Source organism: Pistacia vera, unplaced genomic scaffold (genome assembly GCF_008641045.1).
Source record: "Pistacia vera cultivar Batoury unplaced genomic scaffold, PisVer_v2 Contig342, whole genome shotgun sequence".
NCBI lineage: Eukaryota > Viridiplantae > Streptophyta > Magnoliopsida > Sapindales > Anacardiaceae > Pistacia > Pistacia vera.
In genome coordinates this window covers 1-72089 of record NW_022196160.1, presented here as the reverse complement: position 1 = coordinate 72089, position 72089 = coordinate 1, and the positions used below count along the sequence as shown (strand labels likewise).

The 72089-nt window shown below is 35.1% G+C and overlaps 5 protein-coding genes and 1 non-coding gene across 6 annotated transcripts; 2 read left to right on the top strand and 4 right to left on the bottom strand.

Moving 5' to 3' along the window:
* Window positions 1-6391: 6391 nt before the first annotated feature.
* LOC116138584 (extensin-2-like) lies at window positions 6392-7297 on the bottom strand. The gene has a single exon (XM_031424297.1). The coding sequence runs from the start codon at window positions 7295-7297 to the stop codon at window positions 6392-6394; it is 906 nt and encodes a 301-aa protein (XP_031280157.1).
* A 9902-nt stretch (window positions 7298-17199) lies between these two features.
* Window positions 17200-17306, top strand: LOC116138638. Its single transcript, XR_004129322.1, has one exon. It is a non-coding gene; the product is annotated as a small nucleolar RNA R71 (small nucleolar RNA).
* Window positions 17307-37286: 19980 nt separating this feature from the next.
* LOC116138582 (extensin-2-like) lies at window positions 37287-39396 on the top strand. The gene is made up of 2 exons (XM_031424296.1): window positions 37287-37746; window positions 38786-39396. The coding sequence occupies exons 1-2, from the start codon at window positions 37287-37289 to the stop codon at window positions 39394-39396; spliced, it is 1071 nt and encodes a 356-aa protein (XP_031280156.1).
* Window positions 39397-46589: 7193 nt separating this feature from the next.
* On the bottom strand, window positions 46590-47699 carry LOC116138568 (ethylene-responsive transcription factor ERF105-like). Its single transcript, XM_031424284.1, has one exon. The coding sequence runs from the start codon at window positions 47589-47591 to the stop codon at window positions 46782-46784; it is 810 nt and encodes a 269-aa protein (XP_031280144.1). The 5' UTR covers window positions 47592-47699; the 3' UTR covers window positions 46590-46781.
* A 13354-nt stretch (window positions 47700-61053) lies between these two features.
* Window positions 61054-62188, bottom strand: LOC116138581 (ethylene-responsive transcription factor ERF105-like). Its single transcript, XM_031424295.1, is given in 2 exon segments — window positions 61054-61405; window positions 61408-62188. Coding segments are annotated over 2 exon segments (783 nt in total). The 5' UTR covers window positions 61963-62188; the 3' UTR covers window positions 61054-61177.
* A 2212-nt stretch (window positions 62189-64400) lies between these two features.
* Window positions 64401-65505, bottom strand: LOC116138560 (ethylene-responsive transcription factor ERF105-like). Its single transcript, XM_031424276.1, has one exon. It carries the CDS (start codon window positions 65342-65344, stop codon window positions 64559-64561), a length of 786 nt encoding a protein of 261 aa, XP_031280136.1. The 5' UTR covers window positions 65345-65505; the 3' UTR covers window positions 64401-64558.
* Between the last annotated feature and the right edge of the window lie 6584 nt (window positions 65506-72089).

The window sequence follows — 72089 nt, the reverse complement described above, 5'->3', positions numbered from 1 at the left end:
GGAAGTAGCAGCTCCAGCTCGTACATACATGGACCAAATGAGCTAAATCGCTACCTACAAGTGGACATGTCCTACATGACAATGAAGGAGAAACGTGACATGGATATTCTTCAATGGTGGAACCAACATGAAAGTCGATTCTCCATTGCAGCCCAAATGGCACGTGACATTTTATCTATGCCGGTTTCTACAATTGCATCTGAGTCAACATTTTCAATGAGTGGCCGGATTGTTGAAGACAGAAGATGTTCTTTAACCGATGAGATGATTGAAGTGATAACGTGTTTACGGGATTGGACTCATGCAGAAAGAAGACTACAACAGCACCCTGAAAATCCCAAACTACTTGAACTCTTTAGGAATACATATTTTAATGATTTAAATATTGTTGACGATGAAGATGAATAATTTAATAAAAAAAATTATTTAATTGTTTATTTTGAAGCGTGAATGTGTGAATATTACATTTATGCTAAAATTAACTATTAGTTTATTTATCATTTTATTATTTTTTAAATTTAATTAAACTTTTAGAAACTTACTAATCTGCCCCTGAAAATTACTAAAACCCCCTACAGAATTTTATTTCGCCCCTAAAATTTAAAAAAAAAAAAAAAAAAAAGATAAGGGGGGAAAAAAAATTTTGCAAGCCCATAGGATCGTCCTAGGGACCAGTCCGGGTCCTAAAATTGCTCATGGTCCTGGGACCGGTCCCAGGACCCTGAGCGATTGGTCCCAGTCCCAAAAGGACCAATCCCAAACTGGCCTAGGCTCGGGCTTGCTTGGCACCGGTCCTTGACCACCTTTAGATCTCAGTAATATTTCGGCTTATCAAATTTGTGCGGAAAATTTGTTTTAATGCATTTATTATAATTTTTTTTACATATAACTGTTGCTTAGCTAAATGTTGTATAGATGGATCAGTATCTTGTCGTGGTAGAAACTAAGAGCTTGAAACACCTTTGAGTTATGGGTACATGACTTACAGTTTAAGGAAATGAGGTTGTGGGGGAGGTAACGGTGGAGACTTGTAAATATATGTTGAGTATACAACTTTAGTTTCACTTAAAATTATGAACTTTGTGTTTAATATTTCGAAAGTAGAAAGGAGTGCTAATCAAATATCAAACTGTTGCACGTCCTGAATTTTGTTTTGATGCTACTAAACAATTGATTGCTTATAGGTTCTCACGTGTTTTGAGTATTGATAATATATCACATCTAAAGTTTAGTTTTCAATCATCTTAATTTATAATACTCTGTCAATTATAACTAGTTTACTAATTAGTCCTATCCATATGCATGCACGAAGTCTTATTCAGTGAACTTAGTTTGAGAGATAGTGTGACATCGATCAAGTTACTATACTATATACAGTATAAACAACAATTAATATAAAAGTTTAATTATTTCTGGAATAAGAAACTGTAGGTTTCAGGGTTCTAAAGCTAAGAGAAAGAAGGTTATTTGTGCATGACAGAGAGCTAAAACAGAAGAGAAAGAACTGATAAAAAACAGTCTGCATTTTTCATTCGAACAGAGAAATATATGGACATCATACAGCACTGTTACAACCACTCCTCAGTATAAAATAATCTTTAAAATGTTACAATTTGAACTACCCGTAACAAACACAAATAGCATTGGGATTTTGTGGCCTTAATCACCAACTGTCTTCACCTAAACAATACACAAATATCACTTGACAGACAACCCCTTTAATTCAAAAACTGGCGCCAAACTTTCAAACCAGCCATGCAAAAAGTTTCCAGCAAAATATCATTTGCTTCAGCACTCCTCCTTGATATTTTTGCTGGAAACTCCAAGTCTGGATCTTAATTCTTCAAACTTGGATCTGCCTAAGGATTTGGTCATTATGTCAGCCACTTGCTCCTCTCATTTGCAATGAATCAGCTTCACCTTACCGTTTTGCTCTGCCTCTCTCACTACATGATACTTGATTCTGATATGTTTTGTGCGACCATGGAGTACTGGATTCTTGGACATTGCAATTGCCAACTGGTTGTCACAGTGCAACGCATTTCCTTGAGTCTGTTCCAGCCTCAAGTCTTTCAAGATTTTTCTCAGCCAAACTAACTGGTTGACTGTAGCAGCAGCAGCAGCAGCAACATATTCAGCTTCAGCAGTGGATTGTGCTACCACCTCTTGCTTTTTTGAATTCCAGCTTATGGCACCTGCATTCACAAAGAAAACATAACCGGAGGTGCTTTTCATGTCATCTAAGGAGCCACCCCAATCACTGTCAGTGAAGCCATGTAAACTAAAATTTTCAGCTCCCTTAAACCATATTCCCAGGTTTGGACATCTTTTAATGTACCTGAGGACTCTTTTTGCAGCTTGCATATGCAGCTCACTTGGTTCATTCATGAACCTAGAGAGTAGACTTGCTGCCTACATAATGTCCGGCCTAGTTGCAGTCAAGTATAACAAACACCCAACTATACTCCTGTATTTAGTTTCATCAACCTTAGCAGCACGATCATTTTTGCACAACTTCACATTTTGCATCATGGGTGTGTTGATAGGTTTGCAGTTTTCCATTGCAAATTTTTTTAGCAGTTCATTAGCATACCTTTCTTAAGAGATAAATATGCCATAAGGGGACTGCCACACTTCCATTCCCAAGAAGAAACTCATCTCCCCTAAGTCGGTCATCTCAAATTCCTTGTGCAACTCCTTCTTGAAATCCAGCAGCCTAGTGGAGTTAGGACCTGTCACCAGCAGATCATCAACATACAAGGATATAAATATCCTTTCATTATCAACCTCTCTAACATATAGGGTATGCTCATTAGGACTTCTTTCAAACCCCAACCTCATTAGGAACTCATTAATTCTGCTGTACCAGGCCCTAAGGGCCTTTTTTAATCCATAAAGAGCCTTCCTAAGAAGGTACACCATATCCTCTTGTCCTTCAACCGTATACCCTTCAGGTTGCTCCACAAAGATCTCTTCATCAAGCCACCCATTCAAGAAAGTAGATTTCACATCCATTTGGAAGACTTTCCACTTAAAATGGCCTGCAATTGCAAGAAGGATTCTGATGGTGTCAAGCCTTGCAACTGGTGCAAAGGTGTCAGTAAAGTCCACCCCAGACTACTGTGCATAACCCTTCACTACAAGTCTTGCTTTGTGTCTGTTAACTGAACCATCAGGATTCAATTTCTTCTTATAAATCCATTTCACCTGGATAATCTTTCTTCCGGCAGGTCTGGTTACTAGTTCCTAGGTTGCATTCTTCTTAATCATGTCAAGTTCTTCATCCATTGCTGCCCTCCACTCTTTAACTTTGGTTGCTTTAGCATAACATGTTGGTTCCATCAAGGCCAAGTTACATCTGTCATAAATTTCAGCCAAAGGTCTAGTTCCCCTAATTGAAGAATCAGCTTCAAAATCAGAGCTGAAATCTGGAGTATCCTGAGTAGCTATCAAGTCTCCTCCTTGTTCTTGCATATTACTCCCTTCAATCTCATTTCTGTCCCAGTTCCACAGCCCCTCTTCATCTACTTTTACATCTCGGTTAACCAGGAACTTTTTGGTCTTAGGATTGTAAATCCTATATGCTTTGGACAAGCTACTATAACCAACAAAAATTCCAATTTCAGCCTTCTCATCCAGCTTACTCCTCTTGCTTGCTGGAATATGAGCATAACAAATGCTTCCAAATATTTTTGAGGTGGTTGATGCTTGGCTTTACTCCATACCAAGCCTCAAATGGTGTTTTGTTATCTAAGGCTTTAGTTGGCAGCCTGTTGAGAAGGTAAACTGCTGTATTTACAACTTCAGCTCAGAAAACTTTCGAAAGTCTCTTTTCAAACAGCATGCACCTTGCCATTTCCATTACAGTTATGTTCTTTCTTTCACTCACACCATTTTGCTGTGGTGTGTAAGGAGAGCTCAACTGGTGCTTTATTCCGGATCCTGCACAGAGTACTTGAAACTGGTTTGAGGTATACTTAGAACCATTGTCACTCCGGATGGTTTTCAGACTCAGACCAGTTTCATTCTCCACCATTTGCTTAAACACCTTAAACATTGCAGCCACCTCACCTTTTTGTTTCAGGAAGTAGACCCAGCACAGCCTGGTGAAGTCGTCTATAAACAGCAGAAAATACCTGCTGCCATTCAAAGAAGGCACCTGCATTGGACCACACACATCTGTGTGTATAAGCTGAAGCTTTTCAGCAGCTCTCCAGGATTGATTTGCTGGAAATAGTTGCCTACTGATTTTCCCCAGTTGGCAGACTTGACATACCCCTTCCTTCTCCTCAATTTCAGGCATACTTTGAACAAGTTCTCTCCTCCTCATTTCCTTAAGACCTGAATAATGAAAATGCCCAAATCTTTTGTGCCAAACTTCAGTTTCAACACATTTTGCAGACAAGGCATGTAAAGCTGAGTTTTTCCATTCAATTGGAAAACTTTTCCCTAGCATTCTCACATTCATCAACTCATTCCCTAAGTTGTCTACTACTATGCAAGACATGTTTTGGAAATGTAAGGAGTAGTTCTTTTCTAACATTTGACCCACACTCAGCAAGCTTTGGTTGATTTCAGGTACATAAAAAATATTTGCAATATATTTAGTGCCTAATGGAGTTGGGACAGCAACTTTACCTCTTCCTTTGACTTCCACAAATTTTCCATTGCCAATCTTGACTTTGGAGTGGAAAGATCTATCAATGCTCACAAAACTTGATAGATTTGGAGTCATGTGGTTTGTACAACCACTATCAATCAGCCATACATCATCACACATGTTGTGATTCGTGCATGAAGCCATGAAGAGCTGTTCTGCTTCTGGATTTGGTTGCTGGATCTCCACCACTGCAGCCGGCTGCTCCTGCTGATTTCCTTTGCTTTTACACACTTTTTCTATGTGCCTATATTGCTTGCATGACCTGCATTGTATGCCAGGTCTGAACCAACATTTAGATTCTGGATGTTCCTTTTTTTGCAGTGCACACATAGAGGAAATGATCTTTGTCCACCACGTTTCCCTCCTTGATTGTAGCTCTTCTCTTTTCCTTTCTTTTCACCACTGTATTTCTTGTCTTCTCTTCCTTGTACTCTTCCTTTTTGACCTACATACATGGCTGCCTTAGTTGAGTCTTCTTGCCTCAGCTGCCTCCTTTGTTCTTGGGCTTGAAGTGAATGAACCAGCTCAGCCAAGCTGATTCGGGACAGATCTTTGGAGTCCTCTAGGGACGAAATTTTTGCTTCAAACCTCTCAGGTAAGCTGACCAGGACCTTCTCCACCACTCTCTGGTTGGTTAGTTCTTCCCTTAGTAGCTTGATTTTGTTTACCACAGCCATGAGTCTGTCCACATATTCCTTGACAAATTCTGCCTCCTGCATCTTAAGTACTTCAAATTCTCTTCTCAAGTTTAGAACCTGCATATTCCTTGTCTGGTTACTTCCTCCAAACTCCTCCTTGAGAGTGTCCCATGCTTGCTTAGGGGTTTCACATGCCATGATCCTGGAGAAGACCTGATTTGTCACAACTGCATGTATACAAGACAATGCTCTTGGAGCTTTGGCTGCTTCTTCTTCATGAGCTCTTATCTGGTTCAGCGTTGGGTTGGGTCCAAGATAGGGAACTTGCTTCTCCTCTTCCACATATTGCCACAAGCCATGGCCCCTCAGATATGTTTTCATCTTGACAGCCCAAACATGGTACTGGTCACCGTTGAAAACTGGAGGAGAGATTGGAGCAGAACTGGATGCCATGGAGAAGCTTTTTGGAGTTAGTATTCTGGTCCTAAAAGATCAAAGAAGCTCTGATACCAATTGTAGGTTTCAGGGTTCTAAAGCTAAGAGAAAGAAGGTTATTTGTGCATGAGAGAGAGCTAAAACAGAAGAGAAAGAACTGATAAAAAACAGTCTGCATTTTTCATTCGAACAGAGAAATATATGGACATCATACAGCACTGTTACAACCACTCCTCAGTATAAAATAATCTTTAAAATGTTACAATTTGAACTACCCTTAACAAACACAAATAGCATTGGGATTTTGTGGCCTTAATCACCGGCTGTCTTCACCTAAACAATACACAAATATCACTTGACAGACAGCCCCTTTAATTCAAAAACTGGCGCCAAACTTTCAAACCAGCCATGCAAAAAGTTTCCAGCAAAATATCATTTGCTTCAACAAAAACTGTGTATATAAAGTACATGTAAATAGTAAAATGTTGTAAAGAAGTATACAACAATGTCTTCTTTTAAGATTGTTATCTGTCTGACCAACAGAGCGATGGCTTAAATCATGCAAATCTGCCTCCAAAATGTAGTCGACAAATATTGTCTGTCAACATGGTGGATTGATGAAGTGGACTTGCTCCGAGTGGAAACAATGACTTGATTACTAAACCTTGGGAGGTGGTGGGGAGTTGTAGTAATAAGGTGGCGGTGGTGAAGGAGAAGGTGGTGGTGGTGATTTGTAATAGTAGGGAGAAGGAGGTGAGGGAGATGGTGGAGGAGGAGATTTATAGTAGTAAGGAGGTGGAGGTGATGGGGATGGACGAGGTGGGGACTTGTAGACATAAGGAGGAGGAGGTGATGGATAAGGAGGTGGAGGTGGTGGAGATCTATAGACATATGGAGGTGGTGGAGATGGAGATGGAGGTGGGGGCGACTTATAAACATATGGAGGAGGCGGGCACGGAGATGGAGGAGGAGGAGGAGGTGATGGGGATGGTGGAGAAGGAGACTTGTAAACATATGAAAGAGGTGGTGAGGGAGATGGAGGTGGGGGAGACTTGTAAATATAAGGAGGTGGAGGTGAATGAGAAGGTAGTGGCGGCGACTTGTAGACATATGGAGGAGGTGGTGGAGGCGAGGGTGGCGGCGGGGACTTGTAAACATAAGGAGGAGGAGGAGATGGTGATGGAGGTGGCGGTGACTTATAAACATATGGAGGAGGTGGTGAAGGAGAAGGTGGTGGCGGCAACTTGTACACGTATGGAGGAAGTGGTGAAGGAGAAGGTGGTGGCGGGGAGTTGTAAACATATGGAGGAGGAGGTGATGGCGATGGCAATGGAGGTGGAGGTGGAGGGGATGGAGAATTTTGTGGTGGTTTGTATACATAAGGAGATTTGTGAGGGTAAGAATTTGGTGGCTTGTAAGATTGAGAAGGCGGCGACTTGTAAACATACGGTCTCGTTCGACGTGGTGAGTCATGAGTGGGAGCCTTGTAGGCAGCAGCCACATTAGAGGCCACAAGGCACAATGCCAAGGCACACACTAGAAGATGAGGCCAAATCCTTGCCATTTTGGCTACTCTAAATTCTTCTTCTCTCTATAAGAAATTAAAGGACGAGTTTTGAAAGAAAACAACAGCGAATGATGAAGTTTATATAGTGATTTCTTCAAGCTTTAAATCAATTCTTTAATGGTGCATACATGAAGTTTCCTGCCTTTGACAAGCTCATTTTGCATATTTTAAGTAATATATATAATATGTTGACAAAAATACATAGTGGGAACCCGACTGCCTTTACAAATGTCTCCATTCACATTCTACAACTAGTACAAGTTCCTAATTGAAGCAGTCAATTTTATACTACAAGAACAATTCTAATACATTAATAGAAATATTTACCGTAGAGTCTTCTATAGTTTCGTGTCCGAAAATTTACTTTCTAGAGCTTTTAAAGATCTGATTAGATATATGCATTTTGATCTGGTTAAGATCTTGACTAGAATGCCTAACAAATAAATTCTTGGAGAGAACGTCTAACAAATAAATTCTTGGAGAGGATTGAGTCGTTAGAAGTCCAAACGCATGGTCCAAATATTGTAAATGGGCATGTTAACTTAAAGTAACAATAACTGTTGATCTGCAAGGGGTTATGAGGCCTGTAAGATATCAACGGAAAGCTTGTTTCGAGCTCAACATTGTGGTTAACCTAGTGTCTCGGTTGGGGGTCGTTTTCAGGCCCAAAATATGCTGTTTTAGCGTGTTTTGGGGTCGTTTAAGTTTTCTACCTTTTTTTCTCATTTTATTTAGAGTCATTTCTTATTTTATAATTAGTCAACAGTTAAGATTTCTTCTTTTAATTAATTTGAATTATATTTCCTTGTTTAATAGGGAGTCTTGTTAGGGTTGATTGTCACCACCTTATATTACATATTATTCGCTTCTTTGAAGAGATAAATGATTTTTCAAATTTTCCTTTGAACTTTACTAATTAAATATATGTGATTGAGACTTGATTATGAATCCTAAAAGCATAATCTGTTGCTAGTCTCGTTTTTATTCTTATCCTGTATCTACCAATCACAAGTTTTATTTACTCAGATAAAAACTCAGACCAGTAGAGATTTTTTGTTCAAAAAACGTTAGTCGGTGTTATGGAAGAATAGATAGGTTGGGACGTGTATAGAGTGCTTCAAATATTTGTTTTAAAGCTGTAATCTACTGTCAATTGTGGTTGGCATTTCTTTGTCCTCAATTCAACTACTCCTCATCAAAAAGAAATCAACCTACTCTCTCTATAGTTTCTAAAGTCTCCTATTCAAATTGAGTGTCAAGTTGCATCCAGGACTAAATCACACAACGAGTTGAATATTTTTTGTATTTGTCTTTACAGCTTTTAATTATTTAGTTTTCCTTTTTCACGAGCTGATACAAACTAAGCAGACTGATCATGGATTAACCTTATGCTGTCATTTATTTACACTCAAAAGTATGGATGTCGGCAATGTGTAGAAAAGGTGTAAACATTCGCCTTTTTTTTTTTAATCAGGACTCCGGTTAGATGGTCCCGCGGCCAAACTTTAAAAAGATAAAAATTTACAATTTTTAACGTGAAATTATTTATCAACCCTATTTAACAAGGTTCATAAATATATATGATTAAATATATCATTACATCGTCTATCCTAGTTTGTTTAATCTATTTTCTTAATTTCCATTTTCCCGTTTCTTTTACTACATATTAGTTTGTATACAAGATTTTGTACCAATATCTTATATAAATAGATTATTTCTAATATATATTCTTCGAAGTTACAACATTTTATACACATTGCCTATATTTTACCACGCACAATCATGTTTATCTCTACAATTAATTGATACTTCAAGTTATAACTTGGCATTGAAATGCAAACTATAAAGGACATTAAAATCTAAGAATATTTTATTAGATAATTGAACAAAAATATAATAATAAAATAATTCAACAGTAGGAAATTTCAGCAAAGGACAGCTTTGCCGCCTAACCAAAATCATTCCTAATTTATAAATCCCTTAGGGGGGGGAAAATACACTCCAAAAATCATGCTCAAAATAAGAATAAAAATAATATATATTTTTACTTTCTATATATAGGTGATTAGCAGTGGCGGATCCAGGATTTTTGCGCAAGGGGGGTCTCGGCGGCTTCACCATTGTTTGTCAAACAACTAGTGAAAACTTAAAAAAAAAACATCAAACCTAAAACAAAGAAAATAATGCTATATCAAGAATATAAGAGAAAAGAATGTAATAACACAATAATCTCTATTTGAATAAATCTATGAGAAATTTTTTTTTGAGTAAATGTGTTGAGTAAACCTTGAGCAAAACCTTCTTTTAATTTTAATTTTTTATTTTATTTTTGGCTTCCAAAGATTATAATATAAATTTTCATGACATTAATCAGACCTAGCCTAAGTTAAAGTCAACCAAAACTTAAGTCAAGTCAATGTTACGTTGACTTTTAATATGAATTAATAAAAAAAAAAAAGAATTTCCTTGATATAAATATAGTTAGTAACTCAAATTTCATTAATAATTTTGAGCAGCTGAACGGTGACGTTTGAAATGTAAGAAAGTGGTGGGTGAAGGGTGAAGAATGAGAAACTGAAAAGCTGAAAGAGAGAAATCGAGAATTCGTGAAACTCTTCTTATTAATTTTAGAGAGTTACAATTTACAATAAAGCTTTTGTTCATATACAAAGAGAGAGAAGACTAACGCTAAGAGTAAACCCAGCTCAATGATAAACTAAAGAGTAAAGTTTATGTTCTCAAAACGACGCCGTTATTTCATTTGTGGAGTTACAGTTTTACGAAACTGTCCTCTTTTCAGTCTGGCTAACATTCCCCCTCAAACTGGACTTCGGTTGCTGAATTCTTCAACATTTTCTACTAAATTGCCTCCTAGACTTCAGTTTGTTGTTTTCAGACATTTTCTGCACTTCTTGCACTTTTTGAAAAAAAAAATAACACTGCATCTACTATCTTGTTTTTACCAACACGAATGGACTGCTTTTGCACTTTTCAATTAAACTCATCATCACCCTACTAAGTTTCTACAAACATCCAGCATTTACCAATCAGTTTTACCAACATGACTGGACTGCTTCTACACTTTTCAATTAAATTCATCATCACACTACTAGATTCCTACTAACATCCAGCATTTACCAAGCAGTTATACCACTATTTCACAATCAGCATTTCATCTTCTTCATGCTTACACTCTGCACTCATCACCCCATAGTTATCATTACAAAACATCAACATACACACTATTATACTGCAACTAGCACTTCAATTCAATACTTATCTCCAGTATTCCTATCCTCACATTACAAACATCATCACAAAACAGCAACACATATACTTCATTTCAATACTTATCTCCAATATTCATATCACCATGCCACAAACAACATTCCAAAACAGTAACACACATACTTCAAAATTTCCAGCATTCATATCAACACACCATGGTAGCGTGTCGAATGCACCAAATTAATTAACCTTACTAACCTAACTACTAACTTGTATACAGGGTGAGCAAGGGTCCATCCCACAGGGAATAATTCGATTAAATCCTATACTCTATGCCAATAACCATAACAAAAACAACAGAAAAATAAAATAAAATAAAATCCTAAACAGTAAACATGACAACAAGATAATGAAAGGGGTTGTAGACAATGCAATCTAAAGTTAAACAAATAAATCTCCAATGATAGAAAATATCAGATTAAAAACAACCAATTCTCGGTTCAAGATCCACCTAAACATGCATTGGACATGAACTAACCGTAACATTATTCTATCTCATTATTGTGGAATTATTGACCCTAGGAAACAACAAGCTCTATTACCGAATTTTCCCTTAATTATCACTACTGAAATAAGCTCTTCAACTAGATCCTAACCCTTGAACAACCTAGAATAAGCTCTCCAAGTTTAATTCAATGGCAGCCTAAAGAATTAGGAAAATAGATCAATCCAAGCAACAATCATGCAAGATTGGATTATTTAACTTAGGTTATGTTATTCAAGGTGACAAACTGAAAACTTGTCTGTAATCATCTATCATCATGTGTTACTCATTGAATAGAAAGAAGACAATTACGTATCACAATTCCTAATTCTAACAGATAAAATTCTGATTAAACAATTCATCAAGCCATTACTAAATCACCCAAACAGAAAATTATAAACAATTAAAACAGAATAACATAAACAATTCCAATAAAAACGAGATTGAGAACAATGTTACTAAAGTTAAGTTACAACAATGACATGAATTCAGGCTTCAAAATCCCCTTGAACTGAAGAAGAAAGATCAGCCGCACATCTTGACGTAGAAAGTAAAACAAAAACTAAAAACTAAACTCTACTGCTGTTCTCTCCTGACAGGTTTTTCGCAAGTATAAGAAATCGTGCAAGTAATAAAGCTCGAGTAAATGAGTGTCGAATCCCAAGGGAACTACCTACCAAGTACCGAACTAGTCTATTCTATTGCTATTTGATAAAACAGAATTTTAAGAATGACTTTAATGAAAAAGTAATAAACTAGAAACTAAATAAATGCAGAATTTGTAAACATTTTGAAGTCAAGATCAAAATAACTAAACCTAGGGCACAGATTTCACACCAATTTAATCCTATGCATTGACAGTTATTGCTAACCTAATTAAGCATATTCTAAAAGCCAAATTCCCTAAAATTCCACTAACTTTCTCTCGAACAATTAGCAAATTAACCCTTAAGCAACAACCCAAGATATCTCTATGTCGGATTTAGAAACTAAGAGATCATTAAGTTCTATGGAATTTACCAGAACTTCATAGACCGCAGTAACCTATCTCTAGCGTTCGCTCAATCTATGGTTTTATTACCTTAGTCAAATTAGGTTTCATCTCTCGATCTCAACCTAACCCATGATATCAATCAACTCTCAGGCCCTTAAGAATTGAAAGCATTATGCACAATAATAAAACTTAGAATTAAAAGCTCAATAGGAATTAACAACAATTTAAGTCAATACATATTCATAAATTGGGCTACATCTTAGCGCTAGAAAAGAGAATTAGTTCATAATAAACATGAAAGAAACAATCATATTTATTAAAACATTCATCATGGGTTTACAAGAAAAGAACAAGGAAAACTTCTCTATATTGTGAATCAAAGCTCTAGAACTTCTGTTACTTCTCTTCTCTGCAGATTTTTCTTCCTTTCTTCTCTCACCCCAGAATCCCCAAAATAATGCTAAAAGACTTCTATTTATATCCCACAAGGGTTAGGGTTTGTTTTTCCTTAATTCTATTTGATTTGGAACCCTTAACCCTATTCTCTTGGCTAAAAATAGACAACAAACTAGTGACTTATGTGACTGTGCCGTGGCACTGTGCTGTGGCATAGTAGCTATTGGAAAAAGTGTGCCATGGCACTGTGCCGCGGCATAGTAGCTGCTGCCCTTTTCCCGCATCATTTCACTGTTCTTCAACGATGTTGATTTTTGAACTCGATAACGATGGAATTTGGAAAAGTTGTAAACATATGAAATGTAGCCCTTTGAATAAGCTTTCCAACGGTTTAAGAATCGTATTAATCAGATTCTATAGCTCAAGATATTGTCAAAATACCAAGGCATGTGCAAGCTGGAACGTAATCTAGAATCTTCTCTTTACTTCAACTTCTATAACTTCCTCAATTCAACTCCGATTCTTGATCCGTTTGTTTCCACTCGTCACTCATTCCATTGCAAACATGATTCTTCATCCGAGCATAACATTTAAGCACTAGTGACCTGAAAAATACTCAAAAACACCCGTGATCCCGTAAAAAGGCAATTATGAAAATATTAAGCAACTTAACCAAATTAAGCCTAATTTCCCATAATTAATCCCCCAAAAACCACTAACTAAATGTGTATTTTCAAGCTCTTATCACAACCCCCAACCAGCTTCTTGCTAGTCCCTAGCAAGCTAAGCGATAGAACAAGTCCTTTAGCTTGAAAACACAAACAAAATAAAGTCTATATCTAAACTATCCTAAATCATTTCCATAGATTGACACGATTTCATTTAGCGTATGAAACAAGCTTTAAACCCCTAGGCAGCCCTAGTTGGACGAGTTGTAGTCTCGTGAGGGTTTCCAGCGATGATACCCACAAACATCCATACTGAACTTAACCTAAACTCCAAAAATACAAACAAGAACAAAAACTAACAAAAAATTCTTGGATCAATTCATAAAGGTGTCTCAAAAATAGCATACACATAGAAGAAATAGAATAATTAAAAATCACCTAAACTCACAGACCATGCAAACATCAATTCCATTTTCGTTATCAACCCTAGAACATCCATACAACCACAAACCATTAGTCTACAAACCTGGATGGTTTTATGCACAAAATTCATGAACAAAATTTTGATCTCAGTATTTGGGTTATGACTTATAGGTGAATCATGGAATCAAACTCCATAAGCTCACTTTTCAAACCACTATCCACTAATGTAGAAATTCACACTACCTTGGATCAATAGGTCTTTGTAAGGGTTGTAACTTTAGGCCAGGGTATGGGTTCACGAAAGAACAGAAAGGGAATTCAACAAAATCAAATTGAGATACTTAATCTTCATCCATTCTTATTACTTTCATACAAAAATAGTTCCCTTTTTCACTCAGTAGCTTCCCAACCTTTATCAAGCTCTTTCTTTTCGATAGTAATATAAACCCATTTGCATAATTTCAAATCTTCACAATGTTTTTCAATGCCCACTTTTCTTTTCTTTCTCTTTTTATTTTTTTTTTTTCAGTTTTTTTTCGTCTTTTTTTTTTCTTTTATACAAAGAAAGTAGAAAATACACACACAGCCCCACTAATTTTTCAAGCACTCCACAACCCCCAACCAATTTCTTCACATAAACCTGGGTTGTGGCAAAACTACAATTCCTCACCAACACTCATAATAAGCTCGAATTACAATTAAGTCTCTTAAAGATAAAACGGGTAGGATTCTGTTTTAGGCTCATAATTAGGGTAGGGTAAAATTAAGTTCAAAGAAAGAAAAACAAGGCTAAATTGTGTTTAAAAAGGCTCAAAGGGTTAACTAGTGATAATGATAAAAAGGGTCGGCTTGAAAGGCTCAATCGGTCAAAAAACAGCCTAATCATTTCCTAAGTGATGTGAATTCTAGGATTTTGCCTCGAGTGGTTGTCAAATAAGTTCTAGAGTTTGTTGAGATCACAAAAATGTCCATGAAATATTCACACATAAAACGTCTCTACGTAAGTAAACTTAACTACTTTCAATCCACAAACCGCTAGGGTCTCAAACTAAATGTCATTAATATTCACAATCATCCGTAATTAAAGGCAAAAATTAATGTCCTCTACTTGTTACATGTTATTGCAATCATATTCCTATTATAGACATATAAATTAATCCAAGAGAAAAAAAAAAAATCACACAATAAAACAAAAAAACTATAAAAGAAAAAAAAAATCTGCTCCTTAAATCCATATGTCTATAATTTGCAAAAAGGTGTGAATTCCTACCCCCAACCTTAAAATCAACATTGTCCCCAATGTACAAATGTAAACAAAAGGAAATAGAGAAAAAGAAAAGTTACCCCCTTTTGTAATAGTGAAGTGCGAATACGCGTGACAATTCGATCACCAACTCGTTTCATTCCATTGTTGCCTTTTAATTCTGTCAAAACAAAGAAACTTAAGGTGCACCTCATCGGAAACACACATCTCGTGTTAAAGTTATGAATTTAGAGAACCAAACACAACATCAAAATTATTTGCACAAAACAAAAAATAAAAAAAATTAAACATACTTGAAAATTAACAGCTGCAAAAATAACACAATAATCAATAAAAGAAAAAAATTAAAAAAAAAAAAAAAAACTTGGGTTGCCTCCCAGAAGCGCTTGGTTAAAGTCGTAAGCTTGACTTTTCGTTTTCTTCAATCCGGATCATTGGGTTGCCTCCCAGAAGCGCTTGGTTAAAGTCGTAAGCTTGACTTTTCGTTTTCTTCAATCCGGATCATCTAGGAGAATCCAAGCCCTCATATCCTTAATTTCACCATTCACATAGGGCTTTAATCGTTGTTCATCTACCATCTCAAAGTCAGCCTCCATAGTCCTAGAGTTGACTTCACAATTCTTTAAGGGTGAACTAGGGTAGTTTTCTTCTAATTTTTTATTCACTATGTTATCAAGGACACTAATCTCAAAGCATGTGTCTAAGTCAGATGGATGCTTCTTAACATCAAAAACATTAAACTCTACTTGCTCATCTTCTACCCTTAAGATTAGTTTCCCTTGATGAACATCTATCAATGCTCTGCCCGTTGCTAGAATAGGTCATCCTAAAATTAAAGGTATCTCCCTATCTTCCTCCATGTCTAACACTATGAAATCTAATGGGAAAATCAGTTTGTCTACCTTAATCAAGACGTCTTCTACCACCCCCCTAGGATATGTTATCGATCGATCAGCTAATTGAAGAGACACGGTGGTTGGCTTCACTTTTCCTAATCCAGGCTTCCTATAGATGGAAAACGGCATTAAGTTAATACTTGCCCCTAAATCACATAACACTTTATCAAAATAACAACTACCAATAATACAAGGGATATTAAAACTCCCTGGATCTCATAGTTTAGGTGGTAGTTTCTTTTGAATCAGTGCGTTGCATTCCTCCGTTAACATGACTTTCTCATATTCCTCGAATTTTCTCTTGTGTGTGAGGATCTCCTTCAGAAACTTTGCATATTTTGGCATCTGTTCTAACATATCAACAAAAGGAATATTAATATGCAAACTTCGAAACATGTCAATAAACTTACTGAATTGCTTGTCAAGCTTCTGATTCTTCAAACGGTGTGGGTATGGAAGGTTAGCATGGCTCAACGGGGGTTTCTGCTTGGATGCACGGTCGCCACGGCCATCAGATTCATCGTCGCGACGATCGTTTGATAATTCTGACGAAATCGAAACAACATCACAGTCGCCGCGACAACTAATGTCCTTGCCGCGACGATCGTCCTTCCTCCTGACGATATTTTCCGTATTTTCATGCTCGCCGCGGCTACCATATTCATCGTTGCAACGATCGTCCCTCTGTTCATTCTGCAGGGTTTGTTTTTTCCTCTGTTTTTCACCCTCTGAATTTTCCAAACTTCGACCACTCCTCAAGGTGATTGCATGCGCTTGTTCCTTGGGATTCTTCTTTGTGTCACTCGGCAAAACTCCTTGAGCTCTTCCTGCTAATATGTTGTGAATCTGCCCAATTTGAGTCTCAAGGTTCCTAATAGAAGCTGATTTGTTTTGAGCCAGGACGTCACTCTTCTCAAACCTCTTGCTTGTCTCTTCAATGAACTTGGTCAACACATTCTCTAAATTAGATTTTTGCTCTTGAGGTTGAAAAACAAGAGTTTGCTTTTGCTCAATATTGTTGCTCCATGAAAAGTTTGGGTGTTTCCTTCATGCTGGATTATACGTATTGGAATACGGATTCCCTTGCCCCCTTTGGAAATTGTTGATGTAATTGGCTTGTTCAGGCTGAGCAAACGGGTTTCCCTCTTGGCAATCGTTCGATGCATGATTTCCTGCACAAAGGTCACATGTTAAAGAAGAAGATTCAATTGCATTTATTTTCAACACATAACCTAATTGCTTCTGGATGTTCGTAAGTTGAGCAGCCAATGTAGTGTAACTATCAACTTCGTGCACTCCCGCTGATCTCCTTGTTGAATTTCTCTCTGGAGTCCTCATATAGTTATTGTTTGCCATCACCTCGATCAGATTGTATGCTTTCTCTAGCGTTTTATTGTTCAGGGCTCCCCCACTTGCAGGATCAATCATAGCTTGAATGGTTGGTAGCAGCCCTTGGTAGAATTTTTGCACTTGTGACCAGATTGGTATACCATGGTGTGGGCACCTCTGTAAGAGATCCTTAAACCTTTCCCATGCTTCATACAATGACTCTGAATCTTGTTGGTAAAAGTTGGTAATCTCACTCCTCAGTTTGGCCGACTTGGCAGGTGGAAAGTACTTAGTGAGGAACACTTGAGCCAACTCATTCCACGTCGTGATGCTCCCAGATGGCAATGAAATCAACCAGGCCTTAGCTTTATCCTAAAGAGAGAATGGGAAAAGCCTTAGTCTGATTGCATCCTCGGATACCCCATTATGCTTGAATGTGTCACACAACTCCAGAAAATTTGCGATATGCAGGTTGGGATTGTCATTCGGTAACCCAACGAATTGGATCGACTGCTGAATCATTCCGATAATTGCTGGCTTAATCTCAAAATTGTTCGCTTGAACGAGTGGTCTCCTGATGCTTGAATAACACCCATCAATAGTAGGACTAGAGTAGTCCTTCAATGCTCTATGAACCACTGCTGCACCACCCATTGCATTTCCTCCTAAATTATCCTCATTCTCGTTCTCTTGATTTTGCATATTAGGATTGACAATTCCTATGTTAGCCATTGATCTTTCAGAGTTAGCTTGCCTCTTTTCTTTCCTCAACTGTTTCGCGGTTCTCTCGATCTCAAAATCTAGTGGATTAAGATGACCACGACCTCTGGAACATAAACTCTCCAGATTCTAACTGAAAACCACAAACAAGACAAACAAAAATAAAAATTAATTAGTAAACAGAAATAAAACAAATCAAATTAGCAACTAAATATTTCGTATTGATATTGGTAAAACAAAATAGTTCCCCGACAGCGGCACCAAAAACTTGACAGGCTTTTCGCAAGTATTCAAAATCGTACAAGTAATAAAGCTCGATTAAATGAGTGTTGAATCCAAAGGGAACTACCTACCAAGTACAAAACTAGTCTATTCTATTGCTATTTGATAAAACAGAATTTTAAGAATGACTTTAATGAAAAAGTAATAAACTAGAAACTAAATAAATGCAGAATTTGTAAACACTTTGAAGTCAAGATCAAAATAACTAAACCTAGGGCACATATTTCACACCAATTTAATCCTATGCATTAACAGTTATTGCTAACCTAATTAAGCATATCTAAAAGCCAAATTCCCTAAAATTCCACTAACTTTCTCTCAAACAATTAGCAAATTAACCCTTAAGCAACAACCCAAGATATCTCTAAGTTGGATTTAGAAACTAAGAGATCATTAAGTTCTATGGAATTTACCAGAACTTCACAGACCGCGGTAACCTATCTCTAGCGTTCGCTCAATCTATGGTTTTATTACCGTAGTCAAATTAGGTTTCATCTCTCGATCTCAACCTAACCCATGATATCAATCAACTCTCAGGCCCTTAAGAATTGAAAGCATTATGCACAATAATAAAACTTAGAATTAAAAGCTCAATCAGAATTAACAACAATTTAAGTCAATATATATTCATAAATTGGGCTACATCTTAGCCCTAGAAAAGAGAATTAGTTCATAATAAACATGAAAGAAACAATCATATTTATTAAAACATTCATCATGGGTTTACAAGAAAAGAACAAGGAATACTTCTCTATATTGTGAATCAAAGCTCCAGAACTTCTGTTACTTCTCTTCTCTGCATATTTTTCTTCCTTTCTTCTCACCCCAGAATCCCCAAAATAATGCTAAAAGACTTCTATTTATATCCCACAAGGGTTAGGGTTTGTTTTTCCTTAATTCTATTTGATTTGGAACCCTTAACCCTATTCTCCTGGCTAAAAACGAACAACAAACTAGTGACTTATGTGACTGTGCCACAGTACTGTGCTGCAGCACAGTAGCTACTGGAAAAAGTGTGCTGCGGCACTGTGCCTCGGCATAGTAGCTGCTGCCCTTTTCCCGCATCATTTCACTGTGCTTCAATGATGTTGATTTTTGAACTCGATAACGATGGAATTTGGAAAAGTTGTAAACATATGAAATGTAGCCCTTTGAATAATATTTCCAAAAGTTTAAGAATCGTATTAATCAGAGTTCTACAGCTCAAGATATTGTCCAAATACCAAGGCATGCGCAAGCTGGAACGTAATCTAGAATCTTCTCTTTACTTCAACTTCCATAACTTCTTCAATTCAACTCCGATTCTTGATCCGTTTGTTTCCACTCTTCACTCATTTCTTTGCTAATATGATTCTTCATCCGAGCATAACATTTAAGCACTAGTGACCTGAAAAACACTCAAAAACACCCGTGATCCTGTAAAAGGCAATTATGAAAATATTAAGCAACTTTACCAAATTAAGCATAATTTCCCACAATTAATCCCCCAAAAACCACTAACTAAATGTATATTTTCAAGCTCTTATCATCTCCCATTTAACCTAACATCTCATAAATAAATAATGTGGTTTTTCCTTAATTTTCCCCCAGGAATCACGAAAATTACTTTCCTAGATCTTTGCTAAACGATAGACTTCCAAAACTATTAAAATCTTATCAGATATGGAAAACAGAATTCGTAATCCAGCTTGCACCAAGATTCTCGCAATGTAAATAAACTCTTTTGGGCTTGGTCACTTCATAAAAGTTGTAGTCCTGGATATATAGATGAATTTGGGCTTTTGAATCACCTGCCTTTGATATCTGAAGCTCCAGTTAGGCCCATTCGAAGACTTGATACTCAACCAGAAAATCCTTCCGCGACTAGGATTCCAGGTCCGGTTTTGCAACAACTAATGATGTCCCAAACGAACTCGGATTCTCGCCCATAATACCTTCCTGGAAAGCTTGATTTGTCTACTTTACTTTTTTTGAAGAACACTTTTGCAATCGAGAAATTTGACTCCATGAAAAACCTGAAAAACGCAGCACTGGTCAGAATAACAAAAAATCTGGAATTTCCTAATCTTTTCTCAAATATTTCATAAAGTCTATCCAAATATGCGAAACTTACAAAATAAACTCTAATCAACTCAACTAGACATAAAACATAACAATAAACATAATATGGAAGGAATAAAAATATATAAATTACACTCTTATCACACCACAAACACCATCACAAAACAGCAACACAATAGTGGCTCAACACACAACAAATCTTCTGATGCTTCTGCATACAGTTACTTCATTTCAATATCTCCAGTATTCATATCACCATGCCACAAACAACATTTCAAAATAGTAACACACATACTTCAAAATTTCCAGCATTCATATCAACACACCACAAACACCATCACAAAACAGCAACACAATAGCGGCTCAACACACAGCAAATCTTCTGATGCTTCTGCATACAGTTAGCAGAATTGTACACTGCTAAAACACAAATCAATACTTCAATTTAATGCTTATTTCCAGCATTCATATCATCACACCACAAACACCATCACAAAACAGCAACACAATGGAAGCTCAACACACAGCAGATTTTCTGATGCTTCTACATATAGTGTTAGCAGAATTTTACACTGCTTTAGAGATTTAAGATGATCCTAGACTACTATCAACTTTAACCTCTGTATGTGGTATCTCAACAACACAGAGTTTGTGTTTCATATCCTGGAACTGACTAATGGAAAGTGCTTTTGTCAAAACATCAGCAATTTGAAGCTTGGTGGGAACATATTGCACAATAACCTTTTTTGCAAGAACTTGGTCATGTATATAGTGAGTATCAATCTCAATATGTTTTGTTCTTGCGTGAAAAGCTGGATTTGATGCCAAAGCTCCAGCACTCACATTGTCACACCAAATGATAGGACAAGTGTTTAAAGACACCCCTATTTCAGTAAATAAACTATCCAACCAGGCCAATTCAGTTGCTGTTTGGGCTAATGCTCTGTATTTAGCCTCTATAGATGATAATGCCACCACTTTTTGCTTACGAGAACTCCATTGAACCAGATTAGGACCTAGGTACACACAATATCCACTAGTAGACCGTTGATCATCTAAATTACCTCCCCAATCTGCATCGGTATAACATTCAACACTAACGAAGGCTGTTGGTCTAAACAGCAAACCATGGAATTGAGTATCTTTAAGATACCTTAGGACTTTCTTACACGCCTGCCATTGTAGCTCAGTAGGGGCCTGAAGATACTGACTAAGTTTGTTCACTGAAAAACTAATATCAGGCCTGGTTAAGGTGACATATTGTAGAGCTCCAATAGTGCTTCTATAGAGGCTGGGGTCTTTAAACAACTCATTATCTACTGTAAACAGTTTGGTTCCTGCTGCCATAGGAGTAGGACAGGCATGTGCCTCTTGCATCTTAGTTTTGACAAGCAAATCATGGACATATTTGGTTTGTTTTAAGTGCAGAATCGCAGCTGACCTGGTTGCTTCTAAGCCCAAAAAATATGTGACATCCCCAAGAGTTTTCAAGGCAAATTGGTTGTTTAAATCATGAACAAGCTGCTGAATTCTAGATTAACTTGAACCAGTTATTAATATGTGATCCACATATATGAGAACATATAAAACTTGAGAGTTATCCTTGAGAATGAACAAACTGGAATCAGAAATTGAATTTTGAAATCCCTTGTGAACCAAAGCTTGTTTCAGTTTGTCAAACCAAGCCCGTGGGGCTTGTTTAAGACCATAAAGAGCCTTGTTGAGTTTACAAACATGGGAAGATAGGTGAGCAACCTGAAGCCCTTCTGGTTGTCGCATATAGACTGTTTCATTCAAATGACCATTAAGGAAGGCATTGTTCACATCCATTTGTTGAATATCCCAACCATAAGTGACAGCCAATGTGAAAATAATTCGAATGGTTGCTGGTTTAACAACAGGGCTGAAAGTTTCAAAATAATCTAAGCTAGGAGTTTGTTGAAATCCTTTAGCAACTAATCTAGCCTTATACTTCTGGAGAGACACATCAGCATGAAATTTAATTTGAAACACCCACTTATTACCAACTATGTTCATATCAGAAGTTCGAGGAACTAGAGTCCAAGTTTCATTCCTAATAAGAGCATCAAACTCATCTTGCATGGCCTTTTTCCACTCATCACAAGCAAGAGCTTCAGTCACTGTACCAGGTTTGGGTTTAACAGGTGAGGACTTGACCAGGGTAAGGGCAGTTGAGATTGAGTTGTTGGTTTGAGACTTGGTGACTGTGTTGGATGTGTTAGTGTTCAGAGACTGGTTTGTAGGTGGAAATTCAGAGGCTTTAGTCACTGTAACAGGTTCTAGTGGAGGTGATGTTGAGTTGCTGGTTTTAGATCTAGTGTGTGTGGTGTGAGTATTGGTGATCAGGGACTGGTTTGTGGGTTGATTATAGTTGACAGAAGCAACAAGGTCAGGTATTTCATTCACTGGAACAAGTTTTGATGGAATGGGTAAAGGCATGGTCAGGGTAAGGCTAGTTGAGGGTAAATTACTGGTTTTGGATCTGGTGAGCATAGGATGTGTATTAGTGGTCAGAGACTGGTTTGTAGACTGATTATGAGGGGTTGATGAAAAGGATTCAAGCATTGTGATGAAGTTAAGTCAACTACAAGAGAGCGATCAATGTGTTTCTGTCCTGATTGTGTATAATCTGAAGATATAGAAGGCTTTTGGATCGTGGAATTGGGAAGATGATAACAAGATAGATCTATTTCTAATGGAAATGTATGTGGAATAGAAGATGGAATGGGAGTAGATAATGAGGAAGTATAAGTATCAGGGTTGTTAGATAGAGTATTTGAAATTGAGTTACTGATATTAGAGGATGGTTTAGGGATAGATGGACTAGGTATATATTTATTAATGTCCTGAAATGAGGAACTAGGAGCTGACTTGTTAGCAGTGAGGGAAGGATTAGGAACAAAATAGTCCACTGTCGAGGAGACTTTGCTGGTTGTACCATTAGAAGAAGGAATAGAAACAAAAGGAAAACAAGTAGATGAACTATGTGGGACTGCTGCTTTGAGTAAAGAAGAACAGAAACTGGACGAATGTTGACTAAAACCAGTAGCAAAAGGGAACTCTAGTTCATTGAACTGAACATTAGGAGTAATGACAATTTTTCCGTCTAAACTAAGACATTTGTAACCTTTATGACTTAAACTATAACCCAGAAAAACACATTTAGAAGAATGGAAATTCAACTTGTGTTTATGGAAATCTCTCAAGAATGGAAAACAAGCACAACCAAAAAATTTTAACTCAGAATATACAGGAAACCTACTGTAAAGAACCTGATATGGTGACAAAAAATTCAAAATTGAGGCAGGCATTCTATTAATAAGAAACACAGCAGTATCAAATGCATACCACCAAAAATGTAAAGGCATAGATGCATGGGCTAGTAAGGTTAGGCCTGTTTCTGCTATGTCTATGCTTCCTTTCACTTCTCCCATTTTGTTGGTGGACATAGGCACAAGAATGCCTAAGCTGGATTCCAGCGGTGGTAAGACAAGGTATTAGACCCCTCCTTGGTCAGACTGTAAGACTTTGAGTTTATAGCCAAGCTGTCTCTTAACTAAATAGTGAAATTTGATGAAAGTGGACTGAACTTCAGCTTTGGTTCTTAAGGGAAACATCCACGTGAACCTATTGTAGTCATCAATGAAATGAATGTAGTATTTGAAGCCTTCTAAGGAAGCTACTAGTGCTGGTCCCCAAATGTCACTATGAACTATTTCAAGTGACTATGTAGCTCTAGAGGTTGAACTAGGAAAGTGATTTCTATGTAATTTTCCTAATTTACATGCATCACAAAAACTTAAGGATGAAACAGGTTCTGAAGGTCGTGGATGAATGTTAGGTAAGATTTTACTTAATACATCAGCATAAGGGTGGCCTAAACAATTATGCCAGAGGGACAGTGTATTGTTCCTAGTATTACTAACCTGAAAAACTATAGGATGGTTTGTTAGAGGATGATGGTGGTAAGTGTCAGATTTCCTAATGGTAGCATTGTGAACAAGAGAAGATTTAGACATAGCAGAATTTTCATCAACATTCAACACAAAAGCAGAATTTGCATTAACATCAACCATAGACATAGCAGAATTTTCATCAACATTCAACACAGAAGCAGAATTTGCATTAACATCAACCATAGAATTTTCATCAACATTAAACACAGAAGCAGGATTTGCATCAACATCAACCACAGAAGCAATATGCAGAATAGAACCAGAATTAGATTTGTTCAGACTAGAATAATCAGCAAAATCAGGAGTATTATCAGAAACTCTGCCAGAACTATCAACCAAATCAGAGATGTTATTATTATTTGTAGGAATATCAAAAATAACAGCAGTAGAAACAAACATACCAAACTCAGAATTAACAGAGTTTAAACCAGAGTGTTCCAAACCTTGTGTCTTATTAATGAAACCAAGAGTACAACCATTTGCATATGAGACAGGACTTTGAGTACTACAAAGTAATTGAGGATCTTGCAACCTATGATTGTGATAAACTGCAGCATTCATTGGACTACTAGTCAGTATATTACAGTTGGCATTAGCATCTTGAAAATTATTCAAAGAACTAATAGACTGAGGCAATCTATGATTATATTGACTATCAGTACCTACTGACTTATTTGAAAACAAAGTATTGCAAAACCTAGAACTCAAAGCAGCTGACTTTTCTAGACCACTAGAAGTGTAACCAGAGGAGAAGCAAGAAGGTATGTGCAATTGGTACAGACTATCCTTAAGTCCTCCCTTCAGTAACATTTCCTTGGTAGCCTTGTCCTTAACAACACAACAATCAGAGTCAAATTCCACAGTTACTTGATTATCTTTAGTGAATCTAGAAATACTAAGGAGATTTTTAGTTATTCTAGGAACACACAACACATTGCGCAAATGTAAACACTTAGAATGAAATGAATTGGGAAATAAAGTTAAGCCTATATGAGATATATGTAGAGACTCACCGTTACCAACTTGTAGTTGCTCAACTCCATCATAGGTTCTGTTGGAAATTAGTTAGGTAGGATCAGGAGTGACATGGTCAGTAGCTCCTGAATCCATGTACCAAGCTAGATCAACAGAAGCAGTAATTGGGACATTCATGTGTGTTTGAGGAAGGTGGTTGGTTAGACACAAGAAAAGCTTGGTTAGGAACTTGGTTGGGAATTGCATTTTGGTAAGAACTTTGCTGACTAGGGACATGAAACCCTTACTGTTGATGAGGGAAAGATGGTTTGCCTTGCAGATTAGTGTGCTGTTGTTGATTGTGCAAGTTGGAATTTGTAGTTGACTGAGATGATGAATCATAGGATCCATTAGTGGGAAAAAGAACACGCTGACTTCCAGAATAAGAACTATACGGACTGCCAGTATTATAATGCTGCTGATTTCCAAATTGAGGTCCATAAAATCCATTATGAAAAGCTGGACCAAAACCACCTTGTCCTAACATGTTACTTTGAGGAGATACACCAGTGTAAGTAGAGTTGTAGCGGTGATAACAGTGAGCCGCTGTATGGCCAATTTTGTTGCAAACTTGACAAATAGGCTTGCCTCTACCATTACTTCTTCCTCTGCCTCTCCCACAAATAGGTCTGTATGAAGAGCAAAAGTGGCTTGAATTTCCACCAAAATGTCCAAAGTTTGATCTAGAATCATTAGAGCTAAACTGAAGATAATTCTGAGATCCTATAGGAGGATTAGGTAAGCCTTGTAGTTGAGACTGATTATGTGTAACCAAACCAGAAGTACCAGTAGGTGCAGAGGAAACCTTAGCATTATAGGCAACGAATTTTGACCAGTTAAACCACTTGAATTCTCAAGAGAAGCAACATTAACCGAACCTCCATGAAACTCTATAGAGTTAAACCTATCAATCCGCAACTCATATTTTTGTAACAAAAACTAAGCCTCTTGCAAAGTAATTGGATCAACCTTAGACTCTACCCTGGAGATCAGATTGACAACAACAGCGTCAAATTCTGGACCTAAACCATCTAAAATATGTTGAAGAAGATCTTCATCTAAGATTACTTGACCACTCGCAGATAGGCTTTCAGCAATGCCTTTCATTTTCTTTACATACTCATGAATATTCAAATTGCCTTTCTGAGTTTTCTGAAGCAAATTCTTCAAATGTAAGGCTTTGGCCTTTGAATCAGTTACAAACTCAGGTTCTAGCTTAAACCATACCTCAGACGCAAACTAACATTTTGTAACAAGAGTGAACATGCACTCAGAAACTGAGGTGAGAAGCCAAGTAACAAGGAACTTGTCAGTTTGTTTCCAAGTTACATAAGCTGGATTCAGCTTTTCTTTAGCTAGGGTTTCAGATGATTTACTATCATTCAACTAAATTGAACAAGAAACAGAGCTAATAAAGGGAGCTAGATAGGGAATTAAACCTGTCAGATGTTCTTCGAGTTCATGAGCTCCTACGGCGAAAAGAACTTGCGATCGTCAGAATCAGTAATTATCAGTGTAGCTATCTCTCGTCAGTTTGGGAGTGACGACTTGAAGACTTGATGAAAAGATCGAGAGTTGAGGACTAGCTGAAACATTCTGCATTTTCTCCATTGAAGATGAGAAAAAAAATCAATTGTTTGGATCGTTGCCATCGACGCTTGTCCTAGGCTCTGATACCATGAGAAATTGAAAAACTGAAAGAGAGAAATCGAGAATTTGTGAAACTCTTCTTATTAATTTCAGAGAGTTACAATTTACAATAAAGCTTTTGTTCATATACAAAGAGAGAGAAGACTAACGCTGAGAGTAAACCCAGCTCAATGATAAACTAAAGAGTAAAGTTTCTCTTCTCAAAACGACGCCGTTATTTCATTTGTGGAGTTGCAGTTTTACGAAACTGTCCTCTTTTCAGTCTGGCTAACAAAGAATAACGTCCTTTAAAATATATTTAAAGTTTTGATTTGGGAAAGCAGATTCATTCTTAGATACAAAACACAAATAAACTCATAAGATCCATGTCTTTTTTTCTCAAATTAGAATAAAAACCTTTAAAAAAAAATGGCATGATTCAATCCTAAAATAAACTAAATTGAAATGAGCAATATACATACCTAAAACTGATAAAAGAGAAAACGAAGCTAATTATGACACCTTGAATAGTGAAAGCTTCAACAATTTTAATTTTCAAAAGTTTTAAAAGCGAATAGCATGAGAAAAAGAATGAGAGAGTAAAGAATTTTAGGGATAAACTCATAAAAAGCAGGTGGAGCCGTGGAGAAAAAGAGTAGAGAGAGTTTTAAACTTTTAATATGATGTGGGCTTGAAATATATATATTAATAACAAGTTTTTTGTAGGCCTAGATATATGTATAATAATTCTCATTTAAAAAAAAAAATATGAGGTTGAGTCTGGATATATATATTAATAGCAATTTTTGATGGGCTAATATATTAGTAATTTTATTTTAAAATCTGAGGGTAGGCCCAGGGGCTGGATCCGCCCCTGATGATTAGCGATGACTAAATTTACCAAAAATTAGTAATGACTTTTAGAGATATCTTTATATATTCTTCTATTTATATTTGCACATGTTTTATATAAACACGCTTGGTTTATTGAATCCTTGGTCATCAGTATAAAAGAAAAAAAATTAATTTACCAAAAATTATTTATTTTTCCATAATGCTACAAGTCCAAAGTTTTATATCTTGATGCCCGCATTGTTTTAGTAAATAACGTGGATTATATAAAATATTAAGTGTTTTATTGAAGCATACTGAAGCATCAACGAATGAAGACTTAACAAATACTAGCTCCAATTCTACTAAATGTTCTATGAGTTAGATGATGTTAGTTACTGTAATTAGTCAGTCTGTTCGTTTAATCCAGCTCAGCTTCTTAGCTGTGATGAGTAAGTTAGAGTTGGTTACTAACAAACATGTTGTATATAAGAAATAACTACTGTAACTTTCTCATCAATTTTTTGTAATCTTTGATTCTTGAATAAGAAATATTTTCATTTCAGAATTAGTTTTCTCATGTTTCATAATTTATACTCTAAAAGAATATCATTTGTAATGTAAAAGAGGTGCTGGTGGGGACTTATAAACATAAGGAGGAGGAGGAGGTGAAGGAGATGGTGGAGGGTGGCGGTGGAGAATTTGGTGGAGTTGGTGGCGGAGATACTGGAGATGGTGGAGGTGGTGGAGGTGGTGACTTACAATCATACGGTAGTAGAGGGGATGCTTTCGGAGGAGGAGGCAGTTTATAGTAATAAGGAAGTGGAGGTGACTTGCGCAGCAATGGTGGTGGAGGGCACATGTAATAGTAACGAGGTGAAGGCGGAGAAGGTGGTGGAGGAGACTTGTAATGGTATGAGTTTGGTCATTTTGGTTGTACTCCAATCTCTTCAAACCAAAGAGATTAATCAAAGGACTAGTTTTGAATGAGAACAACAAAGAATGGAGCTCTTTATATAGTGATATATCTTCAAGCTTTAGACCAATTGTTTATTTGTAAATGAACTTAACTCGTCGACACTTACAGTAATACTAATTATATTTTAAGTCTTTTAGCTCACAATGGGTTCCACCTGTACAATTGCGAGTTAATCCCACGTCAGGGTTGTGAGAGAAAGTTTGTGAGATTGGGTTGTGAGCCAATCTTTATTGTTAATATTTTAGGTAGTAAATTTTATACTATAAGTTGCAAATAAATTGACATATTAGCTAGCAGTATAAAGAATAACAATTCTTCTCCTCAGAAACTTTCCTCTCTTGACTTAGTAGTTGACATCCTTCGGTCGGTGTTAATTATGTAAAATATATATAATAGGTTCAATGAACAAAGCTCTCAAAATTAACTTAATTGCTCCCAATTCAAGCTCTTTAAGATGAATCAACGACTATCTCTAGCTTCAATTAATGTATTGTTGTTTATGACAATAACTTATAGCTATGGAATTACACTTTTATAATTTTTTAGTTGAGTTGGATGCATTAAAAGTAATTTTTCAGTAGAGATGAGTCCCAATTTTGAAATTGGTATGGTTTTAATGATGTTCGTGATTTGTTTTCTTCAACACAAGTCTCGCCAATTTCTTGTACTCCTTGTGAAGCAAATGTCATAGCTCATTGTAGATGCAAAAAATCTACCATTACAGAAATAGGGTCTGATCCTGTGACATTGAGGCCACTGATAATTAGCTAGACCTACACACATGAAGAGACAAGCGTGAAGCTTACAGAAAACACTGGGGTGATGTTTGCCGTTGGCACTCCAACGCTCAAGTCAACATGGCTAAAAGAGGATATTTATAAGAGTTACGAAGAAGAAGGATCATCAGGAGTCTTGTTAGAGGCCAAGACCACGGCGAATGTGTAGAATTCTCGGGAGTAAGAACTTAGGAGTAAGTTGGTGATTTTGAGTAGTGAGGATTGAATGAATTATGAGAGGACAAACCTCTGTTTATATAGTGAACTCAAGGGGTTGGAATCTTAGTAGGACATTGAGTCCTACATTGGGAGATAATCACTATCAGGAAAGAAATAGGATTTCTTGCCCTTATCAAATTAAGTTTACTAGTTTGAGTAAGATTTAGAATCTTAATAGGAGAGGAAATATAATGGGATTCTGATTTTCTATTTATGGACTGTTGCAGGCTAATGGGTCGGAACTCAATTTAGCTTAACTTGTAGGATAGCCCAACTCATAGAGTGGGCAGTTCACAACGTGACTTTAAATGTAGGCCTAATTGGAATTGGGCTAAAGCCTTGGGCTGTGACATATTTATTTCGTTATTGGGCCTCGTCAGGCCCAAAATGATTTTTTGCCCATACAGTTAGCCCCCCACTCTCTAAGTAGGGTATTTAGCTTAAAAAGTAGATTTAATCGAATTAGTGCAGATTGAACGGATTAGTGCTAGCAACGCGTTGGGTCGGATGGACCGTTGGTTGGAGGAAATTTGCTCGACCAACTTGAGTTAGGAGGAATTTGCTCGATCAACCTAAATTGGGAGGAGTTTGTTCGACCGACCTAAGTTGGGAGGTGAATGCTCGACCAACCGGAGTTTGGAGAATCATGGAGGTTTGCTTGACCAACCTGAGTTGGGAGAAGTTTGCTCGACCAACCGGGGTTAGGAGAAATATGGAAGCTCGCTCGACCAACCTGAGTTGGGAGGTGGCAATATCTTGAAGAATGTGCTAGTTCTTTCATAGGTGAAAAAATGTGGGAATCATAGCCTTTTGAGAGTCAAGTCAGTTCGACTTGATTCATCCAGGTGTGGACTTGGACGAAGTTTGGTGGAGTCACTTCAAAATGGTGATGTGCACCTCCCACTCAACTCGGCTCATGCTGATGAGTAGACAGTGTATGCCGAGTAAAGCTTGTGGCTGAGTTGGCATGATCGACTTGTAGTTGAAAATCAATGTATTAGACCTTGTGGCCAAGTCGGCGTGACCGACTTGTAGTTGAAATTCTAAGCATTAGGCCTTGTGGTCGAGTTGACGTGACCGACTTGTAGTTGAAATTCAAAGCATTAGGCCTTGTGGCCGAGTCAGCGTGACCGACTTGTAGTTGAAATTCAAAGTATTGGGCCTTGTGGCCGATTCGGCATGATCAACTTGCAGTTGAAATTCAAGGCGTTAGGCCTTGTGGCCGAGTCGGCGTGACCGACTTGTAGTTGAAATTCAAGGCATTAGGCCTTGTCTTGTGAGGTTGATAGTGCATGACCGAATGAGCTTGTATGGAGCTAGTCTTTGAAGCTAGAGGTTGTTCACATGAGGTTGTCAATGTTCGTTTGAAGGTGACTGAGCCGAATGGAGAAGTGATTTATGGCATGCATATGCAAGACCAAATCAAGAGTATGCTAAATGGAGAAGTAATAAGTCAAATGGATGCATGCGGTGCAGGTGTCTAGCAATAAGCCGAATGGAGAAAGAATAAACAAAAGGGAAAAGTAATCAGCCAAACAAACTCATGGCCAAATGAAAAGAATGCATGGGATGCATGTGTTAAGCACTAAGTCAAATGGAGGTGAATAAGCCAAAGGAGGGCACTTACCGAATGAGGTGTTTGGTGACTTGTCCTGCTACGTCGCCTTAAGCACGCTAAGTGAATATGAGAGAGTTTTTCCCCTTTATGTGTTGTTGCCCACCAAAGATGGCGAATTATGAGTCTTTGATGAAGAAATGGAGCCATTAGCAAGTGACTCCATTAAATGTCTCAACACCAGTCACCAGCTCTGATCATAGAAGAGAGAATGAGAAAATTCAATGGTTCACGAAGTGGGGGAAAAAAGCGAAGTATCTTTTAGTGAAGAGGTGTTGAGTTCATATTGGTTCAAAAGAAAGAGAGCGAAGAGGGAGAGAGAGAGCAAGAGAGTGAATAATGATAATAATGAAGACTATAGAGAGAGTGTGTGTGTGAGTGAATGAGTTAGTTTTTGGTTTCTGAAAAGGTGTTTTTCAGTTATTTTTTTCATCGGTTAATGGCGAAAGTGAAAAGTGCCATTTATCAAGTGTGCCAAGCTTCATTTATTTATTGGATGATGGAGAGGGGGGTTTTCAAAGAGAATTGGTGGTGAAATCTGTTTGGTTTTCCTTTGAATGGCGTTGGGAGAAAAGTGATGCGTGTTTACTACAACATGCAAAAATAGCAAGTGCACTAGTCGCTCAAGTAATAGAGTGATGAGTGAGTATCATTCCCACGAGGATTGTTAGCTAAGCACTAAGTTTCCTAATGTTCTCAAGTTAAAGCAATCGAATTCTTTTGGATTGATGGGAGCTATTTCTAATTAAAACTGAACAATAAATTTTAAACTAAAATTAACTATGAATGCGAGATGAAAACACGGATAGCAATCAATTCAAGTAAAATGGGTAGGGTTTTGACTTCATTTGGATTTTATGGGTTAAACCTAAAAATTAAGCTAAATTCATACTCATACGCATTGATTGTAAATCGAACTCTCCTAAGTGTTAAGCATACCTTCTCAGGCTATGTTTCCCTACTCTTCCTTATCAACTTTCCGCACCCAACAATTTGAAAGTTAACAAATCCAAGCTCATTAAGCATAAGAATCCTAAAATGATTTCATTGATTTTTGAATCTATCTCTAGCATCCAATACTACAATGTTGATTACCCAGGAAGCCTAACATGATTCATTTCTCAATCTCATCATGTTCATCACATAAAACCAGTAAATGCAGAATAATCACACAATCAAAGCACAATCATATGAAAAGAAAACAATCAATCACTTAACCTATTAAAATCCGAACTACAATCAAAACCCTAACCCAAAATGGGTTAGTTCATGGCTAAATCAACAACACAAATGAAAGAAACGAAAATATTAAAGTTCAACATAATGAAAATAAAAGAAAAGATAAGAAATCTCTCCAAAATGATGAATCCTTTGGTTTGAAATCGAATCTTAACCCTTGTTCAACCTCACAATTTCTCAAAATGAACTCTAAGAAAATGTAAAATGCTGCTCTAACCCTATTCGACCCCTTCCAAAAAGGCTAAGTGTTTCTTTTATACCTCGCCCAAATTCTCCAGAAAAACACGCACAAAGTAAAACTGTGCGTTTTACAAAATTGAAATTTACGACTGTCGCCGTGGCGAAAAAGAAACATCGCCGCAGCGAAGAAGGAAGCAGATATGGTACGTGACTGGCACACTTTGCCGCGGCGACGTACAAGTCTTCGCCGCGGCGAAGCTTCTTGAAAAGTTTTGAAATTACAGAACTGCCACTCTGCTTGCATCTTCGCTTGATTCTTCGATCCTCGTTGCTTTCCCTTGGGAACAAGCCTCATAGTGCTTTATCCTGCTTGAGAACTCTCCCAACTTCTGAGTCCAGAATTTCCAATTTTGTCCTTATTTGCTCAAAACGACCAATTTAACCTAAAACACGAAATGTAACGAATTAAGCAACAATTCAGGTTAAAATGAACTAGAAAGTACCTGAAATCCGACTAAAAAGTCTAATGAAAATGGTATAATCCACGGATTATCAAAAAGCTAGTGCTTTCAAAGATAGATTACAAATTTATGCTTTAGAGGGTGGAGTTCTGCTATTTATACCCCACTAGACTCCACTCGGTCTCGTTGGCAAAGCCAAATGGGAAACAGAGACTGAAGTAGTGAAAACTGCTTGGGACTATACGGTTGAGTGGAGTGAAGTCTTCATGATAGTTTGATGGTTCAAGTGCTTTAGGAATTGTCTAAGTTGAGCCTTGTTTGGTGAGAGCAGGGTAGTGTCTAGTGGAGAAGTTCTCCATAAATTATTCTTAATGCAATCTAATCATGTGTTGATAGAGTCGATATGAGATGGATAAAGATGAGGAATATGAGAACGCTTTGGCGTATGTGTCAGCCGGGCCGAGTGGAGACAGTCCAAGAGGTAGATGATGTTGGTTGAAGGGAGTTCCGTGTCTCCTCACATGTTGCAAGTCGTTGTTCGCAGATGATTATTAGGGCCCCACAGTGGGTGCCAAATTGTAGATGCAAGAAATCTACCGTTACAGAAATAAGGTCTGATCCCATGAGGTTGAGGCTACTAACAATCAACTGGACCTACACACATGAAGAGACAAGCGTGAAGCTTATGGAAAACATCGGGGTGGTGTTTGCAGTAGGTAGTCCGATGCTCAAATTAGCAAGGTTGAAAGAGAATATTTAATAACAGTTTAAGGAGAAGAAGGATTACCGGGAGTCTTATCGGAGGCCAAGACCACGACGAAGGTGTAGAATTCTCGAGAGCAATAACTTAGGAGTAAGTATGTGATTTTGAGTAGTGGAGATTGAATGAATTATGAAAGGGCAGACCTTTATTTATATAGTGAACCCAAGGGTTGGAATCCTAGTAGGACATTGAGTCCTTCTTCGGGAGATAATCACTATCAGGAAAGAAATAAGATTTTTTGCCCTTATCAGATTAAGTTTACTAGTTTGAGTAAGATTCAAAATCTTAGTAGGAGAGGAAATAGAATAGGATTATGATTTCCTATTTATGGACTGTTGCAGGCTAATGGGTCGGAACCCAATTTAGTTTAACTTGTAGGATAGCCCAACTCATAGAGTAGGCAGTTCATAAGATGACTTTAAATGTAGGCCCAATCAAAATTAGGCTAAAACCTTGGGTTGTGATATGTTTATTTCGTTATTAGGCCTTGTTAGGCCCAAGACGATTTTTTTCCCTTACACTCATGTAATCAAAGGTTTGGATGATTGAGTTTTATTTGTTGGGTTTTTCCCAATTTAAAAAAAAAAAAAAATAGCACCAGCCAAAATTCCAAAACCCAGAAACCCTTAAAATTAATTTCATGTTTGGTGTGCTGTCGCATGCAACCAAAATTAAAAACACATGTAGTAGTGTGAGTAAGGATCGTTCCCACGGAGACTGGGGTGGGTTTAAGTACAGCGGAAACAATTTCAGGAAAAAAAAATTCAGATTAATCAATCAAAATAACAAACCTGGGTCTAAGTCAACATCCACCATCGGAATTTTACAACTGATCATCGATGCAAGTATATATCAATTCATACTTTGTGTATTCACCGTTGGAACTATTTTCCTATCTCTTCTTAGTTGTAGTTAATTAGGAAATAAGCGATCTAATTAATCTTACTACTAAACAACCCTAGACAAGCGCTAAAGGTTCAATCTAGTAACAGCCTTAAGGGCTAGAGAAATCGATGAAGCTGAACAACATAAACACAAGCAGTTGTATTTAATTTAGTTGAATGTTCTTCTTAAGATTTAATAATTCCTAGCACAACATATTCTTAAACCTTAATTACTCACAAGTTAGAGGGATCAAACAATTACGGATTTGATATCTAACTTAGTAGTAGATTTCAACAAATAATAAACTAGTAGGCCTCCTAGTAATTTAATGAAACAATCATGAAAATAGGCATAGAAGAACATTCAATACTCAAAACATATATTGAACACTAAAAAAAATAGATTAGATCTCACAGTTTTATTGATTCCGAGGCCTCCGTTTCCTTCGACCAAGTTATAAAAGTTTGGCCGCTCATGGCCATAATCAAAACTCAAAAGAGAAAATTCCAGAAGAGAGAAAGAGAGGCGTGTGTAATCTCTCTAATCTGATCTCTCTCCCCCTTTAAGAATATCAAATTTAAGTCTTTGAATTCTACTCAATCTCCTAAAAATATTCTAATATCCTAAAATAACATTTATCCTAATTTGATTAATAAAATAAAGTCCTAATATAAAATAAGAAAGTGGTGTTTCCAGCTGTAACTTGTGTGCAACAGGTCTTCAAAACTTCCAATAAAAAACTGCTTAATTGACTTGCATGACAAGGCGGAATGTTCCAGAACGTCAGCAGTGCAGGTGAGTCAATTTCAAGCCCGATTACAACCTTGATGCAGCAAGTATCTCTCCAAACTCAAAACATGAAAGTTGTAGATATATTTCTTAGGGTTCCAAAGTATTTGAATCATCTTAATCGGAGCTCGGATGAGAGAGTTATGCCCAGATTACCAAGTGATGTCGAAACTGTCCGAATTCACCTAATTAGTTTCGTTTTGCATTTAACGCCTCCATTTGCATCCTAAATCAAAATAGAATAATAATGAGTATATTTAGGCAACAAATAAGTATAAAAGACTATATATTAAGGGGGGTAAATATGATATTTTGCATTCTCATCAATGTCCATGCCCCTTAAAAATGTTTTAGAGTTCCTGGATGCTCCTAAAAGTCTTGAGATTATTTAAAAAGGACGTCAATTTTAATTTTTTGTTCTCGTGACAGAAAGAAGTAATCAAATAAAGTGTTGAATCTTTCATAGTTTATAATATTGCAAACCATGTATAAAAAAAAAAAAAAAATACAAGGCCTGCAACTTAATATTAATTAATAATCAAGAACCGGTATGCGGTTGCATGAAGCATTTTTTTGAATTCATTTCTAATTAACTATATATGTTGTATGATAATTAATGAGCAATAGCAAAAAGAAAATGAGTGTTTGGTAAACTATCTTTGAAATCTGAGTTTTAAAAGCTGCATAAAGTGCTGGCTAAATTTTAATTCTAGAGTTGCCATGTGTTTAAATTGAGGAGATCAAAATGAAAGAGTTTGTTTTATAATAATTTATGCTATGCAAGTATATAGAAATTAACATTGCAACTTGAAACGACATTTACATTTATACTATATATTTACTCTTAAAATCTCAACATCTGACTCATCGAGGATAAACGACGATATCACTGCTAACACTAGTAGAATCTTGCACAATACTAACAGGGATGATGCGTCGTTCACTATATCATTTTCACTCAGGATTCCAATGGTGTATACATAAATCAAGAAGTTCAACAAATCCCCTCAAATTCATGAATAAATTGTATGTTAAGATTTGAATTTTAGACATTTAACTCTATATTATACAACTATTTAATCTAAAAACTTAAGCTAATGAAGATAAGAGTCTGATATTAATATTTAAGTTCAACACTTACCTGGAAATTAGACGAAGCTACAACAACAAAGAACAAGTTGATAAAAGTGGAACACTATCAAGACTCGGTCTTTCCACATAAAACGATACCCCCATTGGCAGAAATTTTGCATAGAATTTTAATACATATAATAATGGGAAAAAACATAATTATTAATATTATTTGCTAATTGACTAATTGATACCTAAGTCACTCGGTTTTTCATCTTATCTTATGTCATAATTATTTGCTAATTATTTGGCTTCTTGCTCATATATCACACATTATTATTATTATATTTATTTATTTTTGTTTTTTTTATAATTAAGGTAAAAAATAAATAAATGAGGCAAAATCACTGTACAAAAAACTTATATCACAAACATTTAAATCATCAAAATATACAACATTGGAAAGTGTCTCAGAAACTGAAGATTCATGAGGTATAATATTTGACTACTTCAAGATATAAATTTGTGCAATATTAATGGAGACAATATGTAAAGGAAGGTGGGATCCCGCTATCTATTTCTCAATTAATAGGGTTTAAATAATTATAATAATTTTTGTCAACGACAGGAAAGTTCTTCCTCCATCAAACAATTTGCTTTCAAGCTTGAAGAGATTACTATATAAACCCTCTTCATTCTGTGCTGTTATCATTCAAAACTTGTTCTTCATTAATCTCTAAGAAAGTAAGCAAAATGGCCAACATTTGGCCTCATTTAGTCTATGCATTGGCATTTTGCTTGCTGGCTACTAATTTAGTAGCTGCTGATTACAAGCCTTACACTTATGATTCACCACCTCTGTCGCACTATGTTTATAAGTCGCCGCCACCTTCGGCGTTTGCACCACGTTATTACTATAAGTCGCCAAATCCATATTGGTACAAGTCCTCACCGCCACCTTCTCCATCACTTCCTCCTTACTACTATAAGTCGCCACCACCTCCGAAAAAGTCGCCACCGCCTCCTTATTATTATAAATCGGCTCCACCTCCGAAAGCATCCCCTCCATCCCCATATTATAAGTCGCCACTGCCACCATCTCCGTCCCCTCATCCTCCTTATGTTTATAAATCTCCACCACCACCTTCACCTTCACCTCCTCCCAGTGGCGGACCCATGATTTTTGCCTGGGGGGCCCCGTTACTACGTCACTGTTTATTAATCAACTAGTGAAAACATAAAAAAATAACATCCGATTCACAAGGAAACACAAGAAAATTTTTACGTGGAAAAACCTCTTCAATATGAAGAGATAAAAAAAAAACCACGGGAATCTAACGATCCACTTAAATTCAATATAATCAAAAGAGTTTACAATAACCACAAATCCACCAAAAATATTCTATACAAATTTAGAGCTCAATCACAACTCTAACAAAAGTAAAACACACAAAGGTTTACAAAGAAATGGATTACAATCACTCCAAATCCAGATCCAGACGTTAACATTCTAACTCAACCGTCTAGATTAAAGATCCACACATTCTCTGCGTATTGACCCAAAAATCAAGTTAGAATGTATACCTAAAGATCTAAATAATATGAATATTGATTATATAAAAATGAAAGCAAGTTAGAATAGTACACCTGAAGATATTCAATTAACACGATTTTCTGCTTCATTATGTTCTGAAAATGTTCAATGATATCTTCATTTTGAATTGTAGCAAAAACTTCATTTTCAATGTAAACTACTAAGCAATTGCTCATCCACTCATCTCCCATTCGATTACAAAAAGTATTCTTAATAAGATTCATTGCAGAGAACACCCTTTTAACAGTAGCAAAACTAGTGCTAATTTAATAACACTCTTTCAACTGTCATTTTCTTGCTTATTTTCTTGCAGTTTTCAATATAATTTTAGCATTAATCTTACATATCATCAATCTTAAATATTCTTGTTAAATTACATATTTAACCATCTAAGGAGCTTATTTAAACTTAAAACTTCAATATTTTAGTAGGCTAACCTTTAGGAGACGTGAGTGAGAGAAGTTAAGAGTGAGATTTTTTTAATTTCTGGTTGCAAACTTGCAGGTTGAATATTTTACAGTAAAAGAGAAGTTGGGAATGGGGGGAAGAAAAAGTGGAATATGAAAAAAAGACAAAACCTACTTTTTAATTTTTTTAACTTTTACTTTTTTTTAATCTTGAAAAAACTTAACAAATTTTTTCTAAAAGTTGAAGGCAGGCTTGGGCCTACCCTCAAAGGGGCTGGGTCCGCCCTTGCCTCCTCCACCTTATGTTTACAAGTCACCTCCTTCTCCATCTCCCTCACCAACTCCTTATGTTTATAAAACTCCACCTCCACCATCTCCATCTCCTCCCCTTCCATATGTGTATAAATCACCACCACCTCCTCCTTATGTTTATAAGTCTCCACCACCTCCATCACCATCACCTCCCCCTCCGTACAATAACAAGTCTCCACCACCACCTTCTCCATCACCTCCTCCTCCTCCATATGTCTACAAGTCACCACCACCTCCATCACCATCACCTCCTCCTCCTTATATTTACAAGTCCCTACCACCACCATCTCCCTCTCCCCCTCCTCCGTATGTGTACAAATCTCCTCCACCACCATCCCCATCACCTCCACCTCCATATATCTACAAATCCCCCTCTCCACCACCTCCTCCATATGTTTATAAATCGCCTCCACCTCCATCACCATCACCATCACCATCACCTCCTCCTTCATACATTTACAAGTCTCCACCACCACCTTCTCTGTCGCCTCCACCTCTATACATTTACAAGTCACCTCCTCCTCCATCACCATCGTCGCCTCCTCCTTAAGTCTACAAGTCCCCACCTCCTCCAACTCCATCACCACCACCTTCTTACTATTATAAGTCTCCTCCTCCACCATCTCCTTCACATCCTCCTCCCTACTATTATAAATCACCACCACCACCTTCTCCCTTACCACCGCCACCTTATTACTATAACTCTCCTCCACCTCCCAAGGGTTACTACTAAACATATCACACTTTATTCTCGGACCATGTCTGCTTCATCAATGTGCATTGTTAGCAGACAAATATTGTTCACTTACATATTTTCTTGAGAAAGATTTGTTTATGTTATATGTGAAGCCTTATGCAACATCGTTTTGACTTAAACTAGGACTTCATCCTGATCGTTGGTTTGAAGACAGATCTAACGGCTGAGAATTTTAGTCTGGTCAAACCTATAAAAGCTGAGGTCTTCTCAGTTCGCGAATAACGTTTTTTCTCTCGATTGTAATCTCTCAAAGTTACCAGATTAGGGTTCAAGATTAGGGCTTTGTGTGTGTGTGTAAATCTGCTGATAATCTGTCCATTGAGTCGTGTTTCTTAGTGGGATTGGGAACCTATTGTTGTGTTCTCTGATTTGGGTTGTAGGTTTATCTTTTAGTCTGAAGCTAGGTAAGATCTTGATTAGAAATCTTGTAAAGGGAAGATTGAGTGAGTGTTGTAATCGTTCTTGATCTTAATAGTAAGTGCAGCAAGCATCCATATTCTGGAGCTCAACGTGGACGTAGCTTGTTCAATATTGAACAAGTGAACCACGGTAAATACTATGTGTTGGATCTGTGTTTTGGTTTGCGTTGATTGATTGTTTGGTTGATGTTTGCTTGAATTGAGTTAGGGGAAATTACAACAGTGGTATCAGAGCCGTATTTAGGGTTTCCCATAAATGAATTGAAATTCTAGGGTTTCTTGATTTGGGAATTCTATTTTAGGGTTTCAAAATTTTTAGGGCTTTTCAATTAATTAGTTCTGTGAAAGTCCTAGGGTTCCAAACATAGTTAAATCCCTCTAAAATTCTCAGCAAATCGAGTCAATTAAACACAATCTAGATTTCTTAGGGTTTGGTTCTCTAACTCAAAATTATGAGTGTCACACGCATGGAGAATTCCCAATACGATGGGAAAATAGATTTCAACACCTGGAAAAAGAAAATGAAGGCCTTGTTATCCCACAACAAGGTTGGAATCGCATTGAAGAAAGATGAATCCAAATGGTCAGAAGAGAAGAAAAAGAAAAAGGCAGAAGTGGACGAAGAAGCATACAACTTGATCATTATGAACCTGTCAGACACCGTGCTACGAAAGGTGGATGGCGTGGAATCTCCAATTCCACTCTGGGGTAAACTCAAGTCTCTGTATGCTCTTAAATCTGCCCCTAATTTAGCTTTCTTGAAAGGCGCTTTATTTTCATATAAAATGGACATAGCTAAATCTCTAGATGACAATCTTGATGAATTCCTAAAAATGACCCTAACCCTAAAAGGTACTGACCAAGAACTAGGAGATTCAAGCCTAGCCATGATCCTGTTAAACTCCCTACCAGAAGAATACTTAGTGGTAAAAAATGCCCTTCAGTATAGTGGGACAATACCTAGTGTGGACCTGATTGTCTCTGGACTAAAATCTAGGGAATTAGAATTAAAGATCCAAAAGCGTAATGGTAGCAATTTGTTTGTGAAAGGGAAAGTTGATGTTGGGCAATCTAGTAAAGAGACTGGAAAAAACTATCAGAGAAATGTAGGCCTTAAAAACAAAAAGAACAGTAAAGGAAATGGTAGAACTAAGGGGGAATCTAGGAAGTGCTTTTACTGTAACAAAATAGGGCACCTCAAGAAAATTTGCTATGATTGGATTAAAAAGAACAAACAGACCAGCATTGAAACAAACCTAGCTAGCTCTAGTTGCAACCTAGAAATATCAGAAGCCCTCACCATTTCTAATTCATCCAGAAGCAATGAATGGGTGCTTGATTCAGGCTGTACTTTTCACATGAGCCCTAACAAAGACTGGTTTCAAAGACTTAAAACTGGGGAACAAGAAACTGTATTCATGGGAAATAACCACTCCTGTGAGGTTCAAGGGATATGGGGTATAACCATTCAACTGAATAATGGTAAGTTAGTATTACTAACTAGGGTCAAGTTTATACCTGAACTAAAACATAACCTAATTTCCTTTGGAACCTTAGATGAATTAGGCTGTTCTTATAAGGCTCAAAATGGGTGTATGGAAGTTTACAAGAATGGGAATGTGTTAATGAAAGGGGTTAAGAAAAATGGGCTTTATATCCTGTGTGGGCAGTACTATCCTGAGGTTTCTAATTCTGCTTTACTTTCTACTAACATATCTGCTACTGTTAAATGGCATTTGAGATTAGGCCATATAGGCCAGAATGGTATGAATGCATTGAAACAGCAAGGTTATTTTGGTAGTGATATTATAACTGCTTTAAACTTTTGTGAAACATGTATTCTTGGAAAACAGCATAGAATGAGCTTCCATAAAGGAACTCATCTTGCTACAAACTGTCTAGACTATGTGCATGCAAACCTTTGGGGTCCTGAAAAGGTAAAGTCACATGGAGAGAGCATATACTTCCTCTTCATAGTGGACGATTACAGTAGGAAGGTATGGGTATACCTTCTCAGGTCTAAGGACGAAGCCCTAACCAAGTTCAAAGGTTGGAAAACCTTAGTAGAAACCCAGTTAGATAGAAAAGTCAAAACCCTTAGGACAGATAATGGGTTGGAGTTCTGTAACTTAGAGTTTGACACCTACTACCAAAACCAGGGGTTACAAAGGCATAGAACAGCCAGGGCAACCCCACAACAGAATAGGATTGCAGAGAGGATGAATAGGACTCTCTTAGAAAGGGTCAGGTGCCTTTTGTTCACTGCTGGGTTGCCTAAGATTTTCTAGGGAGAAGCCCTTACCACAGCAGCCTATTTGATCAATAGAAGTCCATCCAGCTCAATAGGTTTCAAATGCCCTAAAGAGAAATGGTCTGGAAGGAAACCCAACCTCAATCACCTTAGGGTCCTTGGGTGTGCAACATATGCACATACCAGAGAGGGTAAGCTTGAACCCAGGTCCCTAAAATGTGTCTTCTTAGGGTACCAGGAAGGTACTAAAGGTTATAGGTTATGGGAGAGAGATGCACCAGGAGTTAGAATCATAATCAGCCATGATGTAGTCTTTAATGAGGTCACATTTCCTTGCAAAGTGTCTACTGACAATGCAGGTAACTCAAGAACAGATCCTGAACTGCTTGACCAAACAGAGAGATCCCAGTTTGAGGTAGAGCCACAGAACCAGATAGAACACTTAGAACAACCTAAAGGCACAGAACCAAAAAACACCACAATACAGAATATTGGGGACCAATATGAAGAAGATAAGCAGCCTGAGAACAATGATGAAGACCTGAATGAGAACCTGGCAGACTACCAGTTGGTTAGAAACAGAGTCAGAGGGGAGATAAGGCCCCCAAACAAATACAGTTATGCAGATTTGATCTACACAGCCCCTGTGGCTGGGGTAGAAACACTAAGATCTGAACCAGAGACATATCAAGAAGCTGTGAGCTCAAAAGACAGTAAAAAGTGGCTGGAAGCCATGAAGGAGGAGATGATATCCCTAAGACAGAACAGAACTTGGACTCTGGTCCCAAAACCTACTGACCATAAACTAATTGACTGCAAATGGCTCTATAAACTGAAAGAAGGCCTAACAAGCTCAGATCCTTCAAGATACAAAGCAAGATTGGTGGCAAAGGGCAGGTATCGATTTTACAGAAATTTTCTCTCTTGTGGTTAAATTTAAAACAATTAGACTTATGCTAGCTGTAGTAACCCATTATGACTTAGAACTAGAACAGTTAGATGTTAAAACTGCGTTTTTACATGGTGAATTGGAAGAGAGAATTTATATGAGTCAACCAATGGGGTTTAGGGATAGAAACCTGCCTGATCATGCCTGTCTTTTGCACAAGTCCATGTATGGACTCAAACAATCCCCTAGGCAATGTTATAAGAGATTTGACTCTTTTATAGTGGGAATCGGGTTTATTAGGAGTGCATATGATAACTGTTTTTATTATGCCTACCTTAAAAATATGCCAATGTATTTACTGTTATACGTAGATGACATGCTGTTAATAAGTAAGTCCAAACCTCATATAGATGAATTAAAAGCAAAATTAAGTGCTAAGTTTGAGATGAAAGATCTAGGGTCTGCAAAAAGAATATTAGGGATGATGATTGATAGGAATAGAAAAGCAAATAGACTGAAACTTCATCAATTTCCATATCTGCAAAAACTGATATCTAGGTTTGGTATGACTGATGCTAAAACTGTAAATTTACCCCTAGCAGGACATTTCACATTAAACAAAATGCAGTCCCCCAAAACTGATGTAGATAGGATTAAAATGGAAAAAATCTCCTACTTTAGTGCCATAGGATCAGTGATGTATTCAATGATAAGCACTAGGTTTGATCTCTCATTTGCAATATCTCTATTAAGTAGGTTTATGTCAAATCCAGGAATAGAGAACTGGGTTTCCTTAAAATGGTTACTTAGATATATTAACACTACAATGCATGTTGGATTAGATTATTACAAAAGAACTTCTGCACTTGATCTTGTTGGGTATGTGGACTCTGATTTTGTAGGAGATCGAGACTCAAGGAAGTCCACCACAACTTACTATTTTACTTTAGGTGGAAATTGCATCAGCTGGAAATCCCAGCTTCAACCATTGGTGGCACTGTCCACAACAGAAGCTGAGTATGTGGCAGTAACTGATGCATTCAAGGAGGCAATATGGCTACAAGGGATTTTGAAAGAGGTAAACTTAATGGATGGCCCTGTGACTGTGTATTCTGACAGTCAAATTGCCATCCATCTAAGCAAAAATCCAGTATACCATGAGAGGACGAAGCATGTGGATGTCAAGTACCATTTTAGATCAAATTTCAAAGGGAACTATGAACCTGCTGAAAATTCCAACTGAAGAAAACCCATTTGATATGGGAACCAAAGTTGTAACTACTGCAAAGTTCAAGCACTGCTTGAACATTCTTCACATCAACTGAATTCAAAGAGCTAAGAAGGAATACGAGAACTGCTTGCTGCACCTACTGGTTACTGTCCAAGGGAAGAATAAGGCTTCAAGGTGGAGATTGTTATATATGAAGCCTTATGCGACATCGTTTTGACTTAAACTGGGACTTCATCCTAATCGTTGGTTTGAAGACAGATCTGACGGCTGAGAATTTTAGTTTGGTCAAACCTATAAAAGTTGAGGTCTTCTCAGTTCGCGAATAACGTTTTTTCTCTCGATTGTAATCTCTCAAAGTTACCAGATTAGGGTTCAAGATTAGGGCTTTGTGTGTGTGTGTAAATCTGCTGATAATCTGTCCATTGAGTCATGTTTCTTAGTGGGATTGGAAACCTGTTGTTGTGTTCTCTGATTTGGGTTGTAGGTTTATCTTTTAGTCTAAAGCCAGGTTAGATCTTGATTAGAAATCTTGTAAAGGAAAGAGTGTTCGAGAGTTGTAATCGTTCTTGATCGTAATAGTAAGTGCAGCGAGCATCCATATTCTGGAGCTCAACGTGGACGTAGCTTGTTCAATATTGAACAAGTGAACCACGGTAAGTACTGCGTGTTGGATCTGTGTTTTGGTTTGCATTGATTGATTGTTTGCTTGATGTTGGCTTGAATTGAGTTAGGGGAAATAACAACAGTTTAATTGAAAGCAATACTTGATTGCCGGTGCTCAAAATATCTTGAAGAAGGCAACTCTATAACTTGTTTGGAGCATTTTACTTTCATTCACTTGTAGTTTTGAGACAGTTTATTTCTATTTTTATTCAATTAATTTCTTAATTATTCAACAAATAGTACTAGAAATTACAATCTCAAATGCGCTCTTAAATTTGTAAGCTCACTTGTTAAGGCATTGTGACAAACAAAATAATGTATGGTGAAAATTCTAACGCTTCAAGCATTCGTATTTTCTTATAATTTGGACAAACGGTTTATTTATTTATTTTATCGTTAATTAATTAATAGTAGTAAACAGTGGTCTAAACAAGAAAGAAAAAATGCAAACATACATATATTAAAGAATTAATGAGTAACAAAATGAAGATATAGTTTAGTTTATATATAATATAAAGGTCAATTTATATATTTAAAACGGTAAAAACCATGTCCTTTTAAATCAATGGTATATAATTAATAATTTTATAAACGTACCGCAAAAGAATCTTAAGTGATCAATTTATCGCATTCCATACCTCGTAACTCTAACAAATAAAAACATGCAAAACCGCCTCTAAACGACTCTGAAGTAGGGGTGAGCACGGGTAGCGGGTAGAACCGGAACCGGGGGTAAGAACCGGAACCGGAACCGGAACCTACCCAGAACCTGCACTGTGCGGGTAGGTTCCGGTTCCAATTTTTTGGAACCGCTACTGTGCGGTTCCGGTTCCGGTTCTTACCCCGGAGGAACCGGAACCAGAACCGGAACCTGTAAAAAGGGTACCCTGTTTGGAACCTGTAGGGGGTACCCTGTTTGGAACCTGTTTTGGAACCTGTTTTGGAACCTGTTTGGAACCTGTTTTTGGAACCTGTTTTGGTTTCGGTTAACCGCTTTTTATTTTTTATTGAACCGGAAATCCAGTTTTTTGAATTTTTTCGAACCGTTTTTTCGGTTAACCGGTTTTTCAATTAGATTCGGTTTGGTTTTTGCATTTTTTTTTTAACACCACTACTTGTAATTAAATGACACAAGAAAAAATATTTTTTGCAACTAGGCAAAAATAGTTGCAAATACCCTACATTTGGTAACTAAATTCCAATCGATCGACTAAAGGGGAATAAAATTCTGGGGCCCATTTATTCTCGCCTTTTGTGTCTAAAATTAATATTCTGCGACTAATTTGATTTATTGTAAAAAATATCACATTAGCGACTAATTTATTTGGTTATCATTTCTTACGCGCGGTAAATTTTCCAGGCATTATAACACAATTGCCAATTGTTACGCACTTCAAGTCATGAGAAACACTAATTTATAGTCATATATATGATCTCAGTTTAATACTGTTTTTTCATTTTATGCAAACCAAAGAAATAGTACTTTTTAAAAAAAAATTAATTAATTGTATTTAAAAAGTAAAGAGGAACAACTTTTAAAAAATAAAATAATTGTATTTAAATTCTCTATCAACGATTCAATATATTCCACTAACAAATGCTATCCTCTAACACCCAATCATATTTAATTGATGACACTTCACCACCTTATTTTATTATCACTATCTACTACATAAATTAAAATGTCCACGTCATCAAAGTTTAGTCCCCACTGTTAAACCTCCGTTACATAACCGTGAGCCGGCAGTTTCCTATAGAAGGATGTGGTGATATCGGAGAAAACAAAGGCATGTTATAAATGCCCTCACCTTCTCCTCCAATACTAGTAGTTTCCCAAAACCCCGTCCAACTTGACGACGTCAATGGAGAAAGGCCTAACTTAACGGTTTCCGTCACCTTTTCTTCGGGCTCCTCTTTCTTTACCACCTGTCTCTTCGTACCCACCATTTCTTCATTTTTCCTCTTTTTCCCACAATTCAAGGGTAATTCAGATTCAATAAAGTTAGAGGTTTCAATCTCAAGAGGAAAGTTCAAGGTCGCTTTGCTTCCTCGGAACCTAAAAGCGGCTTTGTCATAAGCTTTTGCAGCTTCAATGGCAGTGTCAAAGGTTCCTAACCAAACCCGGATCCCTTTTCGGTTGGGGTCACGGATCTCCGCTGCATATTTTCCCCATGGTCGTCTCCTAACTCCTCTGTAATGATTTTCTTTTTCATCCTTCGATTCTCTTTCTGTCTTAATAACTGGGTTAATGTCAGTTTTGGAGCTTGTTTTGATGTTTGTTGGTGGAGGTATTGCGACGTTTATAGATGGTTTTCTCCGACTAAGAGGAGTTGACTGGTAATTTCGGTTGATGAGTGGCTCTTTTGGTTCCAAGTAATCCGAGATGTCGATGTCAAATTGCGGGTGTTGAGGTTGGCTTTGAGACGCAGTGCAAAAATCGAGGTTGGATATGAAGGTTTCCATGGAATTAGTGAAGTCGTTGAGAAGATATTGGCTGATAAACTCTAAAGTTGAAGCGTCATTTGGAGATGCCATTCAAGAGAGTGAGATTTCTAGTGAGTGAGAATTCAAATTGGAAGATGAGGGTTGATGAGAGAGTGAGAAAGAATTTAACTGTATATAAAGGGAAGAATTTCCAGGAGAGATGAGGAGTTTCAATTGAAGTTCTGGGTTGGATCCTGGAAAGCATCATTTGTTGATACGGCACTCCAAGTGGACGAAAGTGCTTGTAAAGATAATGTTTCGCTGTCTGTTTTATTAAAGTTTCAAGTCTTTTTTTCGGTGGGGACTTGGGGGACCAACGGGACCATGCCCACTATAATGTGTTTCCCTGTTTCGTGACTGATTCTAGGGTACTTCGGGCCATCTCCATGCAACATGCCAAGGTTGATTTACTAAAAAGACTGAAGTCGTTCTTGATTGTTAGCAGGGAACAGACCTTCTCAATACAAATCTAATTAATATTCGTGAACAGCACTGCATCTTTGACTTCCTTCTCATTTTCTTGATTTGTACTATTATTGGAACTATTTACCTAAACCCTAAAATGATATGTGTTCTTAGCAATGTTTTAAAAACCAACTAGGGGTAAAACTCGACAAACTGGTGGGGTCCTGGGCTGACCAATTGAACCAGTTCAATCGGTGATGTCATTATGCTGATGCCGGCATAATGACATCAGCCAAACAATTGTTTACAGTCTAGAATTCCAGAATCCAAATCACAAATTCTTGAATAAAAAATCTTTAACAAAGCATCATCAAACATCATTACATCAATACAATCCCTACTGCAACTAATTACAAATCAAAATTCATGAAGAAATCACATAATAATTAATAAACATTTTAGCAAAAAATGATATTCTTCACCCAATGGTCTTCAATCCATCCTCAATTGAACTTTATAATTCACACACCATCTGACAGATGATGATTATCATTATTAACATCAACAACATCATCTACAAAAAATTCCAACAAAAAAGGAAAACCATAATTTGAATCTTCCCATTTAAACTAATCAAATTTAAACTAGGGGTGAGCACGGGTAACGGGTAGAACCGGAACCGGGGGTAAGAACCGGAACCGAAACCGGAACCTACCCAGAACTGGGGGTAGGTTCCGGTTCCAATTTTTTGGAACCACTACTGTGCGGTTCCGGTTCCCGTTCCAGTTCCGGTTCCGGTTCCAGTTCCAGTTCCGGTTCCAGTTCTTGCATGTGGAGGAACCGGAACCTGTAAAAAGGGTACCTTGTTTGGAACCTGTAGGGGGTACCCGGTTTGGAACCTGTTTTGGAACCTGTTTGGAACCTGTTTTGTAACCTATTTGGAACCTGTTTTTGAACCTTTTTTGGAACCTGTTTTTTGAACCTGTTTAGAACCTATTTTGGAACCTGAACTATAATGAAATATTTGTGAAATGTAAATAATGGGGGAGTTTCTATTATTTTACATATAAAAAAATTTAAAATAGAAAAAGTTAAATTTTTAGAATAACCTAATTAAATAAATATACGAATACAATTATACTTATTACATATAAATTACACCATATTAAAAGCTTTAATATATTATAATACATTAATATTAAAGTTTTGATCAATTAAGTGAATAATTGGAATTATGATCCAATTAAAAGTGTTTTACATTTTTAATGTTATTAAAAGAATTATTTTTGAATAAAATAGTATATTTGATTGAGTAATAATATATTTAGTTATTTACTTCAATTATCAAGTTCTAAGTATATCTATAATAAATTAGTAATTAATTAATTATATATGATAAATTGATAAACATTAATAAATTTAATTACTAGTTAAATATCATACTTAATCAATTATAACATTACATTATAGTTAAATGATTACTTAATTAATTATAATTTTATAACATTACTTAATTGATTTATAGTATAATTAATTATAGCATTACATTAATTGATTACTACTTAATTAATTGACTTTTAAGTTATAACATAATTAAATAGTTAATTAATTGACTTATAATTAGAAATTTAATTAATTATAGCATTACGTTATAGATTTATAGTATAATTACTTAATCAATTATAACATTTTATTATAAACATTAGTACAAACTTAATTAAATGATTAAAAATTTAATTAATTATAATATTACATTAAAAATTTATAGTATGATTACTTAATAGTTAATTCACTATAACATTACATTATAGTATGATTATATAATTAATTATAACATTACATAATTAAATAATTACTTAATTGATTATGTCATTATATTATAAATATTAGTAATTACTAATTTACTACATAAACATTAGCACAATACTTAATTAAATGATAAGAAATTTAATTAATTATAACATTACCTTATAAACATTTCATTATAAACATTAATTAAGCATTACATTATAGTTAAATAATTACTCAATTAAATTATAATATTATTATATTACATTATATATTATGATCACTTACTTAATTATAGCATTACATAGTTAAATGATTACATAATTACATAATTAGTTATGAATTTATAACATTACATTATAAACATTAGTAATTTACTATATTATTACATTACTTAATTAAACGATTAAAAATTTAATTAATTATAACATTACCTTATATATTTATAATATGATTACTTAATCAATTATAACATTCCATTATAAACATTAGTATATTAATCAAATGATTTGAAATTTAATTAATTATAATATTAAATTATAGATTTATAGTATGATTACTTAATTCATTATAACATTACATTATACTATTATAGTATGATCATATAATTAATATAACATTACATAATTAAATGATTACTTAATTGATTATGACATTATATTATAAACATTAGTAATTTACTAATTTACACAATACTTAATCAAATTATTATAACATTATATTATAAATTTATGGTATGATTATTTAATTAATTATAACATTCTATTATAAACAATATTACAGTACTTAATTAAATGATTAACAGTTCAAGTGTTGCTTAGAGATTACAGGTTATGAGTTACATTGGACACAAATGAATGAATAATGAAAATTAGTTAGGGGTGCTTTTGTTATTTTTTAAACTAATAGGGGGGTAATTGATTTTTTATAGGGTACCCTGGAAAGGAACCGGAACCTGCATTTTAGGTTCCGATTCCTTGAATTGAAGAACCTGCACTGTGCGGTTCCGGTTCCGGTTCCGATTCCTTTTTTTGGGAACCTGCACTGTACGGTTCCAGTTCCGGTTCCCCCGGAAAATGCAGGGTACCCGGAACCGCTCACCCCTAATTTAAACTAGCTACTACCAAATTCAAATTACTTAAAAAATTGGAACCTTTTGAAATATCTATTGAGTCATAGTAAGAAGGGTGATCACCACCATCTACAAGAATATATCATTCTTCATATAATGATTGTTTCAGTTCATCATAATTAAGTTCACCAACCTCCTCTTTTGCATCAACTATCCAAGATTCAGTTTTATCAATACTTTTATAATCAATAGGATCAAAAGTAATTTTCTTGTAACAACTCCTGAAAGACCAGAATTAAATATTAAAATCACGACCAATAAAGACATCCAATGAAAATAAAATAAGAGATAATAATTAATAAGAAAAATGATGAAGGCTTTATACATACTTTGCAAATGCAAGTTATAATGAGTGAAAACCAGATCATTCAACCATTGATGCTCTGCTCCTCTTTTTAGTATGTATGCGTTCAAAAACACTCTAGTTTCGCTTACATCCTAAAGAGACTGAAGTTTGACTTAGATTTTGATTGCAAACTTTTGCAAATTTGGAGCACTAAACCTAAATGTCCTCCACCATTAATCTAATTAAGAATAGAACATAAGAAATAAACACAATTTCATAATTGAAAAATTAGACTTAAAAATTTAATAACTATTACATACTAGACGTGTAGTTTTGCAAGTTTGAAGAGCAAGCTCACGAGAAAAGCTTTCTAGACGGTCTCGATATAATATACTTTCCTCCGGTAACATTGTCTTTTTTATTTTGAACGCACTTGCTTTACTCTCAATAGTGTCAAGGAAACCATACATGACCTCTGGTTTTTCAGAAAAAGTATCTTTGCCATATTTAAAAGCAAAATTCAAATAATAACTGCTATATGAATATCATGGCGCAACATCCCATCCCAGCGTATCTTAATAATTGTTGTATAAGGCTTGTACAAACTTTTTTTATTCTTAAACAACTTCTTGATCCCCATCCTCATTCTGTACATGCCATCATACACATATCCTATTGAAGGTCTCTCATCTAAGTCTACAATCTGAAGCATACGCGTTAATGGACTCACAACTTTGGAAATTATACCAATATCATCCCAAAATCGGTTATCTAGAACTATGGAAATAAATGTTTTGCCTTTATTAGTTTCTGCATATCGAGACTCCTCAAAAACTCTATTTGTTACCGTAGATTGCAAGTCATGTTTGTGCTGATGTAGCCTGCTCAATACAATGAAAGTTGTGGCCAAACAAGTTGCGCCTAGACTTACAATTTCTGTCCAACCTTATTCAAGTGATAGACAGTAGATGTTAATACTTAGTAAATTATAAAAAAAAAAATGTATATATATATAATATGACTTAACAATGTATATTATATACATATGAGGTAAAAGTATATAACATATCTTTTCCTCAACAAACTATCACAAATGTATGATTATATACAAACTTTGTAACCTCATAACGTCTCGAAAGATTAACTATGTAATTCATCTCAGCTATGTCATCAAATTAATGCAATTTGTTGCATAGGGAGACCAAGTAATACTGCTATATTTTTCACATAATATTCTTCTAGTAGCTTTATAATTTGCTCCATTGTTAGTAACAAGATGGACAATATTGTTTTGTCCAACCCATAAAGTTATTTCCTCAAACAAGTTGAACAACGTTCCAGCATCCTTTACAATATCTGAAGCATCCACTGATTTCACAAAACAAACTCCTTTAGGACAAGATAGTAAAAAATTAATCAGTGACCTATATGAATTATTTGTCCAACCATCAGCCATTATATATAGTACATCCAACATCCCCCCAAGTTTTCTTGTAACCATCAATAAGTAATTGCATTTCTTTCTTAGCATCTCTCAATAAATTTACATGCAAACTATGATAAGTTGGGAGTTATACCTAGGACCAATTGCAATTATAGCATCCACCATAAGCTAAAAATAAATTGAATTAATAACATTAATTAGGATGCAAGAATCATGAAATAACCTTGCAACAGCCATGTCCGCTCTCCACTTAGCTTCTTTTCCGACTAAAACACTCTTAATTGAGGGTTGAGACCCAAGCTTCGTCCTTGGAGCAAAATACTCACCAATCCCAATAGGTCTTTTCTCTTAGTGCTTGAAGTTGGAGCTGGAGATGGAGAAACCTCTTCACAATCTTCATCTAACATACCACCCTCAAATTGTTGTACACTAGCTCTGTAAGGATTGACATTCTTACAAAGTTTATTCTTTGCCCAAATTTTGTTTAGTGCATCTTGAATTTAACATCAAAAGAAACTTTTGAGCACTTTCCAACTTCCCTATTTATAGCCGCTAGATGCAGTTTCACTCGATAAATACCTCCACCTCTAATTATCTTGCTATAGTACAGACATATCAATATATTCTTCCCATTTTCATCTACGCCCTTAGTAACATGTCCCCATGCTATATCATTCCTTCCTCAAAAAGATTGTGAAACATCCATGGAAGAAGATTGTTGACAAGACCCAGATGATGACATTCTTTGTCTTTAATCTTTATCTCTACCTTGGCAACACAAATAAGTTAGTATCAATAATAATCGAACAACATAACAAACCAAAAATGATTTCTAATGAATGATAAAAAGAAAGAAAAGATTAGTGTAAATATTAATGAAACTAAAAAATGCCCTTTAGCCTTTTGTTCCACTGTAATTTACTTGCCAATTAATGGATCTTCAATGTTTTAGCAGTGTCTTAATGGATTACAAGATAACTTTGGTCGTAATATTTCTTCTTATCAATTATAAATTCAAAACACAAACACAAAACACTACACACTAATGAACAAATTATATGAAGGCCTAGCAGTGGCATTGAAGTTATCAAATAAGATCAGCCTTAACATAATTTTGAACTTTTTTATTTCCTCGTGTGGCCTGTGGAGCTAAATAGGATTCAATCAAGAGGAAGGATTCTCACCAACAAGAAAATGAGCTTAATAGTGATGGATAAGTTGCTTGTATGCTTCCTTATCTTTCGAGTAGTAATTGATTTTAGCCTACAAATAAAGAAGTCATACTCAACATGGTTAGTTTGGAGCTAGACAAAAGACCTCGGGTTATCTTCAAAGCAGCCCCCAATTCCATTCTACAACCGGGTGGCTTCAATTCCACGCAGTATAAAGCAAGCAAAACAAAATCAAGGATAATTTTTTTCCTAGCTCTAAATGGTTGATATGTTAGGTAAAAGGCATTTAGACTAGTTTGTTCAATGAGAGTTGACACCCCACTTCAAAAAACTGGACCAAAGTCAAATATGAACCTTCAATTATAAAGAAAATATTAGGTTGAGAAATATTACAAAGTCAAAGAAATGGCAAAACGATGGATTGACAAAAGAAGATGAATACCATAAGTGAATTAAAGTAAACAGGGAGTAGAGCACAAAGGAAGCACTGACGATGGTACCCGGAAAAATGAGTTATAGCTAATGATGAAGAGGAGGAGATAGTGCAAATGGGAGGAAGAGATGATGACACCTAGCGAAAATGAGTTGCAGCTGACAACGAAGAGGAGGAGATCGACAGTGAAGAGAGGAGATTGCGCAAATGGGAGGAAGAGACAACGGTACCTAGAGTTGCAATTAACGACGAAGAGGAGGAGATCGACGGTAAAGAGATGAAATCTCCCAAATGGGAGTCACGGTGGAAGATTTTTAGAGCAAAATGTCGAAGGGAAATGGCGCAAAATGGGTGAAAATTTCTGGAATTTAGGTTAAATAGTTTTTTTTTTTTTTTTTTTTTTACTGGACCCGGTTTATTGGAAAAACCAATTAGACTCGCAGTTTGTTACAATACTACCAGTCCAACCACGGGTTAAACTGGTGGGTTAAGGTCTCCGATTTTTTGCCTTAATTGGCCCAGCTCACCAACCAAGTCTTAATCAAACCGGTTTGACCGACCGGTCTAGGCCAGGTTTTAAAACATTGGTTCTTAGTTGGAGAATCTTAGCTAAAATCTAGAAGGTCTTTAACAAGTCTTTGTGCCAATAAAAGATAAAAAGAATGGTTTGTCCTAATTGGGAAAAGTAGCACTCAATAACAACACTTTTACTTTTCAATCAACATTCTATGAGTATAAATAGAATGACTATGAACACCCTAATGGTAAGTCTAATTTTATTAAGTCTCTAAGTGAATATTCACTAGGAAGAAACATTCTCTTATTTATTAGAATGGAAAAAATGCATTTACTCCTTAGAATCGAAATACCAAGTGAAATGCAATATTGATTTGAATGTCGAATGAAACACACTCTCAACCCACCTTCATTCTTCCACTAAATTCAAGCCCACAAATTAGCAAATCCATTTTGGCCTAATTACAATTGATTAAGGCCCATCCAAAAACCAACTTAAACATTTTTTTTTCTTTTTGATAACCGAGGTGTCCGGGCTAGTTTATGCACACCTCAATTAATGTCCAAGACCCATTGAACATCCTATAAGTCTAATGTTCTAGGTAAGCTACAAATGTGATAAGTGACATCAAGGTGGTTTAAACCTAGGAAGTCAATGAAGTGAGCAAACCTTCTTGACCACTAGGCCAACCCCTTGAGGTGAACCAACTTTAACATTCATCAGGCTGTAATAGTAACATAAACAATCTATTTGATAAATAAGAAAATATTTACATACTTCTGTTCCAGATGAATCAAATAAATGTTGTAAGTCATGCTTCTGACTTTCTTCCAATTTTTTGTTGTTTGTAGTTAATTTTTGTTCGTCGTTGCTTAGCTATTGATAGATCCCTCTTGATAACTATAACCTAAATTACAGATTGAAATAGTCGCTAACTTAATTTACTTCTAATTTAGATTTGTGTTGGCATTTGAAGGGGACAATTCATTTTATGTTATGATAATAATATCCTTTTGTGTAAGCCACAAAAACATGAGATTTCCAAATCACATATTTTTCATTAAATACCAAAATCTTTATAACTCCTAATAAATAGAATAATCAGCATGTTTCCATCCAAGGTTTGGCGAAATGGCAAGTTTCCACCCTTGGTTTCATAAATTCTAGATTCTCACCATTAAACCAACATCGTTAGCGATTTTTAGGTTCTGACATAGGTGCAAAAGGTATTTTTACCATACTGCCCTTAACAAATAAATTAATAAGTTTCAAATTTATTGAATTAGTAATAAGAATATATTACCATACCCGTAAATTAATAGAATTAGAAAAATAATCATTTTACTTTCAAATTTATTTCAATAACACTCTCTTCTTCAACCTTCACATCATCTCATCTCCAACCACCCAGCCCCTTCCATTGCCACCACCATCCAACCACTGTCGCCGAACGATAAACTCAAACACTCTAAAAATCAACCAATCAATTCTAGAAATCCCAAACGAACAAATCCACTCCAACAAATCAACAATCAATCCACAACCCACAATCAACCAAACAACAAACGTGCAATGAGGACACAATCAACCTCCAGTCAAACCAAATTTCAATCTCCCATCAAACCTAAATCTCATCAATCTCCTTCCAAAACTCCAAACACCCTCCAATCAACCAAAAAGATCACTAAAACATGCAAAACCCTAAAGGAAGAGGCGGGTGGCGATCAACAGGCAACTCGGGTCGCCGGGGGGGGGGGGGTAGGTGTCGATGATGCAATTGGTGGTGTCAGGTGAATTCCAAAACGGCAAGATTGACTAAGATTTGGCTTGAATCGCATGGACTGACAAAGAGCGATGGTTGACGATTGGCTATGTAATCAAGTAGAGGTGATAGAGTTTTGATGTGTGGGCTAAGTGGAGTGTGTTGGTGGTGTCGGGGCACCGATGATGTCAAATCAGGCTAGATTGGCTTGAGACAACAGTCGCGCATAGGTGGGGTTAGGTCACAAGAAACCAGGCTCGGCTTAACCCTAGGTAGGTGAGGCCCCTACCTAAGGCCCCCAAAAAAGGGGGTAAAAAAGGGGGCATAAAATTATTTTTTAAAGTATTTTTAATATATTTATAATTTTTTAATTCTCATCAATCCCACCATGTACTCGCCTATGTCTATCTTTACCCAAAATTATTTTTTTAAGAGTTTTTTAATATATTTATAATTTCTCAATTCCCATCAATCCCACCCTATGTCCAATCAGCCATGCCTATCTCTAAACTTAAAATGCAATTGGTGGCTCATTTTTCCGTTGAAAATTGAAACACCTTCATGCAACTCTCCAACTCTCAAATGTCAAATCACATCTCCTCTCTCCCCCAAATCTCTTATATAAACCTCATTTCACTTAAAGTTTTCTCATCTTTTACTTATTATTCTCAACTTGGTTTACTCTCTTGTCTCTCCTTTCTTATCTCTTGTCTCTCATTTCTCATCTTTATTACGTAAATTTATCAAGTGGATGTGATTTACATTATTATTATTTTTATGCAAGGTAATATTAAGAGCTTTAAATCATTTTACTCTTAGCATTCTGAATTGATTTTACTTTATATTTGATCAAGTGAATAACTAATTTACATTATTATTTTTATGCAGGATAATAATATAAGATTTTTGAGTATCAGCATAGCAAAAAGCAAAATCAGGAGCATAAATCAGGTGCTAAAGTTTCTTCTTAATTTTTATAATTATTTTTATTTTAACAAAATAATATTAAGAGCTCTAAATTATTTATTCTTTGAATATAGATGTCTACTAGGAAGTGTGAATCTGGATTTGAAAAACGTAAGAAAAAAAAAAGAATAGAAGAACTAATTCAATCCCAAAAAGATGCACTTGATAAATTTGTTATTAATACAAAACACTAAATGCTAGAAAAACCAAATGAAGATTTAAATGAAAAATCAATTGAAAATTGTGAAGAAATTTTTAAAGATAACAACTCAAATTCATCAAATACTAGTAAAGTCTCATGAAAATTTAGAAGAAGAAATTCCATTTGACAAAAATGAAAATATTAATGATAAAGATGAAACAACTATTAAAAATATTTATGACCCTATACACTGGAACAATTTAGACACAAACTCATGTGATTTATTAGTTGAGAAAGGTCCAATTAGGCAAGTTTTAGATTTTCCAAGAGATGAAAATTCTAGACGCTTTTCTACAATTCATTACATTCGAAAATTACTAAATGGAGAAAAACATGATAGAAAATGGCTAATATATTCAAAAGAATTAAATAAAGTATTTTGTTTTTGTTGTAAATTATTTAGTTTAAAAGCAAATACAATTCAATTAGCAAATGAAGGGTGTGGAGATTGGAAAAATCTTAGTGCCAAGCTTAAGAGTCACGAAACAAGCAATGATCATGTTATAAATATGAACATTTGGGTTGATGTTGAGATGAGATTGCTTAAAAACAAAACAATTGATAAATATTTACAAGAGAAAATAAATAAAGAGAAAGAGCATTGGAAGAATGTACTATTAAGAATTATAGCGGTTGTAAAAAATCTTTCAAAAAATAATTTGGCATTTCGTGGTACAAATGAGAAGATTTATCAAGAAAATAATGGAAATTTTTTGAGTTTAATTGAAATGATTGCTGAGTTTGATCCAATAATGCAAGAACACCTTAGACGTATTCAAAATGGAGAAATTCATACTCATTATCTTGGTCATAATATACAAAATGAGTTGATAAATATTTTAGCATTAGAAATAAGAAATACCATTATTAAAAAAATCAAAGAATCAAAATATTTTTCAGTTATACTTGATTGTACCCCAGATACAAGTCATCAAGAACAAATGTCACTTATATTAAGATGTGTAGATATTTCAATAAGTCCAATAAAAATAGAAGAGTACTTTATAGATTTTATAAAAGTGGATGATACTTCTGGTCAAGGCCTTTTTAATGTTCTCACAACTATATTAAAAAATCTTGAACTTGATGTAAATAATGTGAGAGGACAAGGATATGATAATGGGTCTAATATGAAAGGTAAACATCAAGGTGTGCAAAAAAGATTATTAGATATAAATTCTAGAGCATTTTATACACCATGTGGTTGTCACAGTCTTAATTTAGTTCTTTGTGATATGGCTAATTCATGTACTAATGCTATTACATTTTTTGGAGTGACACAACGTATATACTCATTATTTTCTTCTTCTACAAAACGATGGAAAATTTTGCAAGATCATGTTTCTAATTTGACACTTAAGCCATTATCACAAACACGTTGGGAAAGTCGTGTTGAAAGTGTTAAAGCAATAAAATTTCAAGCTCCACAAATAAGAGATGCTTTATATCAATTAGCAGAAACTAGTGAAGATCCTAAAACAAAAAGTGAAGCTATTTCTTTAGTAACATATGAGATTGAAAATTTTGAATTTCTATTAGGCATGAATATTTGGTATGAAATGTTATTTGCTATTAATACGATTAGTAAATATTTACAATCTAAAAATATGGACATTGTTGTTGCAACAGATCAGTTGAAAGGTCTTGTTTCATTTTTTGAAAAATATAGAGAAAATGGGTTTACATCTTCTATGATTTCTACTAAAGAGATTACAGAGTAAATGAATATAAAACTAAAATTTCATGAAAATCCTATAATAAAGAGAAAAAAAAAACAATTTGATGAGAATGAAAACGAAGAGATGAAATTGTCTGCTGAAGAATCTTTTAGAATAAATTATTTCCCATATTTAGTTGATCATGCCATTTCCTCACTTCAAATTATTTTTGAACAATTTGAAATACATAGTAATAATTTTGGTTTCATTTATAATATAAAAAAGTTAAAATAAAATTGCTTGATGATGATAGTTTGTAGAAACATTGTTTAAATCTTGAAAACGTTTTAAAACATGACATGCTCTCTAATATTGATGGTTTAGATTTATATACAGAATTAAAAGTTTTAAAAGAAATTATAAACATGGAAATTAAAACACCACTTGAGATACTAGATTTTATAAAAAAAAAAAGGTAAATTTTTTTCCAAATGTATGGATAACTTATAGAATACTGTTAACTATTTCTGTTCCTATAGCTTCAGCAGAAAGAAGTTTTCCAAAATTAAAGTTAATAAAATCTTATTTGCGTTCAACTATGTCACAAGAACGATTAGGTAATTTGGCTATATTATCAATTGAAAAAGATTTGGTTTCTAAACTTGAATATAAAAATTTAATTAGTGATTTTGCATCTCAAAAGGCAAGAAAAATAAATTTGAAATAATTTTTTAATATATGCTTATATTATTAGAAGGCCCCTAAAGTAATTCTTGCCTAAGGTCATAAATGTTCTTGAGACGACCCTGCAAGAAACGATGTTATTCCAACCAATTCATGAGTGGGGTTGGGTCACAAGAAACGATGTTATTCCAACCAATTCATGAGTAGGATTGGGTCACGCAGGTGTATGTGCAAGCGGGGAAGCTATGGCTACTAGTTAGGGACAGAAATGGGAGGTTGTGGCTGAGGGAGGGAGATAGAAAGAAATGGTAGATGAGAAGAAATAGTTTTAGAGAGAGGGTGTTTTTGAGATAAATTTGAGATGTGGAGGGTTATTTTAAAATTTTGATTTTTATTTTAGATTTAATACTATACAAATGATCACTTTACCCTTTGACCCTTATATTAAACAATTTTCTGTTAATATAAGGGTAAGAATTTGGAATTTATGAAACTATGAGCGTAAACTTTCTATTTTGCCAAAGGTGGGAACATGTGGGCTACTCTTATAAATATGAAAATAGCTAAGTTAAAAAGTCAAGGATTTTTTTTTGAATAAATCCTAAATTATTTTGTTTGTAGGTATTAACTAGTCGTCTAATATTTTAATAGTCAGTTCCCTAGAATAGTTCGGCCCACCACCCTTCTTCCCATCGACTTAAATAAAGAGTTCTTCAAATTTTTAACTTTTTTTTTTTTTTTATATTCGACAGTCTTCTTCTTTCAATGAATTTGACCATTTTGTCTGTGAATGTACTATGTAGTTTTATTAACTTTATACAAATGGCCATTTTAAGTTCCGATGGACAATGATCCATGATCAGTTAAATTTAATTTACTTTTAAACATTAGACTAGCAGTTGTTTTTTTTTTTTTTTTTTTTTTTATCAATAATTTACAATAGATTCTTTAGTAATTCATCAAATACTTCCAAAATCCAGATATAAAAATATGAATAAGACTAAAAACAGCATATTAATTAACAAATGAACCAATTAATGTAATAAATTAACAAGTTTTCAAACTTATCGCAACTTTGCAGTTGCACCTAATATATTTCTTTATATACATATAAAATTCTACAAATCACACTATTTTATTTTATTTTATTATATTCAACTAAACACCCAACCGACTGTAACGCCTCCGTTACATAACCGTCAGCCAAGAGTGTCCTATAGAAGGATGCGGTGATAACGGAGATAACGAAGGCATACTAAATATGCCCTCTCCAGCATCCCAAACCTCCGTCCAACTTGATGGCGTCAACGGACAAACCCCCGCACTAACGGTCTCCGTCACCGTCTCTTCAGCCACCTCCTTCTTCACGACCTTCCTCTCCACACACTGTGTTTCTTCATTTTTCCTCTTCTTTCCAAACTGACTTCTATTTCAGATTCCCCAAAGTTTGAACTTCCAATCTCAAGAGGAAAGTTCAAGATCGCCTTGCTTCCTCGGAGCTTAAACGCAGCGTTATCATAAGCTTTTGCAGCTTCAATAGCAGTGTCAAACGTTCCCAACCAGACCCGAACCCCTTTTCTATTTGGGTCACGGATCTCTGCCGCGTATTTTCCCCATGGCCGTCTCCTTACTCCTCTGTAGTGCTTTTTTTTAGCTTCTGTTTCCGTCTTCATCACTGGGTTAACGTTGGAGTTGGTTTTGAAGTTTGTCGCTCGAGGTATTGTTACGTTTAGAGACGGTTTGCGCTGACTTAGTGTAGTTGAAGATTTCAGAGCATGTGTTTGCGCTTGCGCTTGCGGTTTGTAGGTATGGATTTGTTCGAGTTCCGGCTCCTTTTTTGGTTCCAAGTAATCGAATTGAGGGGATGTGTTGTAAAGATTGAGACTGGTGATGAAATTGTCTATGGAAGAGCAGTCAGTGAGGAGATACTGGCTGATGAGTTCTAATGTTGAAGCTTCATCTGGAGTTGCCATTTCAGAGAGTGAGAATTGAAAGAGAAGAAGATTTGAGTGGAAAAGAGCGATGTGTAGATTGAGTATTTAAAGGAAAGGAATTACTTGGGCATTAAATTGGGGGGTTAACAGTTGAGGATCTTGGATAGAAGTATAGAACTGGAAGCATCATTTAATAAATGTTGAAATGGTGGGTCCTTTCCTTGCGTTTTGATAGGATTCTGTTTCCAGGGTACTTCGGGCCAAACATCTGTACAAATAAAAGATTTGAATTTTAATTAAGTGACATAAGATGATGCATTTCATCATTGTAACGACATTTTTCCACCCAAGGTTTGGCCAAGCTATAGTTTTCCATCCATCAAGTTTCAAAATGACACAATCCTATCTTTCATTTAGTATTTTTTGTTAATATTTAACTAAAAAAATAAAAATATTTTTAAATAATTTATTATAAATTAAAATTTAATTAAGTCAAAGTCTTTATTCAATTATTTATTAGTTCAAATACAGTAGAACTTCTTTATAATCATAATATTGGAATCGATTAAATTTATTATTATAAGGAGGTTATAATTTAATAGAGGTGTAGTTACAAAAATTATTTTTTTATTTTTTATTTTATAATTCATGTTTTAGCAGTATTAAGATTTCAATTCATTGTTTTGGTAGCATTAGGATAGCACGAAAATTGATATCAAAGAGTTACTGTAAAATTGAGTGATCAGATTTGACAATTTCACTACATTGATTAAATGGATATTAATGTAATACTCAATAATCTAAATGAACAACTAGTCGTGTATGTTTTAACTGAAAAATAAATCATTATTGGAATTAGATAAGAAGAGGAAGAAGATAATCTTGAGGATGATAATACGGAAATACAAAAAATTTCATGCCAAGAAGCTCTAAACATGCTTGAGAGTTAGAAATATTTTGGCTTCAACAAGAAGATATTCATGCTGATGGCTTACTATATACTTGCAAGATAAATGATGTAGTAACAACTTTAAAGCATAAATTATTGTTCCAAACAACTTTAGATAAATATTTTATTTTATCTTAAACCTTTATTGTATTATAATATATATTTTTTGCAATATACATATAATTATTACTATGTAGAGGCAAGTTCCTTAAGACGGGACCTATAAAAATTATAACTTATTATAATGAGAAATTTATTCTTATTTATAACTGACTCAAGTTGGGACCAGAAGTTTTTATGATTACATGGAGGTTATTCTTATATAGAGTATTACCATAAAGAGATTTTACTGTATAAAAATATCTTTCTTCCTTTGTTTATTTAATTAATTAAGAATATTGATTTTCTATGTTAATTAGTAAAAATAAATAACATTTTATGTATTATGAAGAACATTATAAATTTAGTAGATTATTGAATAATAGTGATGGGATATTGATGACATTATAAATAAATAAATATTAATCTCATTTAACTTTAAACAATTTCATAACATTATTTTTAACTTTTTTTTTTTGACTTTTTAATATTTGACCTTTTGGCTAATAAAAAATTTATAAAATTAGATATTTAAAGATATTTTCATCTTTTCAGTAAAATATTAATGAAAAACATAACAGAATATAACAAAATGTGAGAAAATATCATTTTCAAAACTTGAAGCGTGGGAAAGTGTCGTTTTGCCAAACATTGGATGGGAAAATGTGTTCTCCCTATTTAATATTACACTTAATTATGGTAAGTACAAAAAAGATAACATCATAAATTAATTAAAATCTTTAGGGAAAGAGAAACTTTTTTGGTGCCGATATTATTGCCGTCTTTTTTATGATATACAATATTTATCAAAATGTTATATTATGTTTAATATGTGAGTTTATCCAACCAATAAATATGTGGGTTTCTCTTTTACTTCATTAAACATTATATATCAATTTCTAATTTCTTTTATAAATTTTAGTTAACATGAATAGACATTTCCATATTCATTATCATCTATTTACATAAATTTTTAGTCAAACCATATAAAAGGATAGAGTTTTTATGATAACATTAATAATAAAGTAATTAATTATGCAATTATTGTTAAGTATTATAGTATTCTTACACCGCTATTGACTTTTTACCTTCTGTGTAAGAAAAAATATCTTAACAGATCTTTTATATGATAATAAAACATTTTTATATTTTTACAAGTAAAAATATTTAATCAAAATTCTATTTTCGTAAATTTACTTGTATTTTGAAGAGAAACTTAATTTTTTAGTTGTCTTTTCTACTAGGCAAATCTTCCCATCTCATGCTTTCATAATTTTATTTATAGCCTTATACAAGTGATAATAAAAATTTATTCATTATTATTGAACCATGTATTTAGGATTAAATATCGTATTGGGTTTGCTCATGATCTCATCATTAGAGTAAAAATATGTAGCGTTAATATCTAGATCAATGAAATAAAACACAATTTAAGAAAAGAACGAATAAATTCAAACTAATCTTCAAACATATAACATCTAAACTTAATTAGTTCCCTATTGCACTCTCATCGCTACTTAGTATGTACATATATATTTCTCAGCCGTCCGATATTTCAAAATTTAGTATAGATCCAATTAACGTTCGTTACATAACGGGAAGCTGAGAGTATCCCATACAAGGATGCGGAGATAACGGAGATAACGGTGGCACACTGAAAACCCCGTTCTCGTTACCAACATCCCAGAACCCCTTCCAACTTGACGGCGTCAAAGGATGATCCCCAGTGGTTATAGTCTCCGCCGCCACCGTTTCCTCGAATTCTTCCTCCTTCTTCACGACCTTTCTCTCCATACCACTCTCTGCCTCTTCACTCTTCCTCTTTTTCCCGCAATTCACTTGTAATTTAGACTCCACGGAACTCGAAATTGAATTTGAATTCCCAATCTCAAGTGGAAAGTTCAAGATCGCTTTGCTTCCGCGTAGCTTAAACGCTGCGTTATCATAAGCTTTTGCAGCTTCAATGGCGGTTTCAAAAGTTCCTAACCAGACCCGACTCCCTTTTCTATTTGGGTCACGGATTTCCGCTGCATATTTTCCCCATGGTCTTCTCCTTACTCCTCTGTAGTGCTTTTCCTTCTCAGCTTCTGTTTTCATAACTGGGTGACTGTTGGAGGTCGAAGTAAAGCTTGTTGCTGGAGGAATCGTCACGTTTACAGATGGTTTTCTCTGGCTTAAAGTACTTGATGATTTTACAAGGGTTGGATGGTTCTGAGAATTGATTTGTTTGAGTTCTTGTTGTTGGGGTTGTTGGTTGGTGGATGAAGTGTAAAAATTGAAATCTGTGATGAAGGATTCCATGGAAGTACTACAATCATTGAGGAGGTACTGGTTGATATATTCTAAGGTAAAAGCTTCGTCTTGATAGGCCATCTGAAGAGGAGATCAATAAGTTGGAAATTTAAGTTTGGTAGATGAGAATTAATGAAGAGGAGAAGCTTGAGTAGAAATGGGGAGTGTGCGATTTGTTTATAAAGAGAAGAAATTGAAGGAGATCTGTGGAGTTTCACTGGAGGTTCGATGTTAGATCCTGGAAGCATCATTTGAGATTATTCAGGCATACTCAAAGTGGTTTTATGTTTGATGTTTTGTCGTTTTTTGAAGTTTTTAATGATTGTGGGGTTTGAATGTTTTCCCATGGTGAGGTTCCAGGCTGGTTCCGGTTAAACCCGTGCGCTAAATGACTTCTAGGTAAATTTGACTTTCCGCTATGGAAACTAATAGCACGTTAAAGTGACATAAAGGATTATCTCAAAAGAGTAATACTATATTCACATCACTCATTATATCATTTTTATTATATCATGATGTAGTATATCTCACATTTATATAAATTTTTAATTATTTTAAATTTTTAATATTATAATAAAATAATTATTAGTAAAATGATGAAGATGTAATAAAAATGATATAATAAGTGGTATAAATATAATATTACTTATCTTAAAATTTTAATTTTTAATTTTTAAGGACATGATTCTATTTTGAGATATTATTTAGTATATGTATTTCCTATACAATTTACAAACATTTGATTTTCAGTTGAGAGATTTTATTGGTGTATTGTTGGGTTCTGTTATTAAACAACAACTTAGCATAAACAAAATATTATTTGACCACCTGCATTAATTAGCTTTTGGCTCTTGAGGAATTCTGCTAAGAAATATAATAATATCATTTATGTAATTAAGTAAATCATATAATAATTCTTATCGAATAGGAGTATATATAATCTATATGCTAATCTTATTTATATCTTTTTGTAATATATTTACTAGCTAGGCTAGAAAAGGAGCCAATTTCGATTATGGGTGTTCAGAAGCGATTAACCAAACCGGTTAACCACTTTTTTTAACCGAACCGGTTATTCCATTCGAAAAAATTCCCAAACTAAAACGAGAAAAACCCGGTTTTTTAGTTAACCGCTTTAAAAAAAGCGATTAATCGGTTTTTTTTTATAAAACTTATTTTTTTATTTTTTCCTAAATTAAATTGTAAATATAAATAATACATATCCAAATAAAAATTAAACATTCATACATATCCATAAACCATTACTAACAATACATTAAAAATATTATTATTTTTTATTTAATATATAATATTTATTTTTATTTAATATATATATAAAACCGGTTCAAAAAACCGGTTTTGATTAACCGTTTTTTATTTTTTTATTTTTATTTAATATATATATAAAACCGGTTCAAAAAACCGGTTTTGATTAACCGTTTTTTATTTTTTCTCGAATCGGTAACCGAACCAGAAATTTGGTTTTTTTGAATTTTTCGAACCATAACTGAACCGTTTTTTTTCAATTAACCGGTTTTTTGGTTTGATTCGGTTCGATTTTTATATTTTTTTGAACACCCCTAATTTCGATAATTCTGATGAGCTACTGACAACAACTGAAAAAGCACAAAACAGAAGTGATGGTTGTGTCTTGTGGCTTGTAAGTAACCGGTTGGTACATCAAATATAATAGACCAGTCGGGGCATGTTGGATGTTGGTGGCACCACCAACCATGACATTACAACTCCTTATCCTAAATTTATAATACATCCACTAGTCAGACAAACATAATTGAGTTATATATAAAGAAGAAATTTTTACTCTATGATTGTTGAATTGAATACTTTAGCGTCTTCTCAGTCAAAATTGTGTTCGACTATACCCTAACATGAAATGCAAAACGTCGGTAAAAGGTTCATAATATGTCTCATTTTACACGTTTTTTCTAAAAATATTTTTTGATGCATGCATTTTTGCCTTCTGTGCTAGTCCAATTTAGAGAAGAAAAAAAAGGCATGAATTGTGTCATTATCAAGTTACATTTTATAATTTTCAACGAAGGACCCTGCTTCATTCAAAACAACAAAACTAAAAAATACTGAGGACCCCGGTAAAACTAAAACATTGATTTTGTCTTTGACTTTTAATCATGTGGATTTGAATTTTGACTTTAATGTTTTAGAATTTAAATAAATATAATTTAATCCGAAGAACCTGCTGTGTATGTGCCTTGTTCCAACAAGTTGCAAGGTTCAAGTCTCTTTTATCAACTTGCTATATCCGCTAGGCAGAAACCAGCTAAGTAAAGAAACAAATATCATGAATCTGGTCATCTTTTACAATAGCGCCATTTTATTTTGATTGATAGCTGCTGTTTATTGGCTTAGTTGACCAATTAGGTTAGATGTTTCATCAAGAAACTAAAGAAAGAAGAAAATTATTCATTAGCTGATGGAGATAGCTATGTAACTGCTGTCGACGCCTCATGGACCATACTACATTTGGTTTGAGACTTCTTTTATTTGTCGTATCTTAAATTTAAATATCCAACAACCCATATCATAAAATTGTTTTTACAACTAAAAATATTGAAGATAATTTTTTTTTTTTAAGTTGTTAATTTTATTTGTAAGCGTTGGAAAGAAAGAAAGAAAACCACCACTGGGTGACCAGCAGTCAATTAAGACTCTTGTGTATATTACTTAAAGGGTCTTAAGTTCGATCTATTTGAGTTATTAATAGAGTTGACCATTGAGGAGATTTACTCGGCTATCAACTTCAGGGTCCTAGGAGATTTGTTGAGATAAGCATAAACTGGTTCGGACATCCCTAGTCACCCAAATAAAAAAAAAAAAAACTGTTGAGTGTCTATAAATATGTAGTGACGAGCAATGTTCTGAAAACCAAACCGGACCGTCCGATCGGACCAGTTCGACCGGCAACCGGCGGCAAATCCAGACCGGTATATATAAAAACCTACTATTTTGATTTAAACCGGATTGGACCGCGATTGGACTGCCGAAATAGTGCTGAATCGCGGTCCAATCGCAGCTAAACCCTGCCGGATTCCGGAATCTTTCGATGGAGAAAACACCCCCATTCGACGGACGGCATCTCCACGACCAAACCCATCCATTTTTAGTTGTCATTGCCCAGCCTACGTCGATCGCCGTCCACCTAAAGTTCACGCGACGTCAAATTTCTTTTGTTGATTCCGGCGAGTTCCGACACCGATGGAACTCCCTAGCACCACCATCAGAGTCGCTAGAACCTACATATCAAAAGCCCCAAGATTCCAGCTTCGATTGGCCGTCGATCGTCGTTGTCGCCACCATTCACCAGAATCTTCGTGTGACAGGGGTGTTTTAGATAGATTTCAAACCTTAAGGGAGTATTAAGGGGTGTTTTTGATGAATTTCAAATCTTTAAGGACTAAAAGAATTTTACAAATTACAGTCCAACCGACCGATCCAACTGGTTAAACCGGAAACCGGACCCTTGAACGGGTCATTGTCCGGTCCGGTTTTCAGAACATTGGTGACGAGTATATTATAACTTTCCTACCCTATTTATTAATGTTATATACTTTTGTTTCTTATCCATAGTAATCGTAGAAAGCTATATAATGATAAATAAACTTCAAAATATTGTAAACTATTAAAATACTAATAAAAAAAGAAAAAGAAATTTCAAGGTTGATAATTACATGTTGTTTTAAGCTAGGTTGTTTGAAGTCTCACGAAACAAACTAAAAATAAGATGCAATTTCAACGGGAAGCAATAAGAAGGAAAAATGATCTCACCTGCATCTATTACTTTCGTCTTACGCAAGGAGAAATTAAGAAAGAGACGTCAATTTAATCACATGGTGTTTTGTAATTGTATATATAAATTAATTATAAAGGTGTTAGCTTTTCAATTAATTAATTGTCATTTAGAAGTGCAGTATTTGTTGACAGTTGAATAGAGTGGTTCAAGCATGGATGAATTATATGGCATATATTAATTACTGCACGCCACTTTGTTGACAAAAGAATACTGAATCATAGAATCTGAAATTCGTGTCAAACAGATGGAGCAACCGTTCCATCACAACCTTTGAATGTTGACCACGAATTAGCTAATACTTGACCCTTTTATTATTATTTTTTATTATATTCCAACTCATAAATTTCATCTCACACAAGTTGATTCTTATAGCTCAGAATCTTCTATCTTTTTTTTATAAGTACTCGTTGGTTTAACACATGACATTAAACAAGAATAGCAAAATACTTATTACCCAAAATAGGATAATTTCATTGGTATTTTTTAAGGATTAGTTGAACTAGAATAGATTCAGCTATTTGCGTTTTTTTTGTTTTTTTGGCGAGTACTCTTAGACCTCCTACCAATAAGGTTTCAAATTTTTTATTTTTTTATTTTTTTAAAAACTTTAGAAATGGCAATGTATAAATTTTAAGGTTATCATCTATTATCTCCTATTTGGTTTTATAAAATATTAGCAAGACTATTAGATTTGGTTGCTGCGACATTATTCTATTGCTTATCCAAATCCAAGTGTCATATTTTAATTGGATTAGATATTGTAATTAGTTATTTAAGAGAATTTAAATAGTTGTAAAAAAAAAAAAAAAATAGTAGAGTTGATTGAATAAAATTTCCCAGTTCATATTCTCTGTCTCGCAGCTTCTAACATGGTATCGACATGGTATCAGAATATTGATCTTGGGTTCTATTCAATCCAAATTCTGTAAACATTTTGTTTTTCCAAAGTCAAGACTCAATTAGCTCAAATTTCATTTAAGATCACTTATAGTTGACTCAAATTCTTCTCAATCTTTTTTGAAGATCGTTTTGTTTTCAACAATGTCGTCAAACACCTCAGAGAATCTTCACGTTGTGTCTAGGGCTGTAGATTACAGCGATCTATTGTACATGCACCCCTTCGACACGTTGGGGAGCCAAATCATTAGCCAAGTTTTAATAGGCAGTGACAATTACAATCTTAGGAGCCGAGTGATGAAAATCGCACTCCTTGCAAAAAACAAGGGTTTATCGATGGAACAGTACTCTTGTGACCTCTTGATCTGATTAGGCATAGTAGTGGGATCATTGTAACACCATTGTCATGTCTTGGATAATGAATCGCATTTCCAAAGATCTTATGGGTTGAGTCATCTACGAAACCCAGAATCCAAGCTCTTAATTCTGTTACAAGATTTCGTAATTCACACACTCAAATTCAATTGTGTGAGAGAAACTTTGTTTCTTTTTTATGGAAAAAAGGAAAAAGGTATTGAAATTGAATGGCCCATGCAGAAAAATCCCCGTCCAGAAATAGTGTGAGAAGAAGGAGAAAGAAGAAAAAAAAAAATTATGGTTTTTGTTTTTCAACTTTATATAGGGGTAAAATGACATCACTATTCTTTAATTTTTTTTCTTGTGAAATTACTGTTTCATCCTTCTGCAGTTAAAAGTAACGGAAAAATTGCACGAATGGGTGAGAAACTGTTGTTTTGAAACTTTTCGGGTGGGCCAAACCAAGTTCCCCCTTCATAAAATGATCAGCACTCTCACCACCTTTGTTGTTGTCAAATAATAATCAAAATTGTCAAAGGTAATTAGTCATGTAAGGTCAAAAATTAACTGGAATCACATCCAAAAAGTTTAAATTTTAAAGTTTCAATCTGGTTAATTTACATAGAATCAATTAAGGAAAATGTATGAAAAGAGAGTATGGAGGGAGTCAACTAATGTATTAAGCTCAGCTGATTCAGCTCTTGAGTTTATTGAAGCTTTAATCTCTTTAGCTCTAACATGAGGAAATAAGGAATAAAATGATCAACGAATCATCGATCAATCCCAAAGCTTCGATGGTTAACATTAGAGAAAGGCTTTAGTTAAAACCTTAATGGAAGCTTATAACAAGGTTAAGGGGTGAATTAATGTGTCAATTTATGACATATTAATTTTGACCGTCAATTTAAAGAGATAAGTTATGATTTTACCAAATATTAGTAGAGTTTATAGATGATTTATATTATCTAAGGGGTCTTAAAGTATTTTATTTTTTGTTTTAAAATGTTTGACTAATAATTATTAAAAAGCATTGCAGTTTATTTATTATATTATAATATATATAATTATCATTTTATAGATATTATTCTTTAAATATACTCTCAAGTCTCAATGGCCATGAACCTCTATTTTTCAAAAAATAAACTAAAAAGAAGAAGAAGAAGAAGAAGGAACTCATTACATCAGCTGAGATCATGGAGCATTGGATACCATTATTAAAGAAAAGAAAACGTATCATAAGGTTCTTTTCATTAATTCGTCCTTTTATATATAATATATGAAAGTTGATGGATGCTTTTGTTTAAATAAAATTTCTTCAACCTATACCATTCTAATTTGGTGGGGCACTGTAAGAGAATTATCTTAATGTTAATAATTTTTAATTGTTTGTTTCAAATTCCAATAAATCTTGCAAATAAAATCTTGGTTTATTGGTGAAACATTGATGATGGCATTGTAGATATAAGTGGACTCTGAATTGATTCACATAAAAAAATAAATAAATAAAGGTAAATTCCAAAGAGGCACTGTGTTATATGGTAAATTCAAGAGGCACGAATTTATGTCACGTGTCCTAACAGTCATATGACTATGCTACTGGAGTATGAGTTCTTGTTACGTGTTCTGTGGTTGTGCATTTGTCTAGATCTCGTGTCACACTGTGAAGGGATTACTTTATTTGTAAGACTGTCATAGGTTGCTTCAACAGTAAGGTTTAGGGTTGAGTTATCATTTAGGTCACGT

What these genes read in the sequence shown, in the direction of transcription:
- LOC116138560 (XM_031424276.1), bottom strand. Translation starts at nt 65,344, where the DNA reads ATGGCCTATCAAGACGAAGCTTTTACCTTAGAATATATCAACCAGTAC.
- LOC116138568 (XM_031424284.1), bottom strand. Translation starts at nt 47,591, where the DNA reads ATGGCATCTCCAAATGACGCTTCAACTTTAGAGTTTATCAGCCAATAT.
- LOC116138584 (XM_031424297.1), bottom strand. Translation starts at nt 7,297, where the DNA reads ATGGCAAGGATTTGGCCTCATCTTCTAGTGTGTGCCTTGGCATTGTGC.
- LOC116138582 (XM_031424296.1), top strand. Translation starts at nt 37,287, where the DNA reads ATGGCCAACATTTGGCCTCATTTAGTCTATGCATTGGCATTTTGCTTG. An exon ending in GGCCCCGTTACTACGTCACT is followed by an intron (nt 37,747 to 38,785) that starts GTTTATTAATCA and finishes AGTTGAAGGCAG; the next exon opens with GCTTGGGCCTACCCTCAAAG.